The sequence below is a fragment of the Dermacentor variabilis genome, chromosome 2, assembly GCF_050947875.1.
Source record: "Dermacentor variabilis isolate Ectoservices chromosome 2, ASM5094787v1, whole genome shotgun sequence".
In the NCBI taxonomy this organism is placed as follows: Eukaryota; Metazoa; Arthropoda; class Arachnida; order Ixodida; family Ixodidae; genus Dermacentor; species Dermacentor variabilis.
Genome location: NC_134569.1, coordinates 109,370,768 through 109,442,496, shown reverse-complemented (window position 1 = coordinate 109,442,496; position 71,729 = coordinate 109,370,768). Strand labels below are relative to the sequence as shown.

The following is a 71,729-nucleotide window of genomic DNA, read 5'->3' as shown; positions in this document are numbered from 1 at the left end:
GAGCTTCTTGCCAATGTACGTACTTTCTGCATTTTTTTTCTTCAGACGGAGATAGGCATTTCATAATTTTCTGGCGCTGACGAGACGTCAGATCCTAGACTATCTTACGCTTATAGTACACGGATGGAAATGTGGGCGGAGCTACTTACGTGACCAGCCAGCCACATTCGAAGCGCGTGAGGGAAGAATGTTGTGCAGTTTAAGCACGCTGGAAATTTATGTTCTTCTCAATACAAATATGCTCGCTCACGTAAGGCAGTTAATTTATGCGTTTGTCAGAGAACTTGTCGTAAGGCATGCTTCGACGCTTAGTATTATACGAGCAGGTAAGCAGGCTAGTCTGCGCATAATTGCTAAAGAGGAAAGCATGCTCTCTACTGAAGATGCATCTGCTTATGTATGCCAGTAAATTTAACCACTGAGCCTTAGAATGTGTTCGTTGAGGACGCTCCATATCCACAAAATTTTACATAGATTATTTGTATTCAGTGCACAGTTCGCCTTTGATTAGAGACACTATTTTTCCACAGTGGTAGCAGATTTACTTTTGGTGTTTTTATATTTGCTTGCGCTCCTGCAGTATACCTTTCGTTGCTTCTCCGTTGCCGAAGGTCGCCGACTTGCACTCGCTCAAACGTATTCTTTTTTTTTTTTACTAAGCGACAGAAGAGTGAAGTATGGCAGTGACAACTATTTTACTCGTTTTAACGTCGTGTCGAAACCTATAAGACAGTTACAGCTTGTATCACAACGTATTTTCTGGCTTTACCCCCACGCTTGTGTGAAAAACACTGTGGCGAATCAAAACTACCCCAAGTAAGGCCTTCAAAGATGTCTAATAGTGCAACTAAGATAAAGACGACAGGAAACATGCCAGACAGAACCTTACTCGCAGATTGACTGCAGTTGAACGCTTCATTAAAACCGTGGCGGTTATCTCTCCCGCTATTTCTTTCGGCACCTTTCCACAGGCAGCATGAAGGTTCTCATAGTGTGCGCACTGTTCGTGGCTGCGGCGCGAGGTCGCCTGATGGCCCCGTCGTCTGTAAAGCCATTGTCCGAAGAAATGATAAACTTCATCAACAACATCAAGACGACGTGGAAGGTGAGCCTGCTGGTTTCCGCTCATCCCTTTGTACGGAGACAGCACATTTCTCTTCGAAATCAAACTGACGCTGCTTTCAATGTCGCGAAGAAATTTCTCTTTTGGTTTTTCCCGCTAATATTGCCCAAACAACCTACTCAGAGAATGTGCGTGGCACAAAATTAAGTGGAAATAACGTATTTACTGGTAAATATTTGGGAAGAATATCTCGATACTGACATCTGTGATGTGCATGCATGATTGGCGCACTGGCCGGCTTCGACTCCGCATAGGCAGCACGTGCTACGAACTAATTAATTAGTGGTTATTGAGCGAAACTTCGTATAATAAGTTACTCAACAATTATCGTGCATTTACTGACGTAAATAAGCCGCCACTAATTATGCGCTGCCAAAAAAAAAAACGTTATCATTCCCAATGGGGCGTATGTGCCCTTTTATTATTTAAGTAGAGGATGTCTCGGTTGTAACGTAAGGGAACGGTTATCGCACAGCAAAAAAAATACAGGTCGACGCTACACCAAAAATTTGTTGGCGCGGTATTTCCTGCGGGTCCCTGTGCTACAGGATCTCGACACCATACAGTTGCAAGCCGTGGAGATCTCCGATATCCCTGTGGCATCCGCAAACAGCTTCTATATGCACGAACCGACGTTGTCCTTGCTTTAGTTCTTGCTTTAGGTCACGCTTTGTCTAGTAGAGAAAATTTGGAGCGCCTGTTTTTGTATTGGTAGGAGTGTATAGTATATATATATACATATAGAGAGAGAAAACTTTGATTGTCAAGTTTGAGTGGAGCTTTTTTCTCAGCGGTGTGGGCTAGCGTGGCGTCTGCTTTGCCGCGACACTATCAGCCCATTCCGCCAACCGTATCTGGTCTTGCGGGTTGGAAGTTTTCGTCTTTTTCTTCCACTCGTCATGTGAGGGAGCTCGCCTAAAGAGTTCTCTCGGGGGACGGTTCTTTTGGCATCCCCACAAGATGTGATCTTGGTCCGCCAGGGGACAGCTACAATGTTTGCAGTTTGGTGGATATTCACCACCGGTCATTGCAGCTAGCCTTTTTGGACTAAGTACAGATCTAGTCTGTACTCTCCTGAGGTTAGTGGCCTGTATTCTTGTCAGTGTCTCGTGCAGGGATGGATATATTCGCCTGGATTCGCGGTAATAAACGGTCATTTCGTTATAGGTGTGGATACCTTCATGTCGGTCAACCCCGTCGGGCAAGCCCACCTCCCGATTACTAGCTGCTCGGGCGGCTACGTGGGCGGCCTCATTGCCAGGGTTGCCCGCATGAGCGGGTACCCACACCAACTTCAATTGATTGAGGTGTTTGTTGATTATTCTGAATGCTCGAGTGTATAGTATAGTCACATTTTATTCACTCAGCGTGCAGCAGCCGGTTGAAATCTCACTCTCAACCTTATTTCGCAGTCCTTCGCTCTGCCCTAGGGCAAAGCTTCTCAGGACCTTGTTATTAAAGTTCTTTGTCTGTCTGTCTGTCGCTTTCACCCTAAATAATGTCGTCCAAGCGACGTGTGCCCTTTCTTCCGCTATCAGAGAACCTGTTTTATAACTGCTTTTTAAAGATTATTGGTTTAACACCTTCGCCCAGGCTGGCCGGAACTTCGACGAGAGCGTTCCTCTCAGCTACATCAAGGGGCTGATGGGCGTCCATCCCGACAGCAAGAACTACAGGCTGCCGCTCCACTATCACGACGAGATCCCTGATGATCTGCCGGAATCATTCGACGCCCGTGAGAAATGGTCCCACTGCGACAGCATCCACCTTATCCGTGACCAATCCACATGCGGGTCTTGTTGGGTGAGTACAGGGAAGGGGCTCTCTCGATTCGTGCTCCTTCTTCGGTACCAACTAAACAAGGGGGAAAAAAAAAAGCTTAACAACGCAGCATGTTCTCACGACTTATCCGTTATGGGTGTTCGCAGCCGACGTATGCAGAGTGCGACGTAGCGTATTTCACATGAGCCAACGCAGAAACAACAACTTAACAACGCAATCGGTTACATAGCATAAAATTTCGATTCTTTTTCTCATCCCAATCAGTTCTTTGTCAGGACGAGCGTCCGTTCCCATAGACAACAAGTACGGGCACCCGCCGTGGTTGCTCAGTGGCTATAGTGTTGGGCTGCTGAGCACGAGGTCGCGGGATCGAATCCCGGCCACGGCGGCCGCATTTCGATGGGGCGAAATGCGAAACACCCGTGTGCTTAGATTTAGGTGCACGTTAAAGAACCCCAGGTGGTCAAAATTTCCGGAGTCCTCCACTACGGCGTGCCTCATAATCAGAAAGTGGTTTCGGCACGTAAAACCCCAAATATTATTATTAACAAGTACGGGCATTTTACGTTATACGTTAAGCGTAACTTTGTGCCGCGAAAGTTTCTCACGAGACAACTCCGTCGGTATGAACCTAATGCTGAACAGAGCATTTCCGCGGCTGTCAGTTTTTCTCGAGCTTAAGGCATCAAAGGCGTTCTATTGAACTACGCATCGCCGCATGACGTGAGTCACAACAGGGGAACGTAAACTTATCGGTTGCATCGCAGGCGTTCGGAGCCACGGAAGCCATGTCCGACCGAATCTGCATCCACACAAAAGGAAAGGTGCAAGTGAACATCTCGGCTGAGGACTTGCTCACGTGCTGCGACAGCTGCGGTAGCGGGTAAGTTGCACGATACATTAACACACATCTAGGGCACTTTTATATCCACACTGTAACCCCAATTACTGTTGCCATATATCACGTGAATAATTTTTTTTTATTTGCACCAACGAGGAAGCAAACATGAGTAATATAAAGACATCGTGCAAAGTCGGACATATTTCTTGCGTTGCTTGACACACCAAACGCACGTTCTCGAACAAAATCTTACACTTCGCCGTTTTCTTAATCGATATTGTTGCTTGCGCTACTTATCATTGTCTTGGCTTCATAACTCACTCTCGTTGTTTCAAAGATTATTTTCAACATAATCTTTTTATTTTTTTGCACGTTAGAAGTGCGGAACTTTCTCAAAGGCCTGAATTAGTTTGCACAACTCAGCTCTCTTCTCTTCAATGTGCATGCAGTTGCGCGCTGTGCTTATGAAGCGCTAATATTAATAATTCGATTGTTGTAGCTTCTACGTAGCCATCGTAGCGGTGACGAGTAAGTTGCACGCTACATCAACACACATCTAGGCCAGTTTGTAAGCCAAATTATGTATGCCTTTTTGGCTACATCAAAGGCGCTGACTGATCGCTTGTGCTCTAGAAATCCATTGGGGTTGTATATTTTAGGTACAAAGAAGTTATCACCTCGGCATGCGTAGGAATTTCAAAAGCAGCTCAAGTTATCTGCTCGGACCGGCTCTTGATACACCGCGACTGTTTTCACGAGTTAATAATTTGAAGGTGAAGTGTAAAGTACACACAGCGAGAATTATCATGTCCGCAATGACATCGCTAAATAAAGATAGGTCGTGCTCCTTTTCAATATGATACAGAACAATGCTTCCTTTTAAATAGTTTTGTTCTGACCTCGTCTACCAGGAAAGAATGCTCTTACTTACTTGTTGTTGTTGTTGTTGACTACGTAACGGCCATTAATGAAACGCAAGAGCACTCACTAAGCATAACAGCTATGCACCAAGGTACTGCGGTGGATGTATTCGCGGTCAATCAGTGTACCTTCGAATGCTGCGTTGTTTCATTTAACTTCTTGCTGTCACCGCATTCACTCATTGCATATTTGTTACTTACGTTTACTACAAGGTACCCCTACAACTCTTAAAGCTATGGGTATCTACTTGTGTATATATATATATATATATATATATATATATATATATATATATATATATATATATATATATATATATATATATATATATATATATATATACACTCGCATGTATTACTTTCTTGACGACCTTAACTATCTTTCTTCACTCTCTGACTTCTTTGTCATCTCTTGCTCTATCCCTTTGCGATAGATGCAACGGCGGGTACCCTTCTGCGGCGTGGCAGTTTTACAAGGACGAAGGCATCGTCACCGGCGGCCTGTACGGCACCGAGGATGGCTGCCAGCCTTACTACTTCCCGCCCTGCGAACACCACACGGTTGGACCGCTGCCCAACTGTACAGGAATCAAACCAACGCCAGAATGCGCCAAGACATGTCGCGAAGGCTACGAGAAGAGCTATACTCGGGACAAACACTTCGGTAAGTGGATTTCTCTCTCACAACACATTTGAAGATTGGATGAACTCTGACAGCTGTGTCCTCGAACTACAGGTCTCTTGGCCTTTTCGGATGAACCGTATTGTAGAACACCATGGATGGACCAGGTGTGGGTGTGCTCGCAATGGTTTTGTTCGTGCACGCATGTGTGTGCGTGCGTGTGTAGCATGTACGGGTGTGATCTACCCTTCCGCTGCAGGTCGAATTCGCAAATATTTTCGATCGTAAGTGTTCTCTGCCATTAGACCGTCGTCTTCGCTGAAAATAATTCTACCATCTGAATCGGCCCGAGTTTCTTTTGCGAGCGATAGTAGCGTAGAGGCCTTTGTAGATGTACGGGCCAGAGATTAGCGTTTTTAGAGAAATTTCAATGATTGTGAGCTTTAGGAATATAATAGACGGTTCGGAATTCAAGTGTACCATTGCTGCATGTTACTGGGCCAGATAAATTCAGTCGTGTATATTCAAAATTGGCCGTAGATCATACGCTTTAAACCACACTATGCTGATTGGTCAAAAGCAGGCAGTGCCTTTGCAGACTGTATCGAAAAATCGAAGGAACAAAAAATGGCAAAAGAAAGGATCCCACTTGTAAATGGCACAGATGCACTTTCCCATATACTTCGTTAGTGGGAACCAAACTGCTGAAACATGCTAAAGAAACAGCACATTATACCTAGTAAGGAAATATGAACACATTATGAACACATTAGAAAGTTTAAAACCACAAATGAACTTTCGATCAGAGCCTTTTTTTTATATAGGTGTCGCATTTTGGAGGTCTTTTAGGACGCGAAAAAGCAGATTCGCGATATTTCACTTAAATCAGGTAATCGCTTGTTCATACAATCACGTACCACTTATTCTACCCTCAGCTCGAGCTACTGCATGTGCAACGTAGCTTTCTAGCGCCAAACAGAATGATCTGGCGTCCGATTGGGAATGACTGCGCTGTTTTCTTATCCCTACCTCCATGCTGGAGGACTGTGCAAAAGCCAGCGACGACTCCCCTATTTAGATCAATTTCCCCTTAAGATACTGTCTTTGTGCGTCAGTAGCCAACTCTTAAATTTTCTGCAATGAATAGGGAAACGTCAAAAACAGACGGTCAGCAACAAAGGCTTAAACAGATGTTCTTTGAAGAAAGTATCCAATCCCAGGCTCTTAACATGTCTCGTCCATATGAGCACGCTCATATAACTTGCGCCGAATAGGTGCACCGCTCTGTAATGATGCTGGACCTGCGGGCGGTACACTTAGTGTACGACAGGGCTCAGTATGAGCTCTCAAACGCTGCAGCCTGTTGCCTAGAGCACCCAAAGACTGTACAGTGGCGTCCACACACGAAAAATTTGGGAGTTATGAGTAGTTACAGTTACTGGTATTTGTGTGACCAATGCGTCATACGTCGGTACGGCCGTGCAGTCTTGTGGTCCTTTGGGCCATAGGCTGCCGCGTTGTAGCTGATGTTGAGCGTAATACTAGGGACATTTACGTTTTCAAAGACAGAGACCGCGGATGTGCTTGGCACACTGCCGCACGTGTACGGCCGTGACGTGCCCCAGTGCTCATGCACTTGCGCGACAGTGCAGGTTTCTCTCTGCTTCCGGCTGGGACACGAGCACTTGGCGCTTTGAAACCAGCCGCGGTAGAAAACCGCAACAATTTATCAGCAATCACACATCTGCAGGAATAATACCTTCGAAATTTGGCCATGGCCCATATAGCCCATCATTTGACGCACTCCTCGACATCACCAGTCTATGCATTCGGAAAAGTGAATTGCCACCTGCATTACGTTGACATCTGTATGTACGCCTGGCATAATGAATGTTTCCACGTAGAAATCGTGATTCACTTGAGAAACCAGTACTCAAACATGCCTCCAACTCAGGGTTGTTTATGGTTCACTTGTTGAAAATGTCTTGCGCATAGAATTTCTGCACATGTACTTTTCCTGCCGCTTGGCCCATGCGTCGTTTGTGGCGCCGATAAATCCTTCGCACTAACGTGATGCAAAGCGCGAAGCAAATACTCACTACATTGGCACATATTGGCTTTCGTTAATATATCCCTGATTAAAAGCATTACTCTCGAGTAGTTAAATATAGTTTCCTTTGCATTCCAACGCACCTGCCTGGCGCCAAGAAACAAAGGACCGCGCTGCCCTGATGTATTACCTGGGGCTCTGCGTATTAGTGCAAGCGGAACAAAGCTTGTTGCTTCCTTGTGTGCAAGCGCCCGCATATGTGATATCAGACGGGGGACCCTCGCTTATTATTTGCTAATACGCTAGGAGAGGGACCAAACGCACAGAACGCGCATAGTGAAGCGTAAAGCATTGATGTAAAGAAAAGAAAATAATATATCGAAACAACATCTGCATGTCTTCAGTAATTTGTTCTCGGAGCTCCTGTATCTCCTGTCTTTTAGTGGCATTACTTAAACAATATTACTGTACATTCTGTTATAAGAAACCAAAATGTCTATCTTGTGGCGCTTTGCTGTACCTTAATAGGAAAATGTTCACTGTACTTTTTTTGTTTTTTCAGGTAAAAAAGTTTACTCAATCTCCAGTGACGAGACCCAGATCAAGACTGAAATATACAAGAACGGTCCTGTGGAAGCAGACTTCAATGTCTACGCCGACTTCCCATCGTACAAGAGCGGTAAGGACAACCTGATGGTACAGAGACATCCCTGCAGTTTGTCGAGTACTTTGATTTTTGCTTATTATCCCGTCACGAAATTGAGCAGAATGTTATTTCTTAACCCTCAAATCCAGTGGAATCTCCTTAACGAGTTTCAATTCTTGCTTTCCTTTTTTGGTATTCTCCCTTTTTTTGTTGAATATTTCTCTTAATGTTTATTTTTTTTAGCGATTGATAAGTGCTTTTGTGAATTTTGTGTAACTACATTGTCCGTTGTGTTCTACGCAGAAGCAGAGTAATTGAACACCGTGTTGACTTACCTAAGAGCACTCCAGCCTGGGCGAACAAGTATGACTAGTAGGACGAATAAAATTAAATGCAAAATTATCAAACTTTTAGAAGGTGCTTTTCTATGCACGACTCCGTCTTCACAAGGCCGTTATGTGAACGTGAGGTCATATCTTGCGCGACAAATTGTATGAATCAGTTAGCTAAAAACCGCTAATGAATTTTCATTTTGCCCGGGCTATAGAATGCAATTATCGGTAGTATTTCAGCGTTTCAGTGTACAGGAGAATAGGCCTTTTTTTTCACTTTCATGTCTGACGCACTAGTGAGCTGCATATACCGCCAAATTTCAACAGAGGCCGATGTCAATCCTTAAATTTAGCGTCGCAATCTGACCTTAGTAGAAGCGGACGCTGTTTTCAGATATCTTTCAATTACCCTTATCTCAAGTAATATCATAAATGCGTATTTCTTTAAAGGGTTTACATTGAAGCATGTTGCTGAACTTTGTCCTGGCGCAGGCGTTTACCAGAGGCACAGCGAGGAGATGCTGGGAGGTCACGCAATCCGAATCCTAGGCTGGGGCACTGAGGACGGCGTCCCATACTGGCTGGTAGCAAACTCCTGGAACGAGGACTGGGGAGACAAAGGTGAGCGTTCTAAATGAAAGTAACCAGAGAAGGCAGTTCCTTCTCCGTCAAAGAGCTGCGGGCCGACGAATGGTCTCATTTCGCTGTGATTACGAATTCTTCCTCTGACATCTCATTATTTCATGACCATATAATCTTCAGTGTTATCCGCTTCAACGCAATATACGCTTGTAGGTTTATTCGAACAGCGAGGTGGGCGGAGGACAGGCAAACGTCCACAGTAAGACTAGCGCCGTCTGCCAACGAAACCTGTCATGGTTGCTTACTTGTCCTCTTCCCATCGCGCAGCTCCAATATGTCTTCGAGATGAACCAACTCACCCGAATCAAGTTGTCCCCAATACAGGCTTTGCCCGTCGTGCCAGTGCGTCAATAATTGTTCGCCTATAAAAGCTGCGGGACGACTGCTCTAGAACGCGTGTTCCACATTGTGCCTTGATTAAAATTCCTCTACACAAACGCGCCGTTTCAAATTACAGGCTTAACTAAAACGTGAGCCCTGTGTGACGAATGGATATTTCGTTGCCACGCGCAGAAAGGCTAAGAAACTTAATACTCGCATTTATTCTTTCAGGTTACTTCAAGATCCGCCGGGGAAACGACGAATGCGGCATTGAGAATGACATCAACGCCGGCATTCCTAAAGAGCCCAAGGCATAGTCAACAGAATCAACGTGAATTGTAAATAATAATAAAACGTGAGGTTACGAATGGGTTTCTAATTTGTTTGCACTTCTTCGAGGAGAAAGTATTCGTGGAATGATGCGGAGTGAGACTCCTGGGGAAAAAAATACCTAACGCAGATGCGACACCCTGTTGGAATCGCGGTATTGCGAAGCATTTTGCAGGTAGCCAGCTCTCAAGCGTGGCTCGGCGTTCTGCGAAGCGCTACCAGGTCTACCATCGCGTTTGCATAAGTTGAGCAGTTGTGTGTGCGCGTGTGACGGGAGTGTGTACGTCTCCGACGACGGTGACGAGATGAAGACATGGTTTCTGACCCGGCCGTTGGACACGAGTTTACAACGTGCCGATTGTTAAGTTCCACATAGCCACTGGGCGGGCAAAGTCGACAGAAACATGGATAATTTAATCTGCAACTGAGGGTTATACGATCGTAAGTACCTATGTATAGGTGGCGTGGAGAACGCTAAAACGACAATGCCATCTGCAGTGCGGCGAAGAAACGTGAAAACTTGTTCGACCTCGGCGACAATGCGTGGTAGAAAGTCGCACACCTTCTAGGTAGCGTTAGCTGCAGCGATAAATTAATGGGGAACGTGAGCCAATCCCGAAAGCGGGTGCAGTCTAAGGCAGCGTTGTCTCTCCGCGATATCGTATTCCAGTTGATTCCGAGTCGCTGCGAAAACACAGGTTGCGTCACTACAGATGACATGGCGTGCTCAGCTTACCAAGATTGAAGACTATCGCTACTAAACCTCTAGCGGCTAATGACGCCCGTCGTCTTTTAGCAAGCTCTGTAGCCGAATGTCCAGAGAAGCATCCATTCACAAATGGTGCAGGGAGCTCCAGATTACATGCATAAGACCTTAACATGCAATTCACTATCCTTATAAACACCAGCTGGTCAATAGAAACAACAATTGACAGACCGGATTGGTAGAGAACACATAACTTGTGTCGCCGCCTGCCGGCAGTTGCAGAACGCAGTGTTTCAGGGAGGGCTGCCGCTTGTTGCGCGCTCCTGGAACCATGGTAGCGCTTCGCAGAACGCCGAGCCACGCTTGAGAGCTGGCTACCTGCAAAATGCTTCGCAATACCGCGATTCCAACAGGGTGTCGCATCTGCGTTAGGTATTTTTTTTCCCAGGAGTCTCACTCCGCATCATTCCACCTTCTTTTTACTTATACCACAGGTTTACAAAGTGGCGATGTTTGTTGCGGGGAGCATTCTCTTTTTTCTCTTCTTTTTCGACACTAAGCTTATGGGAGAAACCCCAATTCTCCCTTCCTTTATTTCAGTCTGGCGTCTAATGCATCGGGTTCGTAGAGTACTTGCAGAAAGAAAAGCGCTGGGCTCGTGTCCAACGACGAAACCAACCGACCGAGAAAATTCGCCTAAATGAACCCACAAATCTTGGCATTCTGTTGGAAGTCATTGCTGCGCTAATGCGCGCTAAATGAAAATGATTCGTCTTGTCGCATGCGAGAGGTGGCAGTGTGCGCTGTCACCGGTCAGAGAGCATTCATGCAAGCGCTGTGCATTTGGGCCGTCTGGCGAGCCTGATCTCGCTGGTAAACAGCAAGCAATTGTGCGCATGGAGTGGACGAGCGCTCACGCGCACAAACCAGTTCTCGTTCGCTTCGTCAAATGCAAGGCAGGAACAGTGCTGGGGAAAGCGAGTCGCCTTATTGCGGCATATTATTACCAGGACAAGGCAATGACCAGCACCAAGAAACATTACCCACTGTGCAAGCACTGCCTCACAGCAATTGGTTTCCATGTTACGTGATTGTCGGGCTACCGGGACGTCAAGGTGAAACCAAGTTAGATCACTTCAACCTGGCTGTTCATGTCAGTGGCCTACCAGAAGCCTATCTCGCTCGTGACAGCTACTGCGGTGGTTCTGTCGTGTCGATGCGCCTGTTTCTGCTCTTTTTACTTCTGCTTTTAGCTACGACAAGGGCTTGGCTTCTTTTTTTTTACTTCTTGCAATTGCACTGCGGCTCATAGGCATTACGCAGGTTAAGGCGTGCATCAGTTGGACAACTCACTTTACAACATAGCTAATACAATGCGATACATGCTCGGTACGACATACTTGACGGCTAAAGAATGCCCAGTACGGGATCAGAAAGGCGGTGCCAGTATTGCGCGATTCACGTGATAAAATGAAATCAAACAGCTTAAAAGATGCCGTGTGGACGACAGACGAATGAAACACAAATAATCAGCCTTTATTGAATATCAGTTGCGTAATGCAGGAAAGATCATCTGCGCAGAAAACACAAGCGCCACTTCATGACAGACAAGTGCTGTCGGCAGGCTGTCACACGTTGAATAAGTAGCGTATTTCGGTCAAATGTAGAGATGCAGAAGGCCCGATAACACAAGAATCACCATGTTCACATGCATGTAAAAAGCTTCGCTATCTCCCAGTCACACTGCTCTCTGTAGCAACCTAAGCACGCGCGGTGTTTAAATGCATTTGACAACGCCATTTCTTGTAATGTTCTGCCAAGAAAGTGGCAGTGAAGCCCTCACTTGAGTACCTTCCTACAATCGATCATTCCCACATTGCTCGGTTTGCATGTTGTAAGAGCACCCACATGAAAAGGGTAACCCTGCAACAACCACGCCCGTGCATTATAGAAACCATCGGGTAAGTTTGTTTTCCCATTAGTAAAGAGCTGAATGTTTACTGCGCGCACTGAAAAAACCTTTACTCCATATTCAAATGCTAAACATTTCTTGAGCATTTGCCACTTTGAAAGTAACTATCTAGAGGCCTACGTCTTGGTGCTCTGATGGTCGTTTCGTTGACTTGGTATTTTTACCGAAATTAGCATAGTATGACAGGAGTGTATGACAAACATAAATTATCGATCACGACACGAATAGCACGATATGTGTGTCATGTAGGTCATGAAATGGTCGCATATGTCTTGGTAATAATATAATTACATGAAAAGTGTAAATTAAAAAAATTGTGGAGCGACATGAAAAACTCCCGATAACGCTTTCTCTTGCTGAATACTTGCTACATAAAAGTGTTCATTTGAGCGTGAAAAAAGCACGCAAATGCACCCAAAATTCTTGCGCGACTGCCACTCGAGGCACTTTGCGTGTATTCGCGGGCTTCTTTCACGCTCAGACAAACACTTTTATGTAGCGCGTATTAAGCAACGGAAAGCTGCATCAGAAGAGAAACTTGGGCGAGTTGGTGGTCATTCATGTTTCGGAAATTAACAGCGCAAGACCGGCAAAGACGAAGGAAAAGAGCAACACGTCACTGGCGCTCGGATAGAAGACAGAGCCCGATGTACAAGAAATGAACTGTACTATAGTTGGATACAACTTTAGAAAAAAGGGGGCGTTTACTCCTCCGAGGCGGATGCACACATGCATCCACCAATGGGCGCGCACTCTGAATCGACGTCATGAGCCGGACAGCAGGTGACCCCGCCGTCGGAGAAGATAGCCGCCCGGGCTTCGAACTGGGCCGAGTAGCGTCAGCTGTGCGCGTCAACCCCTCGCGGCAGTGAATTCCCAAACTGTTTGTGATTGTCTATCATGCCGGAAATATTACTGCGAGCTTACGATGCCACATTTGTGCCGCGTGCGTTTATTCTGAGCCGTGATCCGGCGAAGGAACGTTGCAGCGAGCATCGTTGGCGCTGCGCTACGCTTTGCCTGAAAACGGGATCCCGCGGCGACCGCTACGAGCACACATCCCGCGTGTTTGTTCCATGTTTTATTGTGCTCCCGAGTGAAGTTACGACGAGAAGAGTTTTCCAAAGACTGGTGCCTACTGTTAGCGGCGGGTGTGTTCGTTTACTGTGTCGCAGTGTTTTTCGTCGGACGGGGTGAAGTGATGGAGCAAAACCATTATTCTCAGGAGAAATTACAAAAACCTGCACGCATGAAACAAACCTACGAGCGTCTCAACAGAAAATATTTGCAGAAGCAGCCTTCCACGGAAATATTTGTCGCCGTAGACTTAGCGTGAACGATCATTGTCAGCAGTGAGATAGCCGAGCGTCTAGCGACGTTGTCGAGCGTTGTGTAGCACCGTCGATTGATTGCTTTCCACCAGTGCTCACCGCGCGCGCAAGCTGTAGAATGCGTGCTGTGGCACAGTCGCGCATAATCTGTGTTGCCAGCGCTCGATATTGTTTCCCACATCACAGCTATGCGCTGCTTTTCGATCCTCGTGATATGTTGCAATTAAAAATTCCCAAGACAGTATTAAGAGAACGGTAAAAAAAAATGCATACGAGAAGGTAGGCACAGCAGCTTGTGAACCCGCTCCTATAATACCTCTACCCGCGTCTGTCTGTGTTCCACGCTGTGTTCAGGCTCCCTGTTACGCCAATGCGTGTAGCTGTGGAGGATTCTGTTGCGTGAATCGCTGTTCTGGATGTGACCACTCTTGTTCTTGTCGAGGTTCCTTGGTGGTGTGGACATTGAGGCGACACAAGGCTCGTTCGGCAACAAAGGATCGCATTACGATGTCATCTCGCTGGGCTCCATGTAGGAAAACTCGCATGGAATGCCTTGCGTGAACTGGCAAGATTGCAGGCTCGCAAAAAAAAAAGTGCGAAGGAAAAAATTTGTGAATACACAAAACCAAAAAAATATAAATGTTATGCTTTTTAACACCAAGAGTATTTATTTAAAACTGTGAATGAACCTTGTGAATGAACCTTGTACCTTTCCTGCCTTGAGTATTCACGCCCCAGGTTCGTAATGTTTGCGATAAATACATTGTTTTCTATAAGTACTTGTTCAATAGCAACCGATTCATTTTAAGCTCGGAAAAGTAGTAGTAAATGTGCCGTGTACATATAAACAGGCACAAAAGCCAAGCAGAGCTGCTCTTTCTATTTTTATCTGTTGCGCAATGACGCTAAGGAGCAGACGACGGGCAGCGTTGTGGAAGGCACGGGGTTATATTTCTGTCGCTGGCATGTGCTGTGGCACATGAGAGCTCTACTAAACCAGTCATCAAAATACAAATGTCTTTATGCCCACAAGTGCGCGTTTCAGGAGCACGATTTTTTCAGTGGGATTATTTTAGTCGCGGAGGCAATCGGCTGTCGCGCTTCGGTCATCTGGGCGGGGCCTCCCCTTTTTTCTAAAGTTGTATCCGACTATAGAAGAGAAACTTGGGTGATTTGGTGGCGATTCACGTTTCGGAAATTAACACCGCAAACCAGACAAGGACGAAGGAAAAGAACACGACACTGGCGCGGAGATGGAAGATGCGCCCGTGTTGTGTTTTTTTCCTTCGTCCTTCTCTGCTTTGCGCTGTTAATTTCCGAAACATGAAAGCTGCATGGAGAGTTTTTCATGTCGCTCTACAATTTTGTCATTGACACGTTTCACTTAACTATAACATGTGAGAAGTTGATTAATTAATAATTATCGAATTAGGCGGAATGAAAAAATTTTGTATCTGCCAAGCGACGGCAAACGACATTACGTTGGTTCTGTACAGCTGCGTGGAATTCGCGTATTTTGAAACTTTGGCTAAAGTTAGCTGGAACACCTTGTATATGCCTTAACCGTGCACCTATGCATATGTTCATATATGTTCGCATATGTTCACCTTAACCGCGCACCTATGCACGGTTAAAAGCAAGCAAGCAGCCGAAACGTCCTCGTCGAAGTACGGATGGCACGCACGAAGTGAAGGAGCGCGCGCAGCAGCCGAGCGAGCCGTAGCGATTCGCGTCCTCGCGGCGACGTCGCTCGTGAGGGGGTGCCACTACAATTTTTCGCCGCTATTGGCCGTTACGTGTTCACTCCAATGATCGTTTTGATGTCATCCGGTGTCCGCCGGTGCCCATCACTGGAGTACCCTAATGATTTACGAAAAAAATTGCAAAGAAGGGAATATTCTCATTGTGCCACAAAGATCCGAAGACCTAATGACTGGCAGCCTGTTACGATCGGCCTGCAGGGGTACTGCTATGCAAACCTATCTCAGCCCGCTGCAGTTGTTTCGATCGACCCGCGGGGGTAGCGTCCTTCAGACAACCGGTGACCCTGGCAACACTAACCGACCATGCACTTTCTTTCGAGAACTGAAGACCACGGCAAAGTTAACCATGCGCCTCCTCGTACAGCCCAGCGGCGTCGGCCAGGGTAGCTGTTCGGCGAGCCGAGTATTGTTGGTTGATTCGCCGTCGCCATCATGGTCTATTTGCAGCAAGAGAGCTCCTCGGAAAAGGTTGTTTTGCCGTGCGTTTTTCCTCGGGCCCCAGGATTCGTCACAATCTGCTGACACTCGTGGCGGCTACCGAAGAAGTCAGCTCTACAATTAAGAGGCGCCGGCTGGGGTCAAGCGTGACAACCTAGCTACGAGGACCCGCTCAACTCGGTGGGTGAGTGTGTGAGCCCTCTCCCTCAAAGGCGGATCGACTACCCCTCCAATGACTGTGGATGGTCCGATTGGACGAAGGTTGGACAGCAGTTTTCCCTCATTTAAGGTTCTAGGGAGGACAGAGTGTTTTTAATCAGCTATGTGCTCGACAAGCGGTGTGCTTGGAGCTTTGTGCTCGTTGTGCTGTGTGCTTCGTGGTGGGAGCTTCATACTCCTTTTTGCAGTCATCCTAGGCTGTTGAAATGTATCTCCTGTTTTAATGTAAATATTGTAATTAAATCCTGTACTCCCAACAACTCCCAAGCGTGGGTTAGTTGGACGATGGCATGGGCCAGCTACCATATACTAGTTCATGCCCGACTACAATCCTTACAACTAGATGCCAGCGGTGAGATCGTCCTCCAAACCTAATAAGCCCAAGATTCTGCCTCTCAGCCACTCTGTCGATGTTAAAGCCGCAGAAAATAGCGTGATTGTGCCGGCCGCCGCTGTGATTGGCTAACGCGCGCTGTACATGCGTGTTCTTGGTAGAGCTGCCGGCCGAGCCTGTTCTAGCACGTCGCCTTTCCAGTTGCCGTGGCGACCCTATTGTTTATTTAATGGCAATGATTTAACGAGTCCGCGACGCCTTATTAGTCTGCATCTAACGCTCGACTTCTCTTGTTTACAGGATGGCACCGACGCCGTTTCGTGTCCTTTCAAGACATGCCCTGAAGACTAACAATGGGGTAGCCCAAATTTGAGAAAAATTGAACGAAGTTAGCAGTATAACACTCTAAAGAGTCAGTTCAATGAAGACCAGTGGCGAAGTCCGACAGGTAATGGGTGCAAGAAAAGTTTGTCCTTTTTCTACTTCAGCACCGGAATGCGCAACTTCCACCAACAAATACGGCTCGTTTCCTTTTACTTCTCGAAATGCGATCGAGCGATCGCGCCCCACAAATGTTCCCTAAGAAGGGTTTCGTTCACGAAACAGTGCGGGGCTCATTGCGCATTATATTTCAACTATCGCGTCATAGCTTTGCGTTACAGGTGGGACAATTTTTTTAGAGCATCATGTAATAATCAGCTTTAATAAGATCACTCGTGTGATCACCTAATTGTATCTTATATGGTTTGTACATATGCGACCAGGAAAATTTGACCGTAGGATCGAGGATGGGGCGGGGACAGACACGGGTTCGCAAGTGTTGGAAATCTGGCGGGGTTCGCGCATAGCTGAGCCAGAAGAACGCCACATTGCAATTAATGAAATGGGGTGAGAGACGGTAAAGAAAAGAATACGTTCTTACATCGAGGCATACCTGCTAGCAAAGCTTCTAGCGCACACAACGCCTTCCGCACGTTTTCTTGAGCTCGTGGCAAATGCGCGGCGCGATGTAAGTAGCGGCCGAGTATTTATAGCAGCCCGCATTTTATTCTGCATCGAAGGCTGCTTCTGCGCGCCACGTCAAAGAAAACATTGCACAAGGCAGAGCAGATCGCGTACGTGATCGGTAATGAGCCGCTTTCTTGTTCAAATAAACAAAGAAAGCGCGTTACAGATGCGCTCGTGGGCAGGGCTGCGACTGCCCGGCGGTCAGCACAGCGGAGCCGTCACGACGGCACGACGGGTCCCTTGAGCGGCACCACCTGGTACTTGGCGACCTTCAGTATGACATGCTCGAGCGTCACCTCGCTCAAGAGTATGTCGTACGTGTACTGGGCCAGGTGGTGCTTCAAGTTGGCCAGCGTCTGCGCTAGGTCCTTCCACGGCGGCATCCTCTCCACCTCGTACTCGACGAAGGCCGTCATCTGGCCGGAGAAGAGGACCGCCGGGAACGCCGCCCTCACCATGCTGTCGATGGCTTTCCAGGCCTCCGGGTTCCCGTACGCCTCGGGCTTCAGCTGGGAGAGCGGTGCGCAAACGCTCTTTTCGTGCAGCCTTTGGGGGGTTTATCACGCGATATTCTCGATAGACAGCTTTTGAGGGTGTCGTTACGAGTGTTCATTGACTGGCTGAGCTAAATTTTCTTGGAGGCATCGTTTTTTTACTAAGTAGCGGCAGTGACAAGAGCAGCTTGTGCAGCTCGTTCGTTCCTAGTGGACGCACAGCACCTCACTTCAGCTACGAAATCGCTTATCATGTCAGAAACCGCAAAAGAAAGCAAAGAAATGAGGAGGTCAAGGTATGAGTGGCGCTGTCTTATATTCCTCCATACCTATCGCAAAAAAAAAAAGCTGGTTGGCAGTTAAGAGGGGTGGCTTAATACAGCAGTGCACGTAGGGCTCTTAACGTTCTTACATGTGGTTCTTAGCACAGGTTCCTACTAATGTTCTTGCAAAATGGTTATCTATAGGAACCTTAAGCTAAACCAGTTGTAGTGGACGTAGCAAGAACAAGTCACACTATTAGTCCTATTTTTGAGCATGCGAACCCAGGCTCCTGTACCTTACGGTACCAGGGCACCACGCCTTCAATTGATCACTTTTCGGGAATCGCGTCTAGTGTGCGTTCCTTAAGTTGTCTTTCTTATTTGGTGGGGGTGGGGCAGTGTCATCACGCCTCGTAGTACCAAGAGTACACAGACAGAACACCCAAGGCTCTAGTGAAGAGTCCCGTAGGTTATTTCATCGCACCCAAGCAAAAGTGTCCCCAAAGTAATCGTCCTAGAAGAATGCGGCTCCCTCACTAACCTTGACCCGGAGCACGAATCCGCGGCACAGCCTGGAGCGCAGCTGACTTAGGCTTCCGATGCAGCGGAACAAGCCGTCCACCATAATGGCCATGCGGTCGCACATGATGACGGCGTCGCACAGGCTGGTGGTCACCACGAGCACGGCCGACTTGCTCAGCTGGCGCAGCATCTGCACCGACTTGTAGATGGTGCGCTTCGCGAAGGGGTCCAGGCCCGTCGCCGGGTCGTCCATCAGCAGCACGGGAGGCAAGCCGACGATGGCCACGGCCACGGCCAGCTTCCGCCTGTTGCTCGCGCTGCGCATTCGATGCGAGACGCTTCAGTAAGTACGAGTGTTGAGCGCGTATAACACTTGTGCTCTTTTTTTAACACAAGACAGGCATACTCCGCCAAGCAAACTTGTACACACTGTGCCCACGCGCTCCTATATAGGGAGGTCGACCCTTGGATACTTTCTACCGAGAAATTCATTGCTCAGGCCACACCAATGATTGAGGTATCGGGTTTATTTGGTCTGTTTCGTTACCACGCATCAGTCCAATATGCATCCTTGGCTTTAATTAATAGGTGTCGCATATCTTCAACGCCTCCTGCATCAAGATTGTTTTCACTTCACAATTTCCTTCAAAACTAATTTGACCTCGGTAGTCCGCGGCTAGCTCCCGTGAAACCTACTGCACTGCTGAAGTGATTTGCACTTCCTGTGGCGAGCTTTGACATTGTTCGCAGTTTCATGTAATTTTATATGCGTAAGCTTTTCTACGCCTACCCACCGAGGAAACCCGTCCGTCCGTCGCTTAAGACGATCGTTTTTGAGATAGGGCCCGCAGAAGCCAGCGAATTACCTTCCTGCTGGCTGTCGCTTCAACGCGAACTAAGCTACAAGAACACACCGCGCACGAAGCTGTGTGTTCGTGCGCGGTGTGTCCCCTTCGCCGATCGCTTTCAAGATAGGGCCCGCGTGTCTGGCTGCAACGCCAACTAAGCGGCCGGAACACAGCGCACGTGAAGCTATCAGCACTCAGCGCGCTCTGTGCCCATCTCAGAGCGCTTTCAAGATAGGGCCCGCGGGGCTGCGCCATATGCAGCCGCCGCCGGAGTACGGTTCATCACGGCTGATAATGGTTTGACGCGGATTGTTAAGACGCTATAGAGAGCGATAACGGCTTATAATGATCGAAACGTCATTGGCGCACCTGGCGCCACCACCTGCAGTAGTTTGCTTGTGGCATGAATTCACCTTACGCTGCCGTGCGCAGCAGTTCGTGTCGCCGCAGCGCTGTCGTTTATACTGGCCGCATCAAGTTTCATGACATTGATAGTGACACCGGTCTGCGTGGAGATGAGCGAGTGACACAATGCTTACGCATACTTAGGCAACTCGCAGAGGATATTCTGCATTAATTTTTTTTATTTAGCTTCAAAATTCACCTATAATTACTTTTAATTAGAGACGACACCATTATTCTCGTGTAAAAAACGATTTAATGGAAAAAATAGCAGTTGTTTGCCAAGGTATGATACGCAACTTGAAACCGCGAAAGGGTCAATCACTAATCTATTTGATGAGCCTGACGCCACGTGTCCTGCCATCACTGGACCCAGATAGAACTATGCCCGCATGCTGAAGCGATCCCCTCCTAATTAGTGTTAAGTAATTATTTAAGTAATCGAGGTGCCATCGACCGTCCTAAGCAATCGTCATTTATTTGTGAGCGTCCGTACAGAAAATAGCTATTCATGAAAAGAAATTGCGCCAGTGAATTAATTTCAGCGAAGGTATTTTCAGTGGGCGTTCGATAGTCTAAATGCCAATACTTTGACGTAATTCTATTCACCGCCCCTGTCAGCTTATAGCCGTCATTTCAAGTGCAGCTTTACCAAAAATGTCGCAGTCTATCCTGGCACAAAAGTCGGAAGTACCTTTCCTGTGCAGAAGGTAGCGTTTTTTTATTTCCGCGGTGTCCCTTTCAAGGAATGGAAACTGCAAGAGTTAATGCAGAGCAAAGTGCGCTCTAGGGATACTGAACCACAACAACTTATTGCTTAGACGCTTGGTAATAAATGCTTTGTGCACAGTGTCTCAAGGCTAAACAATATATAAGCCTAAAAAGACATGGGGGAGATAGCTACGGAGTTGTTGGGCGCACACTCAACCTCCTGCTCGAATCTCGCTGCGCCAAGCTTACGACAAAATTCTGCCGACGCAAATTTCTTTCAATGGTGCAATGAATCATGACTGAATAGTTGCGCCGCCAGATACTTCCGAAAGCGCTTGTAACTGCGACAACACGCTGTATAGTGCCCCTTCTTTCTTATCTTCGATAAAATGGCGAACTGAGCCTGGTGGTGCGGATTCCTCGCGAGGAAAGCGCGAAGGGACAAATACGACCGTTTGGCCACGCTCGTGTTGTAGTCTTTAGCTGAGTTTGTCCCTTCACACTTTCTTAGATAGGAATTCGCTTACACGTGATCTACATCAATGACTCGTTTTAAACCCCGGAACTGCCGTCTCTTTGCTTTCAGAAACGCCCCATGCGGACACGTCTACCTGCAGTTGTCGATGGTATCGTCCGCAACGGCCTGCAGATTGAGCAGTGCGAAGAGGTGATCGATAAGCGTGGCCCGGTTCTTGTACTGGACTCCGCGGATGGTGGCATGAAGCACCATCGTTTGGCGCACCGTGAGCCGACCCAAGAACGCGTCGTAATCAGGACACAGCCCGATTAACTTCTCCCAGCGGGCCACTTCCTTCAGCGACACGGTGCCGATGTAGGCGGTGCCTCCGCTCGGAGGCTTGAAGCCCGACAGCACGTCCAGGAGGGTGGACTTGCCGCAGCCCAGCATACCCATCACGGCAAACGTCTCGCCGGGGTCCACGTGGAAGGTCACTCCACGGAGGGCGGTTGCCCGGCCGTACATCTTCTTCAGGTCCAGCGCGACAAGCGAAGGCTTGTGAAGGTCCTGCCGCGCAAGCAGCTTGTTGACGTAGTTGAATTCCGCTAGGACGTCCGGTGGCGTCTTCGCCGGTGGTGGCGCCTCAGCCATGTCCGCCGGTGCAAACCAGTGACGCATTATGGCTTGCTCGGCGAGCACGAGCAGCAAGAAACACACCAAGCCTTCGACCAGCATCACCGTCATCTCGGTCATGGCGCCGTCCCTGTGATGGGCGCAGAGAAAGGTTAACGAAAATGCCAGTAGGAGTGACGAGATATGTTGGGGCTAACAAGCCAAGTGCCCTCGCAAAAAGAGCCGACATAAGCAACACGGTTCTTCCAAGAAGAGCCATCGGCCGTAGGAATACTAACATGAACCATTGTTTACCTATTTCGAACCCTTTTGTGGTGAATAGCTACGTATGTATAGGTTATTGCCCCGCCTTGCTTCGGACCTCTTTAAATAACAAGTTATGCAGATTCCGCGCAAAGTGGGAATCGATGTTATGCGAAGCATCTTTCAGGTGACACTTTGCTATCTAGCATAGTTTGGGGTTCAGCGAAGAGTTACTACGTGGATAAAAGTCTGTAAAGTGAACATGTTCGGTCCACCATTGACCACACACCTGCTGGTTACTGAAGGCACCTCAAAAATAGGCGAGACAGCGACCTGCCTACCATTATCAGGTGCCTAGAATGAGGCAAATAATGCTTGGCATCGCAAAGAAATGCCCGGCCGACACGTTGGTAGAGCCTGGTGCACGAACCATTGAACCACGATAGCGTGCCACATTTCTCTCGTTCCCGCTGCTTCATTTACCCGTTTGTCACGTGCGTTGCAAGCCAGTTTCTCGCATTTGTCTCTTGCGTCAGCTAGCGCTGTGTTAGATTTCACCACCTTCCGGATCGGTCCACGTTCACCAGACCTTTCCTGGTAGGAGCTAACGCTACATGTAAGGTGCGCGCCATTGGACCGCCTGCATTGCCAGCCTTGGTTGAGCAGGTTTACTTTGCCGTAGTATCAATTCCATCGTTGTTTCAGCTTAGACCACATGAAACGGACATATGCCCATACAATAGTGGGCACGATATGATGGCACAATCAGTTTCTTTCTCTCGCCTGTCCAGTACCTACAACTATGTACAATTTCACAATCAGCAGGTCATAAATTCTCGTCGAATGGCCGGAGTAGAAATCGTACAATCAACGTGACAATCAGAGAGTTCAAGCTGCACGAATTAGCTTCGAACCAAGCGCTAGTATTACCGACTGCTTCCGCGTCGAATTATTCTTAACTTTCTTTTTTCTATGACACCGCTGAATCTGTAGAGTTCACCTTGATCAATTGACCACCTGAAATGCATGGTAATTAACTCTCAACCACCAAACTTTACATCTACGGGAGCAGAGCGCAAAGATGCGTGTTCACCTAAACTTAAGAGCACGTTAAAGAACCCCAGGTGATCAAAATTAATCAGGAGCACCAACTACGGCGTCTCTCGCAGCTCGCGTGTTGTTTCAAGCCGTTACACCGCACAATTTGATCAATCATGAACGTAATGATGGATGGAGCGAAATGTATATAGACAGGGGGCACCTGTCGGTCACACAGCCCCTACCATGTCCATGTGGGTCAATCAGCGGCGGCTCACATGGACGGTTCACTAGGTTCAATCTCACAAAATACTGCCTCCTCCTCCGTACGGTCAGGTAGACCACTTCCGACCGATATCACGTCAGTTTGTACGTTGCTCTTTAAGCGAAAGCTTTACAAACCACGCCGAGACGAGTTTGGCCGTCGCCAGCAATTTGACCTTCATTAGACCGTAGCTGTGCCGTAGCCTTGGCTTGGAGGAAGGAAGACTGAGGAGAGGCCCTACGCCCTCCGTGCGCTAGGAGAAAAATGCGGAGAAAATGACGTAGCAGGTTCTCTTTCTTGCTGTTTTTTTTATTTAGTTTGCTGTAGCAGTCATGCTTCCGGGTCACAATTGCGGCTTTGTTATGGTTCTGGGCGCTCGCACGTGTTGCTCCATAGGTTTCGTACGGTGGCAAAGGGGCCATGTGGGCAGGTTAGTCTCCGTGTTTTGTTGCGCTGTATTATCTGGACCGTGCTCTTCCGGATGTTGCTGTGGCCAGGTGGGACAGAAGGAACTAAAGCTCGTGAAATGAACGTGCATGCGCAGCTGTACGCGATGTACCGCGCCAAGGCAATGACAACGGTAGAAGGAATGTCCGCGGGAAATTATGCCCTCTCCGGCGGAATCATGACAGCGATGACAGCGATGCCGGGCCGTCTTCTCTGAGCGTTGCGCGGGAGCGGGAGGCTATGAGCCATCGTCGCCAAGCGGCGTCTCAGCGCGAATATCGCCCGTGCAGCTGCTTCACGGCAGAGGCTCCGGAAAGCAGCAGTCGTCGCACCGTCGATATCAATGTAGCAACCGCGTTTGCGGGCTGTCCGTTTGTGCTTCGGCGCTGCGCATGTTCGCGGCGTCTCTTTGCATGTCTAGCACTTGCGCTTTGCCTGTGGCACGACAGGCGCCGCACTGTCTAACGATGCGTGTCTACCCAAGCCTAATCCCAGTCATGTCTAGCCCCCAACCTAGGCACAGCCGTCATGCCTGGTTTAACGATTATTGAACACCTAAGTATGATAATTACAGCTAAATTAAAGGTTAAGCAAGTGAAACCAAAGACTTAAAGCCTAAACCAAGCTTTCGCTTTGCCTATCCAAGGTTAGCTGAGTCGCAGCCAATTTTTGTATAGGAACTGTGCAGTTCTAAAACTAAAGCTAAATAAGCGAACGCTAGCCTAATGCTACACTTCATCGTCGTGCCTGCCATCTGTGCTTGCCCCGGATGAAGCTGCTTTCCCTTTGCCATCGTCTCCCTGGTGAGCCAATGCGACTATACCTACAGGCAAACGCCTACGTCGCATCGCTACAACATAATCCGCTTCCGAAGCTGTTGGCAGCAACGCGAGTGCTAATGGTTACGTAGGAAACATTAAATTATCGGCGCAACGGAATATTCCGGTGGCCATGGCTTTGTTAGGTCACGGAAGATTGTGACCTGCCGTTTACTCGGATACGTGACACAGCAATCTTGTGTATTCAAGTTAGCATGTCGAGCGCTTTTCGACAAAATGCAACGGAACATAAAATGAAGAGTTGACCGTGGTCGTATTGTTCCACATGGAAGCCCAAATGGAAGAATTTTAATTTGGCAGTTACATGAGCGCAGCAATTGAGTAAATGGGGCCATCATGGCAGGCATTTGGCACCTACAGAAAAATTTTCCACAGTCTCTGGTAATAGCTTTAATAAAGGCTCTACTGAAGGCGACTGAATACACGTTGCCGCTCGTAAAGCTTGCATATTGCACGCCAGCACAGATGCAATGGTTTTCGGGAACCATGTCCCACGCGTCTAGATATCACTGAGCCACGAATAAGCGAAAGAAACGCAGAGGATCACGAAGGGGTACGCGGGAATCCCTGCAACGCCCTTTACAGCGCTGCTTAAGCGCTGCCAGCCGCGTCAGAATGCATACGTGCCTGTGGTACGACGTCCATGACAGCGGATTCACCGACGTCCCGTTGCTTTTGAAGAAGGTGGCGCAGCAGTAGCGAAGGCCGGTCATCATGATGGCGGCATCCTCGGCGCTGTTTCTCACGAACGCGCACACGTCGTGGATGATCGACAGGTCCGACGTGTACGTGCAGTAAGTGTTTTCAATGCCCAGCTGCACCACCTTCACGAGCGCCCACGAGGCACTGAACGGAGGGCACAGGTAGAGCAGCCACAGTATCAACTCTCGCGAGTGCTCTTCGCTGATCAGCTCCTGCCCACGCTCATGTGCGATCATGTACAATTGGTATCCCATGGTGGTTGCGACGCCTGCAAATCCGAGAAACAATGTCTCTTGGAAGGAAGTCGTGAGTGTCACAGGGTGACAGAGTCGAGACAGGTTGTGCAGGTGTTCGTGGCTATAGAACACTCGTAAAACGTTGAGACGTTCACGAGAAAAAGCAGATAAACTGGCGAGCAATGTCAAGTGTTGGTCGCCGAGAAGGATTGACTTGCTGGTGCAACACGTCGGAACGCCGTATCTATCAGTCACTTTCGAGCACGGTAGTTTTAAGAGTGCGTTAGAGTGGCTACGCGAGCAGAAGTAAAGGTAATGCAAGGAGAACGTTTCCATTCTCGAGATTACCGGCAAGGTGTTCATCTCTCCAGACAGACGTCGTGTTCGAAGCTCCATCACATGGTTCTCGAGTTTCGAGTCCTGTTTACGTCAGCATCAAGATGGCCGTCCAATATTTTATATGTACCTCGTGGGGAAGGCACCTCCCAGTGACATTAAATCACCCGGCCGTGTCTTACGTCAGCTGACTTTAACTTCAAACATCGTAAAATCAGCCCACCTAATAATTGGCCTTGCCTCGAAAACATGTCCCTTCAACTAGACCCATTTATGTTTAACGACGGCATGGAACCGTTACCGCGGTTTAACTTCTCTGCTCATTACGTGGCCTCCCCAAATCCGTTCCGTCGTAATATTAACTCGTATATGAGAAACTCGCGTAGGTTGTAATCCATAGTGCCACACTCCGGTCTCTTAACATTATTTATTTATTTATTTATATATTTATTCCATGCTGCAGGTCGTGAAGCCCAAGCAGGAATGGAATGCAAAACTATAACAATGTTAAAGTGCAACATCGAAATTCAAGCCCAACATTTCTCGTACTATCATTTATTTCGCGGCCCTTGGCTTGTCAAGTTGTCCTCCCCACATTTTCTGCCGCATACGTTATTAACGGTAGAATGCGCTAATACTGTACTTTCCTTCAAAGGTATCGATTATAGCAACTTCAAAATGCCTGTCATATGCGCTCCGAATAACTTATTTCTGCATATTTCCTTCCGAGCATCCCGGAACCTACTCTGCCTCGATATACATGGTGCTGCGCAGTTTTATTAACCTGAAGATCACTCCCAATATTGTTTTTTTTTGCCAGACCAGTTAACATTACTGTGGTCCTTTGCATACGAATCGCTGAACCTACCCTTAGGTTTTACCATTTTCAGCTCCAAATCATATGTAGCAAGTCATTTGGACCACACATTCCCAAGAGATTCCCTCCTTAACCTATAATCATTCGCACTTTAGCATTCTAGTTCTTGTGAACATGCACTGAATAACAAAAGCAAGCTTATACCTCAGTGCATGACAGACCTTTTCCGACCTGTATGTTTTCCACTCTTCTACAGAAGGATAATGGCAGTTTCGTAATCAATGCAGATATTTTCACGCTGGTCACGTATCGTTTCTCTGATGATTGACTAATCGATGCCTCCGACTACGATAACTGAACAGAATTGAACGCATTTCCGGAATCTACGAAGCTCGCTTGGAACCAATTACAATCCGCAGATTTCCCAATTATTACTTCCTAATTATTTCATTATATGCGTGAATCTCGTCCATTCCACCACCAATTAATGAAGTTCTTCCTCTTTGATTCACGACGTTACCGCTTTATGATATCGAGTACTAAAATTTGTTTTAGTTAAAATAATATCCCCCTTTACTTTCACCTCCCTCAATCCCCCCGCAGCTGCCTGCAACCCTCACTCAACCGATGTGGTGTACAGGACCAGCTACGTGTGGCTCACTGATGTCTTGCTTCCGGTAGCTTAGATAAAAAAAATAATGACATTCAAGGCGAACGCAACCTTCAACTCGATGAGATTGACGCGCGAATCGAATACAGTATAGAGCGCCGGGTGGCTCGCTTTATACCCTCACAAAGGTGATAGCCGCTGCGAACTTACCAGAAAAGAATGTCAATGCGTGAACCACCATGAATCCGGAGACCATGGAGTCAGTAGCAAAAGAGTAGAAATAAACAAATGGCAACATGCTGTGCATGTACAGAGCGTAGGTCACGAGGGCAATGACGACTGTAAGAAGGAAAAGAAAGGCAATCGGCGAAATTGGGTCGCGACCACACAAGAATAGATTATTTCCGCTCGCTACAAGGAATTTAAAAAAAATGTCACCGTGCCAGAAGTGTGCATGCTGAGAACATTCGGCGTCACTGCTCTACTTATAGCTTAGCTTTGGTGTGGCCGTGCACAACGTTGCACACATCTCTCGGCGCGCTCTGAACCCCAAATGTTCTCTTCGAAATGTGCGTTACAGAAACGCTGTGCATTCGCGTGGTATATTTTGCGGGAGACAAAAGTCCTACTTAGCAGTGCATTCTTCTTGGTTTATTATTTTTAGAACGAAGCTGTTCAGGGCTACTTTCCCCACTATCGTGTCCGCGTGCAAAAAAAAAATCCCGGAGATTGTGCAATGCCGGGCCGAGCGGCAGCGGAAGTGAGGCAGGCGTTAAGCACTCCCCGTACGTGTACCGATCCCGAAGGTTGTGAAATGCCCAGCCGACCCGCGGCGGAGGTGCAGTTCGCCATTAAGGGGCACACATACACAGCTTCGCGACTGGTCATCCTTCAGAGTGGAAGAGCACTGATTTTTCTTCTTTTGCGACATATACTATATATATATATATGACCACAGTCAAGTGCGACGCAACCGTTGCTTAGCGCTATTTATGTCGGCAAGGTGTGAATGACTTAGAATGGCTTGCTACTTGTCTAGACTCGTCACGTATGTAACGAGCCTACAAAAACGGAATTGAAAAGAAAAGCTTATTGCGCAGGGACTGAAATATCAAAGATGTCCATGGACACATAGGCTAAATACGCGGTCGTAACTATCAACATTAACATCACGGGATCAAATTGATACGTTCTTCTTAGGGTGCGATTTAACACATTTGAGTCGCGGGAACAAGAGGGGGTTCGATCTGCTTCCGTATGAGAACATTATGTTCCGCACATAATTTCTACAAGTGCTCAAAGGATGCAGCCTCAGATTTTTCCTCCAGGCTTAATTTAGCGCTTTTAATGGATCTACATTTGCATGCATGCGCATTGATGCGTTTATAGCTTCGGCCAATGCCTTTCACGTCCTGCTGTAATTTGTCAATTCGCTCCGCTATCATAAGCCGCTTGCCCAGCATTGAGCCGCCTGCTCTTTTGTTTGGCTATCTGCACATACAGCATCGTAAGCAGCCTTTCCGCGCATAAATGGATTCCAGAGCGTCCAGGAACATTCGCCAAGCTAGTTCCATCCGGGGCTTGTTCATTAAATCATGCTATGTCAGGATAGTTTTTTTAACGCAGGGGCACTATATAACGTAAATCTATTCCATTTCCTTCGTTATTCCTCCGAGATTTGATGGTCACAAAAACCGCGAGAACGCAACATCCTAATATGATATGTACATGCTGATTATGCATGATTATTCCGAACAAAGGAAAAAAAACATTTCTATTCTACGAGTTTGTCACTATTAGCATTCCGCGATTGGATCGGGCCATGCCTATAGTTCCCTTGTCTGTCACGCGACGTCATTGAACCGGAAACTCGCCACGTCAAAGGGATGACGTGTACGCACTAAGATTGCATTATTAGTCGAACGTAAGTCAACCTTTTTTCTTTAATTGTCAGATACCTTTCCGTTCCGGAAGGAATAGAAGATGACTGCTGCTGCGTCTCGAAACAACAATGGTCATTCTTTGCGTGCTTCCCACTAAGTGGCACTTAACCAGCGCCCGCCTAGACAACGACGTGTCCCGGCGCTGGCTATTGGCGAGCAAACAAAGAACCTCCCTTCGAGGTGCCAGCTACCGGCCGGATTCTGTGGAAAGTGTAACGACCGTCAAAGGCCAGACTCCTCAAATTGCTACAAGCCGATCATCGCGAACAGCGCACTAATTGCGGCAAGGAGCCAATGTCGACGACTTCAGCGAGAACAGCGTGGACTCTTGTCGCCCGATTATCTCGTCATTGCATCGTAGGCTGGTTCGAAGGTCGCACGTCAGAGGCGGAGTCCGGCGGAATGGTGCGACGTCATGGGTGGGATATTGCGACAGTTCGATCATTACGATTGGCCGAGAGTTCATCAATTTCCCTCCTTTAGTTACCTAGGGAAAACGACTGTTTAAACGCCGACACCTCAGGAGCAGTGTATTGTGTCCTCAGACGTGTAGTGCCTATCAGACATGTAAAGTGCTCCGGAGTGTGCTCTTATTTCCATGGGGCCAGTTGCGAGTAGTAAATATGGAAAAGACCAATGCGTTTCCTTTAACTTCCCGACATCATCTCAGCAACAACCCTCTCTCGGCGATATAGATACCGATTGCGTTGTGGGGTCCGCTTACTTGGGTTTGTGCGACGCCCCGCTATAGCGCAGGCCAGCTATACACGGTTTAGGCGCTCCGGAGGCGTAGGCAAGCAACCCCCTTTGTCCGAACCACAAAGCCGAGAACGTGGTCCTAACACCGTTCACTGATCGCTCCGACTCTGGCTACTCGTAGATGTCGGCGAGAATTGATCTCTTTGCCTACAATAAAATTTTAGCGGATAATGAATTTTTGTCCAATCGGAGACACCGATACCACTCTCCTCATCCGGTTATCTACTTTCACTGCGCGAGCTCGGCCACACCAAAGCCATCTTCTCTGCGCTCCTTGTCTCTCCGCAGCCAATTATATGAAAGAAACATCGCTGTAGGCATTCACGCTGAAACCAAACAAACGTCACCGCCTACATAAACGAGCATAGCGTGTCAGTGCTGTATCGAAACAGCCTTACGGATCACCGCCCGTGCTTGCGCCGGCGGTAAAGTAATTTTGACGTCAGAAAACTGGAATGAAGTCAAAATGGAAGAACTATATGTTATAGCGCCTCCGGTGTTCATACGCAATTTGGGCTGCAGAAAGAAGTTTACGAAATTGAAAATGTTTGTTATAACCATGTTTGATTAACTTAATTAAACATGGCACGGTTGCTTGCGTTCCCTTCCAGAACAGCGAATTTAGCCGACATACAAATTTTGCTTTTTGTGCTCCAATTTGAATAATCTTACTACGTTCGATTTCTTACTTTAATTTCTTTGTATGATATTCTAATAACTGGCTTCGTTAACTGTCTTATAACTCGTCGTTAAACATTTTATTCCGATCGGGTGCGATTGCGATCGAAAGTGCCCTGTGTGACACCGGTACCGCAAGATATAATATTGATGCGGCATTTGAGCAAGAACAAAGCAATGGTAAGCGCTAGAAAAAGTGTCTAAGGGATAAACACAGGTCTCTACATATCGCTACGTATCGACACACACTGAAATTACGGGATGAAGTGAATTAGTTGCCCCTCCCCCCTCACACACACACAGAACAGTGAACCAGTTTGAATGAATGGTTAAAATGTACCACTCGACAGGGGGGGCGGTAGCATTAAGGCACGCAGAATAAGAAATTCCAATCTGCATTTTTAATGACAGCCTGCGAAACAATTGGAAGATATTATGTCCTATGTCCATGAATCGCATGGTTGCTGAAATACTACAGGGGCAACTTTGCCTGTAATAATATTTGCGTGGCAGTCTCTGCCCTTCCGAAACCATGGCGCGGAATCGTCATCTCTACATCATCCATCAACATCATCATCATGTAGACATGATTCCGCATTCATTGCCAATTCGTATTCGAATGCGCAATCGACACGTTAACTTCATAAGAACAATATCGCAGCACTGAAAGTATAAATAAAACATCAGGTATACTGCTAGGTTCTCAGTAATTTGTTGCTAACGTCTCGCTGCCGTGTGAACACCAGACGTAAAAAAAAGGCCTCTGTGCCAAAGGAAACTACTGTGCAAATGCCAGCATACGGTGCTAAGAAAATGTCACGTTTCAGAGCTGATATAGTCGAAGGCGCCTGCAGCTCGGCCCCCATTGCTAGCAAACCAATCAATGAATTGCTGTCGTTCAAAACAACAAAGTAACCTTTGACGAGATAATCTTCAGCAGCACACTGAAGCGGGCAAGTTGAAAGTGACACATCGTAAGCCGCGCGCAAATGGAAGACGACGGCTAAGAAAGAACACGGCGGATGAGCCTTGTCCCGCTCGTTCTTCCTTGGTCGTCCGCTTGCGCGCTGCTTACAACGAACGCAGTCTTAATTCTATGCGCGGTACCTTTCCAGGAGCCGCAAAACAGAAGCAATGCCACCCGGATGACTTACCGTAATTCCCGAAGTGCTGGTAGAAGAGGAAGCCAGGGAACAGCATACACATCAGCCCCACCATTGCCATGAACATGTCCCAAACATAGTTAGCCAGCCAGTAGACCACTGGCGACACACCGGACACAAACTGCATGCGCTTAGAGTTGCTCACGCGGTCGTCCATTGGGAAGAAAATGAAGCTGGCCGTGGCCACTGAAATGCCAGCCGGAAGCAAAAGAAAATTGGTCAGCCTCGAAGATATGATGTCCCCGAGGGTCGCCGCATGCTTTGCGTTTTTCAGGCGCCTAGATGCGATTAATTTCTTGCCCTTTTTCACCGGTCGCAGCACGGCAAGTACTTCGCTTTTGCTGTCGTTGGTCACTGTGCGCAGCAGCACTGTGGAAATGACGTTGAGTGACAGCGACTGTGAGTGGTACGCGTCGCCACTAAACCAGGCAACGGCCTTGCGCGTAGTCGGCTCGGTCTTGTGGGAGGCGAATTCGGCTCCAAAGACGTACTTTACTTTGTCGGTGCGGCCTCTCTTCTCGCCCTCCAAGAACTTTTCCATGTTCGGCACCTTCTTTACGGGAAACTTGTGAGACCGGACGTACTTTTCGAAGCCGCTTTCTGCCACTGCCTCAGAGGCATTGTCGTAGGCGACAAAAACTTGGTCAGATTTTTCGAAGCTGCGGAGGTCGTAGATGAAGTTGTCGGCAGAGAACTCGACCGACACACGCGGACCGGCGATGGTCTCGAGCTCACCGCGCAGCACGAGAATAACCGTGGGCACAATGAAGCAAAACATGGGCAGCGCCAGTGTTTGCCAGGTGTATTGACGACGCTTGATTATCATGGCCATAAACACCTGAACCCAAGTGGGCTTTGAAGGCTTAAGGTCATAAACTGCCTTGACATGCTGCTGAATTTCGATGGACGACTCATACTTCTCGCCACCTTCGACAATGCCGCCCAGGTCTTCCGTATCAACGGTAAGATTGGCCATGGTATAGTCCACGTGTTCATCGACGGCAGCAGTCTTCTTCACGTCTATGCCCATCGCCTTTTCCATGTTCGCCTTGTACTGATAGTCACCAGAGTCCATTTCGAGCACGATGCGGAAAAAGATGTCTTCCATCGTGACGACGCTGATTGTGAAAGAGGTTATGCCGAATGACCTCTGTTCAGCCTCGATTCTATTGAGCACTGATGCCACAGGCGTGTAGTCCGTGTGTTGTCCCAGGCCAATTGCGGCAAAGGCTTTTTGGTCTTGGAGCACGTGAGCATCCGGTATTATCTGACGAACGGCAGCCAGGACGTTACTTCCGCGGAAATGTGGGCTTTTGACTATTTTTACGGTGTATCCCCAGCCGTAACGCCTCTGTATAAAGGATGTGGTGCCGTAGCACTTGTGGGCTGCGTAGCCAAACACAGTGAGCCTGTCGGCTCGCGTGTCGACTTCGTACACGTTTGCCGTGGCAGCAATGATGCACATGGTGCTCTTAAGGGCAATCAGTGCGTTCCAGGCTACCTTTCTTGTCGCGGGGTACATTTTGACCATGACTTCGTCCATAATCAAAACCTTTGGACAGGTGACAAGTGCAACGGCAAGACTCAGGATTTTCTTTTGAGACCTGTCCAGCTTATTGCACTGGACGTTCATGATTGGTTCTAGCTGGAGCATTTCTTGCACTTGAGCGACCTGCTTGTCTAGCACGGCCCATGCCTCGTCTTTCATGGAGCCGAAAAACAGAAGGTGCTCGAAAACAGTCAGATCCGCAAAGAGCACGTCGCGCTGCTGGACGTAAGCAATGTGCCGCCTTGCTAGGTCCGTCTGCAGCATCATGTCGTAACCGAGGACCATCACTTGGCCCGCACTCGGAAGCGAGTAGCCGGTCAGCAGATTGCAGAGACTCGTTTTACCTGCTCCATTTGGGGCAACGATGCCCAAGATCTCACCGTGGTAAGCTTTGAAATTTGTGTCGCGCAGAATATGCTTCTCCTTGCGCTCGTACTCAAGCTGGCTCACTGTCACAGATGCATCATTCGGCGGGTACTTCTGGAAGCGGAAACCATCCGGTTCTTTTGGTTCGAACACCTCCACGCTCCCCTGGGCGCCCGGTAGCCAATACTTGATTGTGAAGGGAAACCATGGCTCCAGCGGTACGCCGAGAGCCCATGTAAGCACGTTTCCGAAGTACCAAATCATGATGGCTACTGAAACAGTGAGCGCCAACATCACGATCCATATTTCGATCATCTTGACGTTGTCGAGGCCGAGAACCTCTTTGTTCACCATTTGAAAGGTGTAATCTTCGCCTGAAAACAGACGAAAAACATTTTGTACCACCCTGCATTTGCCAGTTTCAGGCAGCACAAAACTGAGCCACCGGCTCTTTAATAAGGAATTCTTAAAGCCGGGATACATTACTCTACGAGTGCATCGACTGCTGTGACCTAGAAACGTGCTAGCACGGAGAGTGTAATCTGTTTTCCCTTGCCCTTTACTTCTCGATAGCCGTGGTATTACATGAAGAGCCTAAACCTATAGGAAGTAGAAATTTCGGGATCTAGAGTGTGCTTATAAACCGCACGCGTGAACCGATAGTCATGCGTGGTACGGCGCGGGCCACCGCTACGCCTTGGCGTGGTCTCCGAGCAACTTTAACGCCAAATAATTTGTCCCGTGCATGGCTATGTCATTCCGTTCCTGTTCATGTGATCAGATGGTTCAATGCCAGAAACACCGCGAGCCGCATTCTATAGGAGGCGAACTCCAACATTGCCCGTGCGCTGAACATTCGGTGCGCGTCAAGCAACGAAACTAGTTAATTAATGCGATCCGTGCACCAAGACATGCCATATCCATGATTAAACAAAGTAAATGAATGAATGAATTGGTCAGGGGATCAAATGCAGGGGGCATTAAGAACCTTATCAAGATCGCCAACGCTCAACCACTTTCAATATTTGAGACTATTTGGCTATTGACACGAATATCAAAATGCACGGAGTTCAACAATTGAAAAAACTTTGACTACATCATAAAAATAAAGTCGCTGCTATTACTTAAAGCGTGGTAGCTGCCTTTCGCCTTCCTTATGTGTAGTGGATACAAGGAAAAATTCCAAACATGAAGATGTCAAACGAAAACAAGGTTGATAACGACCTCTGCAGCGAGCAAATATCTTAAAAAGAAACCTGAAATTTACGAGTGGAGATCGGGGCTGATGACACGTCTCCAGCACGGGCGGCTACCATGTGATAATAAAGCAAGTTGTCCGAGGCGGCGAACTTACATTTTGTTACGCTTGTACAGAAGTCACTCACCGGTAATCACGGCGCATCCGAGAATTCTGAAGCACCAGTGAAGACCCATACAGGGCGACACCGACGTCAGCAGCTTTGACATGCGTCCCAGGCTAATGTAGTCGGCGGCATAGCCCTCCAGCTTCTCCAACGCGAACCAGGGCACGAGATATATTCCTAGCCAGTAAGCCATCGCGAACACCACAGCCGCCGTTGCATTGGTGAAGAATAGCGATATAAACATCGCCTTCAGCATGTACAGCAGCGTGAATATGAAGAAGGAGATGAAGACCACCAGCTTGTCGATTCCCATGAGGTACGTGATGTGAAAGTCGCTGTGCCAGTTCGGAGCAAACAGCATGTGGGTCATGTTACAAAGGACAGCGACCATGCCTATGAACAACGAGGCCAGGAAATGTCCGAGCCAATAGACTGCGTTGTTCAGTCCAACGAGGCGCAGTTTCTCGCGCATACCGCTCTGGTTCTCCTCGACGAGCCGGGCCACTAGCGTGCAGAAGGGGACCATGTAGCCGAGACCGGCGCGGAGTGCGGTTAAGCTGTAGCCACTCCTGCGATGCGGAGTGAAACGGCATATGACACGATTGAGTTCCGTAGGAATCCTTTAAACGTTACGGGAGCGCACGGCACCCTGGTTGGTGTCCGGCGTCATGCAACGGTTGGAATTTCTTATATTGTGTATTTTAAGTTTTATCAATGAAGAAGAGTCGCCCAGTCGTGTAAGACAGGTGCACTGACTCTCCAACAAAACATGAAAGTCTGACAGAAGTATGTTTACCAGATATTAAGCATCCTAAGCAATTGCCCCCACGATAGAATAAAATATAAATAAAACACTTCAGTGAAAAACTATAATGTTCAATCGCCGAACCAAATGTACGTGATCAAAGCGTCGTTCTTTTGGACTAATTCTGAGCCATGTGATAGCGGCCCTGAAGCGTTTTACTTTTAAATAGCTGTATACGTGGAACGCAAAGATGCGTGTACGTACTACAGTGCTCTACTGGTATTGACCCGCTACGAGCGCATTCAAGTGGGGTGTACATCTTGTTAAAGGGAAGCTGAACAGTCTGTCAAAATCAATAAGATGCTCATCTACGGATGCGGGAACCTTATAAACCATGCACGTAAAATTTTGGGCGGGATTTTTTTACTTAGGAACGACGTAATCGCAGGTTAAAATTGCGCTGTCGCTCCGCCCCCCGTCCAGCGCCGCGCGCTGCTGCTGACGCTGACGATGCGAGCGGAGACCGGAAACCGCGCCGTAGTGACGTCAGCACTGGTGTTCCGCTCCTTCGCAGTCTCCGCGACCGTGCCTGACCGCGCTTGTTTCAACGTGCATGCCGTCATAATCTGCCTCGCTCGAGCCTGCATTCCTTTGTTTGTGTGTATGTAGAGTGGTAGTTGACGTGCGCAGCATCAATTGAAGTGATGGGCCGATCATGCCGGCATTCTGTGCAGTTTACGGTTGCACAAACACCAGCGGCCGCGACGATGTTCCATTACTCCCCGCAAGACAAGCAGCTTCAAGCTAAGTGGGAGGCTGCTGGGAATCGAAAGAAATTCAAGCGCTCAAGAACAACAGTGCTGTGCTCTAACCACTTCCGTGACGACTGTTACTACCAGAGCTTATCAATAAGGCGTGAATGAGTGAGAGTACGACTTTCTGCTAGCAGGCTTTCTAAACGCAGCGCGAAAAGGTCGGGGCAACGAACGCACAAAGGCGGTACGGGTGCGGGCGGACGGATGGTAACTGGTCTTGGAAGACCTTATGAAAACACGAACCCGTCCAAACCTGGATTTTGATTTATTGCTAGCACCTTCGTGTTAGCACGCTGAACGGAAGGTACATGTTCATTTCCCACCCTTGACGCAGGTTTGGTCGCAAAGCGCCGTTAATTTTCTATTCGCACGCGTGTTGTGAAACAGCCAACATGCAGCTACCATAATGCAGTGCAAGTGTAAAGGTTTCATGTGTTTGAAAGCCGGCACACGCCAGGACGCTGCGCTCCCTCTCGCGCACAGAGAAAGCGGGTGTCTCACGTAGCCGACGGAATTCGCCGCCTTTACGGCTCCGGTTACGATTAGCGTGCGGATGGCGCGCTGACGAAGGCCACTACACGTGCTACAAGAGCCGGAAAACTTTTCCCGCATGCAAACCGTCTGTGTAGATTGCCGACAGCTTTGGGGCAGGGCACAAATGCCGACGATCGCATCCCCCCTTACTTTCCACGAGGAGGCATGCAGGAACATAACACTACAGTTGTTTGCCCGGAAACGAACTCACTGGATCGCTGAACACAGCTTTGCAAAAGACATACCAAAGAATATTTCTAACAAGAGGAGGTGCTAACACTTCGCTTTCGTTCGCGTCGAAAGTACTGCTCGCTACCCGCATCTTTTGCTTCTTGGAAAGGCCGCCTACGTATACACGTAGGGAGTAACGCCGAACTCCTTAGAGAAACGCAAGCTCTCGAAATTGACCATTACCGTCTCATCAAACCACAGCGTCAAACCACCTTGCACCAGCTACATGTGTGGTGGCAGCGGCCGGTGCGGACGAACACCAATGTTGACGTCACGAGGCGCCCGACCAATCACAGGCGGAAACGAGGCGCGCGAGCTGCCCGAGTCTGCTGCTGCACTTTTCGTCGAAATAAAACCTGTTTGCGCCTTCTTTCGCTCAATTTCGATGCGATATTCGGATTCGGAGGGTTGAAAACCGTTACGTACAGCTCTTCACTCATTTCTTCTGGAAAACTCTTCAGCTTCCCTTTAAACATTTTTGCTAAAACAAAAAATAATCTTATTCTAGCGGCAATGGAGTAGCGTAAAGACAGTATTCTGCTATCAGCACTATACTCTTTCGCCTACACACCAACAACGCGTTTAGATCTTGCTAGTGCAACTTGAATTTTTTCCATTCACCTTATAGACTATAGCTTGCAGTGCTTGCAAGTGGCAGCCACACTTTGCTGAGCACTGCGGAAGCTAATGGAAAGAACGACCGCGATAACGCCCAGGCTCTTGTTGTTCCGCGCTTGTCGATAGCGTTAGCTCACCTTGGCTTTGTCGTCACCTGCAGGACGTCCTCCGGTCTATTTAGCGAACGATTTCGTCGCCACAAACAACCTCCGCGACATGGCGTGCACGCAAAGTCACGCACTCTCATTATATGCATAGTCATTCATGACAATACCAATAGACGGCATATAAGCAAAGCCAAGTCTTTCAGTGCTGAGAAATGGCACAATTTTACACTAACATCTACCTGGGATTTCTTTGTCACCACTGACAACCTCTGCCAGAAGCCGTTATCTGTGGTTACTACTCAGAAAGCTTTCCAAGGACCTGCTTTAAAAACAACCGTTTTTCTGCGCGTATTCCTCTACGTTCACGTCAGTAGGTAGAAACTGATGAACTGCTACTACCCGTCGCCGTAGCTCAATGACTGCGGGGTTGCGCTGCTGAGCCCGATACCGCAGGTTCGTTCGTGACCACGGTGGCTGCGTTTTGGTGGGGGCGAAATGCAAAAACGCTCGCGTAGTTAGATTTATAGTTGCCCGGTAAGTAACCGCACGCGGTCAAAATTAATCCCGAGCCTCCGACCGCAGTGTACTTTATAATCGGATCGTGGTTGTTTGCACCCAAAGCCCCGAAATTCATCTTAATTCGTTTCTCCCCCCTCGAGCAGTGCACTGTGCAGGGCAAACAAAAGCGAATGGTCACACAGGCTAACGTCAGCTGAAACGTGCCCCTCGATAGTCGCGCGTTTTATTGTTTTATTTTTATTTTATTACTTTGTGTCGAATGGGTACGTCGTGGTGCATGTCATCGATATGAAATACCAAATTGCATTTATTCCACGTGGTCTTATTTTACTGACAAAATAATGGATCCGTCTGTAGCACGCCCCCACGGAACTCAAGAAAAGCAGCCGATACATTCAAAAGGGAGACGGTAAGTGCGAGCACCGACCAATATCAAGCTTTTGGCGTCTAATGGTGGATGATGGGAATGTTGGTCTCTCCATATCACGTTGCAGCTGCAATAAGCAGGTCTTGTTTTCAGCTACCCTCTTGTACACGTAGGTGTGAGTGTACGTTAACCTTTTCACTGCGACTCTCTAAAAATCACTCGTACAAAAAAAAGAACTGTGCACCTGTTGTGCCATCTAACCACGTAAACACACAACAAAACATGAAAGGCAATTTTCTGGCTACAGGTAAAGCAAGCGTTGCAAGCGTCTGAGCTTCTGTTAGAGCGACCTGCTTTCTTGGAAGGGCTGTCATGGCAAACCAGTGTGGCAGGTCCCTCTGCGTTTTGGCAGACGAAGGTAGTTATGAAGGGCTTCTAAATTCTGAATCAGAAGAAGGCGAAGAAGAAGATCCAGTCTCTACATTAAGTTTCCGTTGAACCCACACGCGAAAAATAACATACTACCGGGAAGAAGTATATACTTAAGGCCAGCCATGGCCATTGCAGGTGTGGCAGGTCCGCCCGCCCGTGCGAATTGTTACCAAGTGCCGAAATACGGGTAAGGGACAACAAAACAACAGACATGTGGCATGAAACCTCACTGAACGTATACGCGAAAAAAAAAAGCTCGGCAGAGACTGAGGAGCATTGGAAAAAAACAAAGTCTGACTGGCAGAACCTTATGTATTCAAAATTAGGGATGGCCTCCCCACTGCCTCCTCTATCGCAAACACGCTACTGCTATGGGTCAGCGCCACGTACTGTTTTTTTTTTTTGTGCAGCACCTGCGACCGCGCACCATGCCTGAAACTTTCAAACATGAAGTACTGCTCTTAGTACCCTGGCATTTGTACACCTTTCTCCAGAATGTGCCATGATCGCGACTTAATATCCATCTTGTGTTCCACGTAGCACCGTGCAAAATATAGCAAAATCGCACTTGTGAGAGCAGATGGAAAGCGCCGGAAAGGAAACGGAAACAAAAGTGTCAGCTTCTTTTGTTGGTGCTTTTTTTTTTGCGAACAGCTTGCACATGCGCAAGGCGAAATTGTGACTTCGTCACACGGGTTCCGAAAAAAAAAGGAACGTTAGATATTGCGCAGTTTTTTTCAATGCTGGTCCCAATTTAGCGGCCCCGAGTTCAATGGAGTGCAGACTGCGCACGACCAGCGAGGACAATGCTTGAGTGCTCTATAGTCGTTGCCTACAAAATAAGGTACTGTGTGGCAGTGTATCATATCCCAAAGCAAGCAACGTCTGTCAGAGGCGCCAAAGCGGGCCGCCTAGCCAAATTTCGACCACCTGGGGCTCCTTAACTTGTCGTCCAATGTACCCCCCCCCTCCCATCACGAGGGTGTACCGCAACCCCCATCGGAAGCTTCGTTTACATGATTAACGCAAGTTGGTCGAGTCTAACGTCGACACTACTCATGCCAATCCAGCCACGTTTACATGCGTCTTGCTAAGCAGGTTCGGCGAGTCAAGCTACCCTTTGTAGACAGGTCGACAGAACTTGCCTCGTTGGTCGCTTAGCTCCACCCACTAACGTTTACATGAACCCGAACATGAACCCGTTTACATGAACGTTTACATGAACGTTTACATGAACAGTTTTCGCTCCGACATGCCGACTCGACCGCACTGGAGCGGACTCGTGTAAACCTATAGCCAGAATGCGCCACCGTGATGGGTAGCGAGCTCTTATGCGCACACACGCTCAAGTTTGACCGTGGGTCGAGTTTCTAGGCGGTACTGGGCGAGTGGACAAAACGGCGCACGGATACGTGAGGCAGCCTCTGGCTTTTTTCGGTGAGCGGCCACCAGACGCATTGCTGTGCGAGACCCCGAAGACTGTCTCCGCTCTGGAAGCGGCGGGCGTTTGGTAAGAGCTTGGTTATTATTTTCTTTTGTCGCTATTAACCCTTCACGCGACAATGCGGCTCCTCTTAACTTTCACGTCACGGCAAATAAAACTTCGGTGACTCGCCGCAAAAAGTACGCCTTTGTGTGTTGTCAACGCCAGGAATATTAGTCGTTCTTTCCACGACTGAATATTTGCCCTTGAAGTAGTCCGCACTCATGCGTCTATTGCAGTCATTCATTGCGCGCGTATTCTTTGCGACTGAAGCACTATAGTGAGTAAGCTGTGGCATGACAAATGTAAAACATGACATACCGTATATGATAGAAAACAGCGAGACGACGCGGACGACCAGCGAAACGTAGCAGATATGCGTAAAGCAATCGTCTAGATCATGCTGAAGACTATTTTTTTTTTCTATTTAGACGTTTGTTCATCTTTACAAGATCGTCTTCTGCGCTTTCCCATTTCCTTCCTAAAGCCTGTTTCACGCGCAAGCGACTGCACGGTTCAATGATTGATGTTTCAGCGCGTGCGAGATGCAGATTTAGTTGTTCTCCAAGAGCCGCTTCAGTTCTTCACTTGTTTCTGTAAAAATACTGTCATTATTACCCATGGTAACTTCTGTTCCAGTTCCTGTTCTAAAAGCCTCGATCAATTACAGGCCTTTAGAACTGTGCGGCCGAATAGGATAGCATCAAAACTTGAAATGAAACGAGTACAAAATGGGTCTGTCTGCCGCTCTCGTTCCTGAAGGCCGCCAGGCATTCCGGGTGCCACCCGTGCCACATACATGCGAACTAGGCTTTGTTGGCTTTTATCGAAACACTCGTCCTCTTTTCTCCTCAAGACGTTCGAGCAGAAAGGCAGGAGCCTCTCGGTTCTTCTAGTACATCTGGGCTAGGTTTTAGTCGCAGTAGCGCAAAGCCAAAGTTTGAGCACTCACCCCTACACATGCAATGAAACAGAAGAAAAACAGCTCAGTGCACCGCGCACGACAAACATGGACTGCCGTTTCGTCCTCTGTATCCCTGCCCACTTGGGGCGACACGCACACACAAAAAAAAAGAAATAAGGTAAAGATAACGCGCACAGCTTATTTAGCGCGCTGCTAAATCAATAGCGTCGCGCTGCTACGCACGAGGTCGCGGGTTGAAATCCCGGCCGCGGCGGCTTCATTTCGATGGCGGCGAAATGCAAAAACGCCGCGGTTCCGCGCATTGGGGGCACGTAAGAGATCCCCTAGATGGTCAAAATTAATCTCGAGTCCCCCGCTACAGCGCGCCTCAGTCAAATCGTGGTTCTGGCACGTCAAAAAAAAAAAAAACCCAGAATTCAATTCACTGGTTGTCGTAACCTACACAAGTGTCACCAGTTCGAGCGCGCGAGATCCCCCGCGCGACGACACCACATCTGTCACGTGCTCCTTGCGTTACCGCGCGCGGACGCTCCACTACTGCTCGCCGCTGTCGCTGCTCGCGAAGTTTTCCAAACATTTCTATCACCTCAGCGCACCACTCGAAAAACGGGTTATGGGAGAGGGGATTGGCTCCCGCGATGGTTGCCGCTTGCATGTTAAACAGGCTTAACATGGAAGTAAATAATGTTCAATTTATTTACGTATGCTCGCTGGATCGTATGAAGTAAAATAGACCAGTTGGTAAATTATAGTGAATACAGACGACTTGGTGAAAGGACATTAAATCCTCATGTTTTTTCGCCCATGATGAAAGTAGCGGTGCTGATATTGTTCGAGCAATCTGTACCGGATTCTGCTTTTTTGCCTACGCTAGCAAAAGTAGACCTCAGGCGGATAATTTAATTTTTTCACTTACCAAGCCGTCGACAAGAGACGGATCATCCGTCTGTACGCTGGGAATACATTTTGATGCACTAGCCGACATTCTCTTTTTTTTTTTTGTTATGTGGTTTTCTAACTACCGCATTCATTCCGGGAACATTAAAGACTGCAAATGTTAAGCCGCTGCATAGAGGAGGTCAAAGACATAATGCTGAAAATTACAAGTCCATTTCTATTGTGCCCATACTGTCCCAAATTTGAGAAAGGTTCCTACTTTAATGTATGACATCCTCTTTCCGTAATCTTTTCTGTTCTTAGTAATTTGGATCTGTTGCTAATAGAAGCGTCGTTTCATTCTTAGGAGAGTATGCCGTTGAAATGTACTCATCGTTTGAAAAGAAGCTGTTGTGTTTTGTTTTTCCATATCACAAAAGCTTTTGGAACTGTAAAACACGAAATTTTGATGGAAAATGTTATTTTGTTTTGGGCTTCAGAGGGCCTTTCTATGATGGTCCGCTTGATTATTTGTATGGCAGGTCGCAGGCGGTTATGGGCAGTAAGAAAGGTATTAGTAGTAGGCAACCAGTCACAGCAGGTGCCCTACAAGGTTCAGTCTTGTCACATTTGTTATTTATTTGTTTATGAATGACCTTACTTCGGTAATTAGCAAAGTTATTGTCTTTATATATGCGTCATATAAGTTGCGGGTACGCCATAAGTGCACTGCAAATTGCGGTTCATAAATCCATGCAATGATTTTATGAACATCCTATTCAATGTTGGATGTTTTTGCGAGGGACGAATGAGGAGGTGTACGGGCAGAAAGGTGTACGGGCAGAATGAAAGGTGTACGGGCAGAAAGAGGTAAGGTTCAGTTTATTAGTCTCCCGTTCATTTCGTTTCCTGTCTTCGGCCTCATGGAAACTAGGGGAGGTGGGGGGGGGGGGGGGGGGGGGGAGACGGTGCGCATATGCTAGGTACGTGACGTGATGCACCGTTCAATCGGACGGGCCAACTTTTTTCACAAGCTATTCAGTCTTGAGCTGAAAGCGTGATCTACTGCGCTCGTCAGAAAAAGCGTGAAGAAAAAGCGGGTCGTCCTCTCCATTGGCGCTCACTCGCTAACTGCTGCGAAAATGATTCGATTTTCGCGCGACTACACGTATCCAATTATTTGCGAAGTCCCTGAACCGGCTCACGCTGAAGCACCGCGAATCTGCGAAATACCCGAAGTTGAGCCGCTGCACGTGCGACTCGGATATTTTTATTGCAGTTAAACCTTGCTCAATCTATTACAATCATTATAGTTAAGCGGTCCCATGCACGTTTTATTAACATGTCTCTTTGACGTACAGCCTTTGTATATGCGTAAACGAGGATGACGTTGCGCGATTAGCCCCAGCTGACTTCGGGATGACCAGTCGGCCTCCTGCAGTATCCGCAGAGCTCGAACCCTTTCATAACCACATATTCACACTCTGCCGCGGTAAATATTCCAGAGCCAGAAGATCTGCGGTAGCGACATGCCGCTGTCAGAATTTGGGACCAACACGCTTGTTTTTGCAAAGGCTGTACATGTTCGTTGTGTTCATGCGTTTTCTCGTTTTATACGTTAATCGGACCCGGTGCTGCGAAGAGCTTTCTATATATAGAATATATATTGTTGATAGTCTGGGCTTTATCCTTGACTAGTTTACTTCCGAGTGCTTGAAATCTCATGTTCGGCGCTGGCGCTTATCCTACCGTATTTTCACTTGGCACTCTAGCATGTGCCACAAGAATGCCGCCATTTATATTTCCATATATATGTTTATTTCAGTATCACCAATTAAGGTTCTTGTTATAGGATACCTGTAGTGTTAGTAAGTGCGTTTGTCTGCCATTTAAGTTTCTACATTTTGTTCGCATTTATTCCGAGCTCCGTGTGGGCACGACGAAGCTTTTTTCTGCACGCAATCTCCAACCCAAAATCAAATGACATTAATTGCTCACCGCGCCACGGTATCTCTTTCTCTCGTTTCCCTTAATTAGGCGGGCGCTTTCTGTCTTCTTTGCTTGAAACGCTGCTGGCCATGAGCTAACAGGTTTCGTATAAAATCGTACTGCGCTTCTATATAGCAACAAAGCAAAGACGACCGTGACGTAAAACGTAACGGAGGTGAGTAGAGCCATCCCTGCGCATAAGCATATTTGTCCGAAAGACTGCGCGAATAGCTTTTTTGTTTTCGTTGCTCTTCTTGCGCGCTTTTTTTTTAAGGGGCCCTGAACCACCCCTCGGGCTTAGTGAAATAACATAGTCTGCAGGTAGCATACGCTCTTATGAACATCTCGGCCAAGTTCTGCTGTCGCAAGCGGTCCGTGGAGCTCGCAAGCGGAGCGTGAAGTCACCTTTCTCTCAAACGCTCTCGTTTCGAAAACCTCATGATCCTCGCTCTTTTCTGTCTGCTTTATTTCGTCATAAAGCACACTACAATACGCGGCTGCTATTGGTCGCGGTGCTCGGCGACACCGCGGCCGCCACCAGGTGCCGCGCAGAGTCCAGCGGCTAAGCGCCCTGCGGCTCTCTGAAGACAGCCGCGTTTGGCTTACGTTTAGCGCGGCATAGGCACCAAATCGGAAATTTGAACTGCGCGCCACGGTGACGTCTTCGGCGTAGCCTTCGCAGTGCACGGCATTGGAGGAGGAAGAGTAGCACAGCTGAGGCCGTGTTTGACTGCCGATAACTCCACTTCTGCTGAACGTATTGAAGTACTTCTTGCGGCAAGGTGGTTCTGAAATAGCCTATTTTCACTTCAAACGTATTTTTCCACTTCGATAAAAAGTGGTCCAGGGCCTCTTTAAGTTCCTCTGCGTGGTCAGGTCGTACGTAACCGGTCCCTCGCACGCTTCCGTCTGGCAAATCGTTCTTGCACAATCTCGATGTCAGAGCACTAATACAACGTGTAACGAATGTTTAAGCACCCCCATGTGTCGCCGCACCACCAAAAATAAATAGCCTGCAAGTGGCTCGCGTACCAACTGAAAGCGAAAAAGATTACAGCGCGTAGCCGACGGCCGCTGCTTCCCGCGCCATAACCCGAGCGCAGGCAGCACCTCGGTTACGCCACCGCAGCGCCGCGGTTCGGCTGCTCGCCGCAAAGGCCGCACGCGGACCTGCCGCTTTGGCCACACTCTATTTCTAGCACACTCTAAGCGTGGGGCGAGAACTTAAGGAGTCGCCATCTGTCGGAAGCGCCTCCCTTGCGTAGTATGAGGGATCATGCGGCGCGCTCCTCATAGGTTTGGCTTACGAGGCTCAATAAAAACACCGCGCGGCAGCCCTCCTGGACATTTCTGTACGTACTTTCAAAACGAGGAAAGTTTTTTTTACTGTCGAAATAATGTTGGGCAAACTAAAAGCACAGAATCGTTTACAGACGCTCTATCTTTACCGAATACGTACAGTGAACGCCAATGCGTGTGGTCGCGGCGATGTCTCCCGAACCGGCTTCTTGCATGAAAGGTGTAGGCAAACGCTGAGAGAAAACTATGTGAAATATGTCCTTAGAGTGGGCTGCCTGTATAACCAAATGGAGCATAACAGAATGAAGCCTCAATGCAGCGATCGCACGGTTTCGCAGCGACCGAATGCGCGTCTGCATGCATGTCCGCGCACAATGTTTCGCTTTCGCTGGGAGTGAGTTTTCGCACCGTGCCGTGAGCTTTAGGCCGCAAAATATGCGCATTTTACAGTACACAATCAACCCTTGTGGCGTGGACGCTGTCAGAGCTGTTCAAAAATAATTTCGTTATAGATTTCGACTCCTACGGCGACTGTGATGTGCCGTCACGACGATTCAATTTTCTTTTCTAAATTCTTCGGCGTTTCAATATTATTTCTCAAGATGCTTCGCACTGTATGTCTATCGGTATTCTCAGTGGGCTATTTCCCGCTGCTTCTTTTTCGTAATTCAATGCGTTAATTCATAACACAAACATGACCATGTGCCGTACCTCTTTTTGATGTGCTTCTTACCGCTCCATTTTCATTCCTGTGAACTTGCCAGTACCTAGCATCAACAAATTCGTAGACCAAACCATGGTGACTTTAGCCGGGCAGCGGGCGCGGGCGAGCGTCTCAGGGCACGTTTTCTGCTAATCACCGAACATCGCAGCCCCAGCGCCGTAGAAGAAATCTTCCTCGCGTCTGTGCCTGCTGCATACCCGAGTTGTAGCCGATGGCTGCTTGCCGGTTCTAAGCTTCGCGAGCCAAGCTTCACGCAGCTTCTTGTCCTGCGGCTACATGCGAATATATGGCTTACACTGGGCTCCGTGGCGTACGTCCGGGCCTGCGGCACCGAGCATTAGCCTACTATGCTGCACGCCTCCAAAGGCAGCCGCTACCTATTACAGTGCTTTCAAATATTGTCAAGCAGACACCAAAGGGGGGGGGGGGGGGGGAAGCCTAACCACTTAATCAGAACCGCAGCGCAGGTGGGACTTAAAAGAACTTTCGCTCTCAGCTCGCTTCGGCGCTTCCGAAGCAGCCGACGTGACCGCTGTGTCCACGTGATCCTCATGCCACGTCACGCCGACGGTGGCGCCAGCTTTTCCAGTGGTGAAGCTCGCCCCCAGTAGCCGTCGAAAATAAAGCCCGCCACCTCATGCTCAGCCGCTGGAAGTCATTGGCAATAAGCGTAGCCTCCGAGATAGCAACGAAGGACGACCTCAGAGGCCACATCACTGAGCTCCCACGACAGTCGCCGGCTAGCATACGCTGAACGCTTATAGACGATATTTCAAAAAAAAATATTTTCTTCAAAGCGCAGCGGCCATGCATAGCAGCGTATCGGGACACTCACTTTGCGTCCATGGGGAGAGGACCGTCGGGGAGTCTGCTTGTCGAGAAGGTGTACTCCGGATGAGGCGAATTGAGCTGCTTCCGTAGCACAGAAAGGTGTCCCTTTGCCAGGGACATTTGGCAGAAGGCCAGAGACTCTCGCTGCGTGACTGGTGTCGGCAGCGGCTCGAACGAAGAGATTCCCTTGAAGCGTTGCGACAGGTACTTCTGGTTGTCGTACATGCTCTGGATGAACCTCAAGTCCCGAGGGTAGCCGCTGGGTAGCAAGTGTTCCTTCTCGTCGAACGACAGCAGCTGGATAGCCACGACGCGCTGCTCGGGGCCCCGCCTGGGCACGGGCGTGACGCGCTTGAAGACGTGTAACAAGGACTCATCGTCTGGATAGCCGACGATCTGTGGAGGCTCGGATGGAAACGCCGCCGCCATAAGCTCTCGCGCGTGAGATGTGTTGGGCTGGTAGATAATCTGCGAAGACGCAAGCGCGCCAGTTCGGCAAAATGAAATGATGCGAGCACCCCAGGGCTTGGCAGTGTATCTGGCCGTTTTATTGGCAACTTTGTTTCGCCCGTATACCAACCTACACTGGGGCCAAAAGAACAACAAAAAGCCCTTAAATAAAACTAAGCTCCGCGCACCGATTGAAGGGTTGAAAAGCTGCACGCGTGATGTGAATGCATTGTCGCGACGTCGAAAGCTCGGGGATCGAAAACACTGCTAAACAAGAATAACCAGGACGGTCTTTTAATACCGCGCGCTATTGACTTCCTCTTCTTCATTATGTTTTTTTTTTTATGTACAAACATGTTCCTTTTGTCGTCGTCCTTACCACACAACAGAAACCGCATTTGCCTCCCTTCCAACGGAAGCATCGTCCCGATGCGCAACTTCAGCGTGTTATGCAGAAGACCATAGGGGTCGAGAGAAAACGCAGGGAAATGCCATTCCAACCGAAATCAACATGTTTAAGTTGTACGGCTATGTAATGCGTCGCAGACATACAAGGTGGGGTATCACGGTAACGGAGAAGAAAAATACTTCACAGATGTATGCGAATCTGACAACTTATACATCTAAGATACCGAAGTTACAAGTTCCGACACCCTTAGAAGTCTTGTCTGTTGGCTCACGACACCGCTCGAAAGCAGCAGCGCTTGGTGCTCTTTACATACTAGCGTGGTCATGGCTGTCTGGTTTTAGTGACGGCTCTCAACCCAGGCTGCGTTCAACCAGACTGCGTTCAATTGGGAAGTTTAATGAACGTTGTATGATGTCGTCAACCTAAATATTTCTTAAGTTCTTTCCGACCATTACACATAATAACGCAATCTGCTAGATAGTAACTATGTTGCCGACACATTACAAATTGGTTATTTTTGCCAATATATTTTAACCACATGCATTCATCTACAACATTATACAACTATATTCAAGATCTGTATCGCACTCTTTGAATATCACGTTTATCTATTATTTTTCTTATTTATTCTGTGTCATTTCTATTTTGCTCAGTATGGTGTCACCGGCATTTCTAGTTTACCTTCCATTATTTTGAAAAAATCCTGTGTACCAGCGCTTTAAAAAGGACCACTTCGCCGTCTTTCTCTAGTATTCTCTTTCCCAATATTTTTTTTTTCGTGGCGGAGAGCGTTGCTTCTTTGGGATTAAGTAAGCGAAGCTTACTTTAGTATTTAACATTCGAGTTTAAATGTTCATTGCGTCATCTTCCATACTGGACGGGCTGAACAGCTCTTTAACAGTGCATGACTAGTTTCTTTTGGGGGGCAGTTCGGGCATTTTTTGTTTGGTGAAATACGGAACTTATAGAGCTTCTCTTTCGTAGAGAGTACTGTCCATTGTCGTTTCCATTCAAAGTATGGCTTCTTCAGGGATCGGTGTCCTAACCAAACTGAAAATTTTTTATCAGTTATTTCTTTCTCCTGGGTTAACCTTTCGCATGAGAAAACCTGCGTCCTTGGTATATCATGTATTCTTCATGTGTTATGTTCTTCGTGTTTGTCATAATTTTGCAGAATGTCAACGATTGTTCTGCCTGAGTACCCTGTGTGCTGTTTGATACCTGAATACTTCCTGAGCGTGCTTAGCTACTGTACTATACGACATCACGTCCTTGAATATCGCCATCTTGAACCATGTATTATGTTGTTTTAATGGCTGGTATACGCGAGATTGTTCCGTGGTTTAGGAAGCTTAGCAGTTCTCTCTAGGTATCTAAGTAACTTTTCTTCATACAGGCTGCGGTTCTTTTTTCCCATAAATGTGCGTTTACTAACGCTGCGATTCAATTTACCGCTTTACGGGGAGAAAGCTAGTCGTGCTACAAAGAAAGCGTATGTATATGTTCTTGTTTTGATTCTGTCTTTTTTTCTTTCTTTTAATGATTGACAAGGTAGTGCTACGTTTCTGAGCATTTCCTCTTGTCTTTTTTTTTTTTTCACTGTTTCCGAGATCTGCGGCAACACTTTTCCTGGCTCGACACGAACGCCTAGTAATGTTGAAACGTCGTCCCAATTGCTTGTGCACGCGTGGCGCCGTGCTGGTTTGTTTAGTTAGTAAGCGAATGTTTACTAGTTTATAGGGCCAATAAACCTACTATCTTTACTTCTTATAGCTGTCTACTAATTTTCTATCGATATGGATGATCCGGCTTTCGGGCGAAACTGCGACATTTTTTTTTTTTTTTCAGTGGGTCTGCAACTGTGGCGATATTCAGTAGTGGCCAAACTATATACAGTGGGCAGTCCTCTAAATGTCAGTGATTAATATTTTAATAATAATAATAATATTTTGGGGTTTTACGTGCCAAAACCACTTTCTGATTATGAGGCACGCCGTAGTGGAGGACTCCGGAAATTTTGACCACCTGGGGTTCTTTAACGTGCACCTAAATCTAAGCACACGGGTGTTTTCGCATTTCGCCCCCATCGAAATGCGGCCGCCGTGGCCGGGATTCGATCCCGCGACCTCGTGCTCAGCAGCCCAACACCATAGCCACTGAGCAACCACGGCGGGTATTAATATTTTCGCTGTGTGACACGGCTTGATTTGACGTGTTCGTACGTTCAGCTTGTTAATTATGTTGTGTGTTAATAGGTTTTAATAGTGTTAATGGTGTTGGAGGCTGCTAAGTCACTAGTTTCGTGACGGTATCGGCGGCATGGTGGGAAGAGTGTATGGCTACTTCGTTGGAGAAGATTGCTGAATTTTTGCACCAAAGCCATTTTTTTTTCTTTAAAAAGGGCAAATTGCGGCCCTGCATGGTAAAGCGGAACTGATTTTCGAATTTTTCGTTCCTATTTCTGTTCCTTTAATTCATCACCATCATCGTCATCATCATCATCAGCCTAGCTACGCCCACTGCAGGGGAAAGGCCTCTCCCGTACTCCTCTAACTACCCCGGTCCTGAGCTAATTGTGGCCATGTTGTCCCTGCAAACTTCTTAATCTCCTCCGCCCTCCTAACATTCTGCCGCCCCTTGCTACGCTTCCCTTCTTTCGGAATCCAGTCCGTAACCTCTTAATGACCATCGGTTGTCTTTCCTCCTCATTACATGCTCTGCCCATGCCCGTTTCTTTTTCTTGATTTCAACTAAGATGTCACTAACTCGCGTTTGTTCCCTCACCCAATCTGCTCTCTTCTTATCCCCCCTTAACGTTACACCCATCATTCTTCTTTCCATAGCTCGTTGAAGAGACCCAAACCGCGGCACGCCTTCTGACGTCCCTTATCCCTCCTCCCGCGCAACTGGCATGTAGATTCTACGCGCTCTCAACCACCTCCTCGACGCGGCGTGCAGGACAGCGTCAGTGTATGTCGGGAAAGTCGAAGCCACATTCAAAGGAAGCTTTGCATTTAAAAGAAGCACACCGACAGTTTTACACTCCTGCTCAAGCTCTTTCAGTTAGCCGTAAGACCTGCTTCACAGCAAACTTTCCACGCCTTGCTTAGCTATCACCCCGCTCACGTTCCCGTGGCGCGCTCACCAGCTGCGGCGCGCGGAATCCACTCAGGTTGCGTTCCTCGTACACGGTGGGCTCGGTCAGGCGCAAGCAGGGTAGCTTGGGGCACTTCGCCGGCGGCACGATGGGCCGGTCGTTCTCGATGCTCGTGAACGAGAGAACCACGAGGAAGATCTCGGCCAGCGCGATGAAGTAGTGCCGCTTGATGAGCTGCACGTACACGTCCTTCCAGATGATGGCGGAGATCTGCGCTAGCACGCCCATGGTGCCTGCGAGAGATACACGAACGCGATTATGACACTCTCTCGCTCGCTCCTTATTTGCCTTCCGTGCCGGCAGCGTCTGCTATCCTGGGCATTCACCGCATACGAATAGGTGTCAAGGTCTCTTGCTCACTTGTGTTTATTCTGGTTTCTTCTCTCGCAATGGCTTATTGCACTGGGCATTCGTCGGGTACTGCCGGTCACCTACTTCGGTGGGAATAACTGTATGCTTGCCCCTTCTTTAACTTGATAGTGCTAGTATTGGATAGTTCTGGTACTCCGCGTTGGAGTGTGTTTAGTCCGCTTATGCTCAATGTGATTGAACTTTCGCCCCTTCGTGCACCAGTCTGATCTTTCACGAAATTGAAATTTTCAGCTGTGTAAAAGCACTTGCTCCTCTAAAAGGAGCTGGTAGCACTACCTGTGATCACAGAAAAAGATTGAGCTGCTCCAAAAGAAATGAAAGAGAACAGTTCCGAATATTGACGATAGACACGCTTGTAAGCTCAATCTCGCAGTCCCTGCGTATCGCCGTTCACTGCCGTCAGGGGCGAGATCGACAGATTGTCACCAACGGTAGAGTACAGAGCACGAGCGCTAAACAGTGGGAAGGAGTGATTATAAATTAAAGGATAACTTTTCATCATGAAGCGCTGCTCACGAGAACGTTCTCCGCGAAAGAAATGCAGTCAAATGTTACTTGGGAATTTCCAGTTATTCTGCCAGCCACACTTACTATAGGTAATGAAAATGAAAGAAACGCACGTTGCCATTGTGTGCGTTGTTATAATCACAAACAATACCACTTGCACGATGCAAATTTCGCCGTCCTTCAACCCCTCGATGTCTAAGTGCACTGAATAAACGAGCTAGTTTAAAGGGACACTAAAGGCTACCAGAAAGTCAAGTTAAAGTGGTAGAGCAATGTTCTAGAACGTCTAAGGCGTCAATCTAATCGCAAACAGAGCTTTAGTAACCGAGAAATTGAGGTAAATGCATGAAACGATTTGAGACCCCCCAGCGACATTCCGGTACTAGCCCGATGACGAAAGCACTCCTCATAATTTGTGTTACTAATACACAACTGCTCGTATTAAAAATATCATTTCATTCGATTATAAGACGGAAGAAAATGCTCCTTGTCTACGTCTATTCGATTCTAAGAAAAATAAACATTTTGACGTTACCCTTCAGTAGTATGGGTGGTCGAAAGGTTTCGTTTTCGCTCGACTCTGCGCGCTCGACTCTGCGCCGCGCACGCTTTGGAGTTTCAGTAGTTTGGTTATCGCGTCGTGCTGTGCGGGTTCTGCTGGCTCGCGAAACTTTCATTTCGAACAAGCAGTGAGAATGCCACGTCCTTGTGATGTCATGGGAAGCCCTCGTTGCTTTCCCGCTCCGGAGAGCCGGTGTCGAGGCCGCCGTCGTAGTACACAACGACGCCGGCAGCGCGGGCCCTCAGCAGCAGGTCGCGCTCGTCAGTGCTCAAATCGCTGAAGTTGAGCCCAGCATCGCGAGCAATTCTGTCGTTGTCAGGGTCCATTGTGACGAGCGTCGAAGTTTGCATCATAGAATAAAGTACCAGCGTATGGTCGCGCATTTCTCCTTCCGCTAGCCACCATACTCCCGCTTTTGCTCTGCTGTCGGCTCTGTCTTGGCTCTGTTTCTGGCTGCGCGTTTGCGTTTTGCGCAGAAAAGCCGTAGCGCCGTCTGCGGACGCCGTTCTACTCACCGATGGCGCAACGTCACTATGAGACCATGATGTCAGTACTCCTCGATCAGAGGGCGGGCGATTTGAACTGCGCTAGAGGTACGCGGACGCTTCAGAACGCATTTTCTCTTAAAATAAGTCTCTCCTTGGCACGAAACAAGCGTTTCGAGGTTTCTGGGATGGTATTTCAACAGTCCACGTTCACTTAATAGTAACCTTCAGTGTCCCTTTAAGTTAAGGCTACGCTGGAATGAAGCACCAATATGTCCGACCTTCTTGGTACTAACACAAATCCGAAGATTACTGATGTCCCCCCCCCCCCACTTTGGCGGAGAAATAAAGATGGTCCTGTCATTGAACGCACGTCTTACGTGGAAATCAACTGTCGCGAAAACCGAACAAGTGTGTGTGAGAGGGGGGGGGGGTCGTCAATGAACGTTAAAGGGACACTAAAGGTTACCAGAAACTCAAGTTAAAGTGGTAGAGCAATGTTCTAGAACGTCTAAGGCGTCAATATAATCGCGAACAGAGCTTTAGTAACCGAGAAATTGAGGTAAATGCATGACACGATTTGAGACCCCCCAGCGACATTCCGGTACTAGCCCGATGACGAAAGGTCTCCTCATAATTTGTGTTACTAATACTCAACTACTCGTATTAAAAATATCATTTCATTCAATTATAAGCCGGAAAAAATGCAACTTGTCTACGTCTATTCGATTCTAGGAAAAAATAACATTTTGACGTTACCCTTCAGTAATATGGGTGTTCGAAAGGTTTCGTTTTCGCTCGACTCTGCGCCGCGCACGCTTTGGAGTTTCAGTAGTTTCGTTATCGCGTCGTGCTGTGAGGGTTCTGCTCGCGAAACTTTCATTTGGAACAAGCAGCGAGAATGCCACGTCCATGTGATGTCGTGGGAAGCCCTCGTTGCTTTCCCGCTCCGGAGAGCCGGTGTCGAGGCCGCCGTCGTAGTACGCAACGACGCCGGCAGTGCGAGCCCTCAGAAGCAGGTCGCGCTCGTCGGTGCTCAAATCGCTGAAGTTGAGCCCACCATCGCGAGCCAATCTGTCGGTGTCAGGGTCCATTGCGACGAGCGTCGAAGTTAGCGTCATAGAATGAAGTACCAGCTTATGGGCGTCTTGCGCTGGAGTGTGAGGTATAGTAGCGGCGCCTGGTGGCGGTGCGGGAAACGACATCTGGGTCGTGCCAGCTTGGCTCGTATTGAGCCCTGGCTGTGGCGAAGCACGTTTCTAGGCCGAGTTTTGCGTCGATTCGCACATTTTTATGCCCTGTTGCGAGTGCGAAAAGGCTCGTCGCTTCTCATAGACCACGCCGACCACGCTGCGAGCTCGCTGCAGCCTATAGTTTAACGAAAACGGACTCTCCGTGTGCTGTGGGACGTAACGTGGGACGTAATTCGTTTCTCCTTCCGCTAGCCACCATACTCCCGCTTTCGCTCTGCTGTCGGCTCTGTCTTGGCTCTGTTTCTGGCCGCGCGTTCGCGTTTTGCGCAGAAAAGCCGTAGCGCCGTCTGCGGACGCCGTTCTACTCACCGATGGCGCAACGTCACTATGAGACCATGATGTCAGTTCTCCTCGATCGGAGGGCGGGTGATTTGAACTACGCTAGAGGTACGCGGACGCTTCAGAACGCATTTTCTCTTAAAATAAGTCTCTCCTTGGCACGAAACAAGCGTTTCGAGGTTTCTGGGATGGTATTTCAACAGTCCACGTTGACTTAATAGTAACCTTTAGTGTCCCTTTAACCTGTAATACTGAACATGCATTAAATAGCTAATGTGGGAACGCCAGTGAGGATGTGCTTTGTCGCTCCATGCATTAGCGTTACGGGTGTAAGCATTACCAGCAGAGTACCAAATTTCGCATTCCCTATATAGCCCATACGATGTTGCAAATGTATCAAATAAGCAAACTCGCATTCATTTATGCTACCTAAAACTGAAAACTGAATTGAAATATCGGTAAGCCTGGGTAATAAAGTTCACCATGACAGACTATAAAGCACACTGAGAAAATCGGAGAGACTCGAAACAGTCGTGTCAGTGACCGTATTACGCTTGTGTAGAAATGATAAGGCGCGGAAGCCAAACATGCATCAAGGAATGGCCGGCAAGTATGCTGTAGGACTAACCCCGCTTCATATCTACAACATAAATAAATAGGCGACCTCGATATCATTTACGCTGTGCCCAGACCAAGCGCAAGTTCCCACACGCCCTCGCTTGGATAAGTACAATGGCGGAGACCGATAAGGGCCACTCGCATACCCGTAAAGGCGAACAAAGCAGCACGTAGCTTGAAGCCTAACATCAACCATGGCGGCTTCAGTAACGCACTGAAGAAGAGAAATCACGTAACCTCGCTTCACTCACGAAGAAGGAAAATTTAGAAACAGAGCTACAGGGTGGCAAACTTCAACTCAACCACAAAGAAACGGCAAGAGTACCTTCTAGGTTTGGGGGCCGGACGTCAGAACGCAGCGGTGGTGGAGCCGGCACTGCCCGGTGTCGTCCAGCGCGAGCCGAGGCCCGTCCGTGGATCCTGACCACGTTCGCACGGGCAACGTGCTTCCCCGGGCAGCGCGAGAACCACACAGCATGCAGCTATTGTTACCGCACCACCATTTTGGCTGCTGATTATGACGATTCCAATCACAGGCACATGCCCACAGCGGAAAATTGCGCGAGAATTTGGCTGTAGAGATACACAAGAGCGGGAGAGCAGTAGTAGTGCAATACAGAAAAATGCTAGACCAAGAAAAATATTTTTTTTTTACTTTGTAATGCATTTAGAAGTTAGGAATGCACGAGCAAGAGGCTCGTCTTCGTTAGCAGTAAGTGCGGTATATTTTTGCTTGCAGCACATTAATCTAATGATGGTGGGGAAGCTCGAATAATCTAAACAAATCCACTTGCTATAACCTTACCGACTTCATTGTGAATCTGATTGGTAATTGTTTATTAGTTTCTTTTCTTTCTTTAGACAATATTTATTATTTTTGGTTATTCAAGCTGACTGGTAATGCGAAGAACATCTCTACTCTGGTAGGTTTAGTTTGTTTACGTTACTAATATTGAATCATTCCCTCTTGAGATGAAAGCACCCCACTTTGGGCTAATCTCTTAACGTCGCTAGGTGCCACCGTATTTAGGGGCGTCATGCTCAACATCATAATTACTCCAAAGGCATTGCTTTGAAGAAGAGGCAGCAGAAGTTATTTTGACAGTTTCTTAGATAAAAATAAATACATCACATTCAATGCCCTGTACGAAAATCTGGAACTATAAGCACAATAAATAGTCGAAAACAGACGCTCAGAACTTTGCGCATGACTATGCAGTAAGGATACGACGGGAAACCCTGCTGACTTGACCTGTAAGCGCCAGATATGTCATGCCTGATACGTCATAAAACACATTTTTTTCCGACAAATTTGTTGAGCTGCTCATTTACATGATCTTTACAAGCATGAATTTAAGTGTTCCCTCTAAACATTTGTCTTGCGGCACCTCACGAAAACGATTCATCGAACGTAAGAAACTAGGCCCACGTTCGTAAAGCTTTTCGTTCGTAAGCCTTCTTTTCTGTTTACCGGTCGCCTTCGCTAATTATATGTGTCCAGCCCAGGGACTGACCGCTGTTGTTTATGAGTTCGGGGCCCTGATTTTGTTGAGAGCAAAGTTAAAAGTAGTGTCAGGGACGTTGGCAGTGGGAACCCGCAGACCGCTGTAGCACGTTATGGCGCGTCACCTTTGCCGAGCATGATCGACAGTTCTGCCGCTACTTCTCCTGGAATACCTTATCTTTTTCTGTTTGCCCTCCGATTCCATGAGCGTTGTGTGAGCGCTTCAAGAAGGTCGGCGGACGTGCTATAGCTCCTGTCCCACGTAGTATTCTACGTCTCACGTATGAAACTAATTAAACCCGTAACAGGCGTTTTTCAAAGCCACCGGGCGCTGTTGACGACTCACAGAGGTCTCGTGTAGGTGTTCGTGACAAATCGACATGCTGCGCGAGAAGAAATGCAGCAGTGATACTATAACTTCTATTCCTAAAACAGCTCTGTGGCATCTTTTAATTAGCGTCTGATAGCCCCTGGCAGCGAACGCAGTCTTATTTAATAGCACTGCTACTAAACATATAGCTACATGATGAGGTGATTCTTTTCGGTGACACTGCAAAGAATGATTTTTCTTTTTGTCCTCCTGCCGCTGATCAAACGTTTTCCTTTGCCGTTTCGCCTCTAACGCGAGACTGAAAAAAGTCACGAGGAAATGTGTTCTTCGGCAACTACGCATTTCATTAGACTTCGTGCTAATCAGCTTTCCGAAACTGCGCCGGTGGCGTTGAAAACCGCAGAAAGTATATCGAGTGCGAATTTTATCTGCCATCTAATGAACGTGGCGCCCCCTCACGACTTTACGGAGAAGCACGGCAACGTTCTCCAGCTGTGAGTCGCGAGGTAGCGCCACTAGAGCCCGCCACCAAACAGCAGTGAAATTCTCATGGAAATTGTGCTGCAGCTCCATCGCACTTTTGGCTGTTATTGATAGCGGGCTTGTTTTATGCTCAAGCGGCGCTGTCCAATAAACAAACTGAGCAAAGAAAGTGGAAACGCCGAATGGTGTGTAACATATATAAAGGCGAAAAAAAAAACGGTGCTTTATATCCTACGTTTCAGCCAGGGTCACGTCGTCAATATATATATATATATACATATAATGACGAAGGCCGGCACCCGACTGAAACGTGGGATATAAGGCATCGTTTTTGCAACACGTGCGTGCTCAACCTGCAAGTGCCTGTTCAGCTACCGGATCCCGGCAGACTTCCACTTTATACGAAATTATATATATATATATATATATATATATATATACGAGAAGAAAGAAAACTCCGGGGGCCCAATTTTTATTAGTGAAAACATGAGAAGCTAACAAACAATGAAACGAACGACAGCATAGGAGAAATTATTTGTAGTTCTTAATCGAATTAACGAAATGATTAATAAATGCAAAAGTAAGTGCAATGAAGCAACAAGTGGCCGCAGGTGGGATGCAAACCCACGTCTTCGATTACGCGTGCGATGGCCTCGAGTAGTTCCACCAGTTTTGATACCCTCAAGTATTGGCGGCGAGGAGTTACGGAGTCGCCCTCTATCGGAAGCGCCTCGCTGGCGTAGTATGAGGGATCACGTGGCGCGCTCCTCATAGGTTTTGCTGTCAGCGCTCCCTGAAGACGCCGCGCGCGAGCTCTCCCGGACATTTCTGTAAGTACTTTCGAAACGAGAGAAGTTTCTTACTGTCTAAATAATAATCTTGGGCGAACTGAAAGCACAGAATCGTTTACAGACGCTATCTCTTTACCGAATACGTACAGTGAACGCCACTGCGCACAGTCGCCGCGGTGGAGTCTCCCGAACCGGCTTCTTGCGTGAAAGGTAGGTAAACGCTGAGATCAAACTATGTGAAATGTGTTCTTATAGTGTTTGTATAACTAAATGGAGCGTAATAGAATGAAGCCTCAATGCAGCGATCGCGCAGATTCGCAGCGACCGACTGCGCGTCTGCATGCTTGTCCGCGCACTGTTTCGCTTTCTCCGCGCGCGCGTTTTCGCACCGTGCCATGAGCTTTAGGCCGCAGAATATGAGCATTTGACAGTATACAAGCAACCATTGTTGCGTTGGCGCTATCAGAGCTGTTCAAAAATAATTTCTTTGTAGAGACTTCGACGCCTTCGATGTGCCGTCGCGACGATTCAATCTTTTTTTTTCTTCTAAATTCTTTGACCGTTCAATACTATTTCTCGAGTTGCGTCGCACTGTATGTTTATCGGTGTTCTCAGCGTGCAATTTCCCGCTGCTCCTTTTTTTGTAATCCAGTGCATTAATTCACAACACAAACATGACCATATGCCACGCTTCTTTTTTTTGATGGGTTTCTTACCGCTCCCTTTCCACTCCAGTGAACTTGCCAGTATCTATAGCATCGACAAGTTCATAGACCAAACCATCATGACATTAGTCGGGCAGCGGACTCGGGCGTGCGTCTCAGTGCGCGTTTTCAGAACATCGGAGACCAGGTGCCGTAGCAGAAATCTTCCTCGCGTCTGTGCTTGCTGCATACCCGAGTTGTAGCCGATGACTGTTTGCCGGTTTTATGTTCCGCGAGCCAAGCTTCACACAGCTTCTTGTCCTGCGGCTACGTGTGAATAAGGCTGACACCGGCCTCCGTTACGTGCGTCCGGCCCTGCGGCACCGAGCAGTAGCCTACCATGTCGCGCGCCTTCAAAGGCAGCCACTACCTATTGTAGTGCTTTCAAGCGTTGTAAAGGAGACACTCGAAGGGGGAAAATTTCGCCACTAAATGAAAACCGCAGCGTACGAGGGATTTTAAACTCGTTTTCAGCTCGCTTCGGCCTCCGTGGCTTCGGCGCGCCCGAAGCAGCCGACGCGGCCGCTATGTCCACGTGATCCCTCCTAGCACGTCACGCCGACGGTGGCGCCAGCTTTTCCAGTGGTGGAGCTCGAGGCCAATAGCATGTGGGGGCTTATTGACCATTTGCTTTCACCCAAGAAGTTCCCGTATTATACATGGCATTTCAGATAGATGCAGACTTGAGTTAATCCTGAAACGTCAAGCAGGCGGAAATATCTAGAAATACACCGTGTGCTGAAAACGCAACACGAGAACCATCTGCAAAAAAAAAAAAATAACAAAGTGTCCAAGCAAGTCAAGGTTGAAGAGATCGATGACACTTGCGTTGAGGTGCATCATAAACAAGGTGCGAGTGATCACTGAACGATATGAACGAAAGAAGCAGAGATCAGTGGCTTCAAAACAGAAAACTTACAGATAATGACCAGGCTCTGTCCACCTCCGTGAAAATTTAACCCGAAAAAGACGTCGCCTTTTTGGGGTCAGTAAAGAAAGGGCCTGCAAACGCAACTGTCATTGTGTTTGGCACGCAAGTGGTAGTAAAGTTCTTGTTCGCATGATGGAAGATGATCAGACTCGAGTTGTTAAAGATAGGAGCGACCTCGCGCGTATGGGGATCGGCGCCTTTACCGGTGTTCACAGCTACATAGACGCACATTTTTGAACATGACACCTGAGCCATACACACTCCCTGATGAGATCCCTAATAGGGGTTCTTTGAAACAACACAACCTATAGTGATTGAATCATGTTTACATAAGTGCGCTATCAATTAAGAACAAGCAAGATGAGTTCACAACTCTTCCTGACACCTATGGCTTTTCTTTTGATCTGATTATGGTATGAGAAACTTGGCTTCCGATAGCGACATATTTGTTCTACCTTGTTTTTCCCCATTCGCTTCAAATTCCAACAAATGTCGCGGTGGTGGCGTATATATGCTTATATACCAAAGCCTTAAGTGAAGGATGTATTTTATGTCAAATGAGGTCGAAATATTGTTCTGAATAATGAACAACGTTGTTATATATGTTGTATAGGCCGCCGCTGGCTGATATAGCTTCATTCCTTGATGCAATAGAATGTTACCTTGTTTTGTAACAATAAGTGCGGCATCTGCGTAGGTGGCGACTTCAACATAGATATGTCACGTAAAACATAAACTAGCGTCCACGTTTTAATCAGTTGCTTTAGAATTAACATCATGAGCACTATACCCTCACGTATTACACCTGCATCCTGCACACGCATAGATTTATTCTTGACAAATATTGACCTTGATGTTATTCACCGAAGAGCAGCTTCCTTGGATAGAAGTGACCAGACATATGGGGATTAATCTGTTTGTGCAAAAATGCTCTCAAAACGTCAGAGTCGTGACACACATCAAGTGCAGTGTGTAACCGAAAGATCCCTAGGGATATTTTATGCCAATATCCTTAGTGTTAACTGGGACGTCGAATTTGTTGGAAAACATGTTATGAGAGTACATGACGCATTTCTCCAAAAATTCGGCCTCTGCTACAGGAAATACTTCTTTCCTAAATTAAAGCTCCAATCGAAAAAAAAAAAAACAAGGAAACCATGGGTGTCATGTGAACTTCACCGTTTTTTCCCGCCTTCCTTCCTCTTTCTGTATGATGGCAATAAATTGTATTGTATTGTATTGTATTGTATTGTATTCTCCTGCGACATGGCATATGTAAGATATGGCTTCGTGATATACTTTTGCTGTGAACCTGATGCAGCCTTGCGCTGCTGTATAGCTACCGTTATCGACGAGTTTGTAACTTCAATTATGAGCAATGGAAGCCCAGCTGCACAACAACTGGTTGGCGTTTGTTCCTCCCAAATTGCAGTAAAACAACTCAAATTCAGAAATTTTACCTGCAAAAACCACGATCGCATTAAGAGGTACGTTGTAGCGGAGGGCATCGGATTACTTTTGACCGCCTAGAGTTCGTTAACCTAAACTTAAGTACACGAGCATCCTTGCGTTTCGCCTCCGATGAAATATGGCTTCCGCTGCCGCGATCGAACTCGCGACCTAGAGCTGTCATATGTGGACCGTCATAGGCACGACGCTACCGCGGCGAGTGGTTTTCTTCCTAACACGGCATACGTATAAGCACCACCGCTATCGCTACATAATATGTTTTTTTTTTGGACTCACTACTCACCGAGAATATACCAGTTACAATACAACCACGCACAGATGCGTTTGTCTACGCCAACCACATCTATCACTTTATAACAACCAGCTCCATGCTGTGCCCAGCCCAGCTTCGCGCAACCATCGTCACGACGCCGTCATATTCTTTCTACGTCACATCGCTACGTTGTGGTCCTCCTCCTCCACGGCTCCGTCGCTCCCACCCCGACAGTTGTTCCACGAGGATATACCTCTCTCCATCGCCAAATCTCAAGTTTTAACTTCAAATGCAATGCACACCCATGCGATGATGGGTGTCCAGCACTGACACCGGGATCGGCCTGCCCACGTGAAAGCTCTTTCGTGAAACATATCACGCACGTGGTAACAGGACTGGCTCATCTACGGTTTTTACTCCGCTTTCACGATCGGCCCGAATAACTCCGTTTCACTCTTGTATACAGCGCCGACCTTGGTCCAAATGAGGTGTGTAGATGCTGAAGCGTGTGTAGCTGGCAGCAATATTCCTCCGCCGAACTATTATTACCTTAATGATACTCCCCTGGAGGTCGTGACCTCCTACAAATACCTAGGCGTCCACGTAACCTGGTCACTTTCCTGGTCGTTGCACATCGACAACGTAATTAACAATACTAATCGCATGCTAGGTTATCTTCACCCAAATTTGTCTTCCGCTCCTACATCCTTAAAATTAATACTATATACAAAACGCTCATTAGGAGTAAAATGGAGTACGCCTTATCCATCTGGGACCCGCACCTGGAAACCCTTATTCAATCACTTGAACTAATCCAAAATAATGCTGCACGTTTCATTCATAGCAATTACAGCTGCATATCAAGCGCAACTGCCATGAAAAACTCTTTGCTGCTTGCTCCTCTCTGAGCCCGACGTAAGTGATTTCGCCCTTCTTTATTTCATAAACTATATTTCCCCAATTTCTACCTGCGCGATAATCTTATATAATCTCCTACCTACACTTCCTCTCGCATTAATCATAGCCATAAGGTTGGAATCATTCAATGCCGCACCAGAACCTGTAACGAATCATTTGGACCTCTCAGGAATGGAACCAGCTTCTCGGCGCAGTTGTCGCTATCAAGGACAACTCAAACTTTCGTTCGGCCTTATCAGACATCATCACTCCCGGATACAATTAACTAATCAATTGCTGTAATAACTAACCATTTCTTGGTGCTTTGTTATTTAGTTGTGTATGTTTTTTGCCCGCTGCCCTCAGTAATACGTCGGTCTTGAGGGTACAATAAGATTTAAAAGATATTGCTATCACACTAAAAAGAAAATCTTAGCGATTTCCCCGGCTATGAAAACAAAAGTGCGCACGCATAGAACGCGACCGCTATACATTTGGCCTTGCCTGCTCATGCATCCATCTCTTGCTTGCGTGCAGGCTTTGTGGGCTATTGCGGTGCGCTCTCGCGAGATTCCATTGCTGACGAGAGCGTCGGATGTTTTGCAAGACGGCCTGCGATAAGTTGAGTGATGCCAGCAGTTGCTGTGCGAGCTGCATTCCTCGTACGCGATAGGCGTGGCTTGACAGACAGACATACGAAATGTGTTGCCGCTCGGTTCCACGATGTTCTGGCTGCAAATGCCTTCTAAGATTTCTGTCAGTGGTGTGTGCTATTACATCGCCGTCAACTTGCCAGCGGCGACCGGAGTAAGCAGTGCTGGCCCCGACAGCAGGTAAGTTCTGCATGTTGTTGTTTCATATATGTTTCATAGATGACACGGATGGGCGCACCAGTCTGAAAAATTTTTACTTATGCTTCGCAGTGTGTTCCGAAACGCTGTTCGGAATTACCAGAATTATTAAGAGATATTCCGCAGGCGTAGACTGGCGTCGTCCCTCGCTGTCGCCGGGGAGAGAGACAAAATGCCGGAATGCCGAGGACCGCACAGGATAATGGCACCGGCGCTCTTTTGGCGTCAGCGCGTTGCGAGGCGACGCTGGTAGAAACGCCTAATGTGGTTCGGTGTTTATGGGGTGGACCCACGTGCTTCCCCAGGAAGTCCGGAACGCATCCAGATTACGAAGAGCGGAATCAGCCGTTACAAGATATGCTGGACTTCGAACGCGAATTCCACTATAGGGCTCCCCGCTGCTCATTAACAGCTCATTAAGAGCTCATTAACAGATCATTAACAGGTGATCAGTCCCCTTCAAGCACCGCACCCACATGTCACGATCATCCCCTCTTCCATTAATGTAGATATTTAAGAAAAGCCATGGGATTGAGCATGCTGATATTTCTTTGTCACCAAGGTCGCACACAATTACAGCGCAATAGGCCAATCACGGCAAATAAAACAAGTGAAACATACATATGTTCATTATGATTTCGACTGGGTGAACTAGGCTGCACAAATGAGCAACGACTTGGCTTGAACCAAAATGACTCCGTATGTTGAGAAGGGTCTACAACGCTGCTCGAGATGGTGCTGAGGAACACTCCGAATCAAGACAAGTATTTCGTTCGCTTGTAGATATCGCAATGCATACGGAACGCGACATTAAAAGCAGTCTGAAAAAGAATTTACTGGGAGCCGCAGCGCCCTTGTGTATTGCGTGCGCCCACCTAGAGAGGCGCCTTTCCGTCACCGGGGGAATGCACGAGGCATTATGAAGAATAATAACTCAACAGAACCAGAGAATGCACAAGGCTGACGCTTTGTAGACGACAATGAGTTCCCCGCTTAGGAAATTGGGCACTTTTTGGATCCTCGATGCTATATAAGTGGCCCCACGTTGTAAATTTCCTCTTTTCTCTTAATACTTTCTTCGTTCAACACATAAATAAAGTGTCATATTAAAAAGAAAAAGCTGCTTTTTAGTCCTGTGCACAGCTTCGTGGTCTCCAACGCCCATGGCCAATTATACGCCTCGATCACCTGTCATATCACAACGTCGGACACCAAGCGCAATACTCCAAGAACCGACGTTGCAACCAGCGCTACATCTGGTGCGTTGCATAGAGAACCTCTCAGCTCAGTTATATGGTGCCATTTTATTTAAGGCAGCATGTAGGAGCCATTTATCGTATTGTTTAATCCACTGAGAGACTGGGTGAAGCAAGGGGACGATCACTTGCCCCTGTCTGTCAATGCTCTTGTGCGTCTCACCGACGAGGCCCAGGCTCTACGCTCGACATTCATCGTGGTTTTCCTTTCTTGATAGGATAGACGCTGAATGAGTGAGCTCTCGTCGCTCGTCTTCCTCCTCGGCAGATTGTGCTGCACGTTTATTAAAATGAACCCATGACAATGAACCCGTTTTGCTGTGCCACTCTCGCTTAATCGAACTGAAAATGTTGCGCCTGCAACCTTCATAAAAAGTGATGCTTAGTGGCAGCACCCTTTGTTTTATTGGTGAACGCATAAGTTCGGTGGAAGGGGTGGACACAGAGACATTAGAATTACGTTGTTTGCAAGGAGTGTCTACATATGCATGCGCAAGCTCAGTAGAAGGGGTCAGATTCTTGACACGTTTTGATCAAGACTTAAATAGGCCGCGATGCCTATTTCTTTACGGAAATTTAACTTCACCCTATATCTTTCATACCTCCACCACAAACGCTGTTTTGTCTGACAATGACTTCTGCAGGTAAATATTAATCAAATGAATTTTTATTTAATTTTGTGTCTGAAGCTGTTGTCGCGCATTCAGAACCTCCGATGATACCAGCTCATGCTATAGTATAGTTGTGGTGAGGTTTCCTTGGTGCGTTGAAGGGACCGTCGTTTCGCTTGACAAAAAACGCATACAAAATCTCGAAAAAAAACCCTAAATTTTGTGTGCAGCTAGGAATTTCTACAAATACGCATTTTATCTAGCTTCCCTTCACTAAGGTGAGGTACGCACCGATGAATGCTACGCAGAACCAAGGAGCGGCATCTCAAAGTTCGTATGGCGTCAGCGTAGCCACCCTTTCCGCATGCAGAATGATGTACGGTGTAAATAACAATTCTCTAATATATTTTCGCACCCAGAAAATAAACCTAGGATGCACTGCTAAAGTTTAGTAGATGCTACTAAGGTATATTGTTCTCAGAACAGAATCAGTAGACATAGCGCCTCCTCCCCCCCCCCCCCCCCCCAGTTCCTGCATAACGTAAACATAACATGTAGTATGTAGTCTTATCATGAGAAGCCAGCAACAACACCAAGGACTGCATAGGGGAAATTATCTGCAGTTCTTAATTGCACTAATATTGTCGGTACAGAAGATGAGTACCAAAATATGCGCAGGGTTGTTTATGTGACGTTTGTTTGCGCTAGTGAGGCGGATGTTCTTCGGGAGAGGTTGCATCGGATAAGCAGATTGTTTGGTCGACGTTGTAGGCACGAAAGCCGATCGAACCGAACGCAATCGTGCTTCTACGTCATGTCGGCAACTTGCTTCTTTGACCTACTGGAATATGGCTGTGTGGAAATTGTCATATTTCAATGATCGGCGCGCGTTTGAGGAGCCGACCTTCGCAAGAAATGTCGTTACAGACTTACGAGTAAACATTCACAATTTTGAGAATCATCAAAACGAACTAGTTTTATTCGCGTGTTTTCTTTATTAAACAATAATTCTGCTCACTATTCAATGGTGAGATGGCATGCAATATCGATGCTCAATAATGGAAAAATGAGACATCCGCCCTATTTTAGCAATTGCTACAAAGGGAACCAGTGCGGATTCCTCGAAAAAAAGAAAGCCTCGCAGTCGAAAACACGTTCTGATTACAACTATACGAGGCCTTTCTTTTGGGGAATCCGTACGGGTTTCCTTTGTACCAATTGCTGCGATTGGGTGGATGTCTCATTTTTCCTTTGTTAATTGTTTCTCTCCACCTTGCGGGATTCCGCAGAACTATTACGTCAATATCGATGCTCACACTTATCTTGAGTTCGCGACATTTCAACGCAGCTACCTGCACATGCTGCAGAAAAATAGCACGCTAGAAGGGCAGTCTTTGACACCGCGATCTTTTATAAAATCCACGCCATTGGCACCTGCTCAGAGAGAACCGAGACGATTTCACTTAACAGACTGCCACTCCAGCCCAGAAAAGCAGAGCTTACCTGCGCGTTACGAAGATTTCAGGAATAAGAACAATGCCATCGCTAGCATACCTTGTTACTTGTTTGGTAATTCCTGCAGTGTCATCCATGCGTGGAGAATATGAAGTGGAGCTTATATCAGCTGAATTTGATCATAACCCGGATGCTTGGAAGGTACGTAATTATCCCGTTGCAACTGCGTACACCAATATTTTTTGTCAAGTTATTATAGAAGTATTTAGAGCGTCGTCTTCACGCTTTTTTGTTGTTGTTTGCTTTATTCCTATTCTTAAAAGCCTGAAATAAGTATTTTAAATAAAAGACTTATTTTAAAAAAAGCTTGATTTCTGTGTTTGTTATTTATATACAAGTGCCAGAGAAGTTTTAGGGTGATTTTTTTTTAACATCTTAACGCAATCATTTTAAAACATCAAACATTTTAACGCAATCATCAGTTTCAAGCGCGCTCTGTGTTCTTTATTTTAACATACGGCTTCTTAGAGTGGAAATCGTGTTTTATTTATACTTAAATATAATCGTATTTAAATAACCTGTGCCGTGTCCTTTCTATGCCACTTGTATACCATAACTAGGAGATCTCTTAACATTTATGCTAATCAACTTTTTCGCATACTCTGGTGTCGCTTTTTCTTTGTTACTTGCTTAATTTTTTGCATTCGGTTATGTCATGCAAAATGTTACGTATTTCGTTTCACATCGTTATCGTTTGAAGTCTATATACAGGATGTTCTCTTTTTTAGACAACACATATATTTAATTACAAGACTTAATGAGCGCAGCCAACATGGCGTTCTTGAACGCGAGTTCCTATTCAAGACGGGCATACCTTGCCGCCAATAACGTGAACTTCAGAATACTAAATAATAAAAATTAATTATTTAACTCTTCTATTAGTGCTTCGGGGGCAGCTGTATAATTGGCTGATTTGGAGGCAGTGACATTTTCATGCCCACATTTTATTTTAAAAATCTCGAAAGTCGCACCTAATTGAAGATTATTATCATCAAATTTCGAAGTTCAATCTCGGAAATATCGAGGCTCGGTGCGATCCAATGCGTGCAAATCGGTGAAGCCCTCTCACCCGCCGCGGTTGCTTAGTTGCCATGGTGTTGGGCTGCTAAGCACGAGGTCGCGGGATTCAATCCCGGCCACGGCGGCCCCATTTCGATGGGGGCGAAATGCGAAAACACCCGTGTACTTAGATTTAGGTGCACGTTACAGAACCCCAGGTGGTCGAAATTTCCGGAGTCCTCCACTACGGCGTGCCTCATAATCAGAAAGTGGTTTTGGCACGTAAAACCCCATAATTTAATTTAATTAATTTTGGAAAAGCGGGTCGCATCAGCTTAGCGGCCGCGACTGGCCGAGGCGTTCGGTTTCGAATCACATCCCGCTAGTCGTCACGGGGCCATTCGATCTGACATAATAGCGGGGCCGCATTTTCTGCGCTCCCGCGGCGCTTGGCGTAGCTATTGTCGGGATTTAGGTTGAAATCGGATTACAAGTTTCCTGAATGAGGTGTAATTTTCAAGGTTTAAAAGGAAATATTGTTGCATTTCGCCATGTAAACAACTGGCGCTAAGGCGCTAATAAAACAGTTACTTAATGAATTATTGTTAATCGGCCTTCTAAAGCCCACGTTATTAGGACAAAGTATGCCCATGTAGCCTAGGAACTCGTTTGCAAAAATGCCATGTTTGCTGCACTTAAAGAGTTTTCATAAACAATCTGAATTGTCTAAAAAAATACAGAAGACACCATGTATACGATGCAGTTGCCGCCAATTGTCCGCGTGAGCGAGATGTATATAGGTAATGTGCATTCGGCATTGTGGTTACATCTGCGCCCTCTCAGAGTCACTGTTGCTTCTTCGCTCTGCGAGACCGAGGCCCAGTCCGGAGACTACCTTCTCCTTTAGCCTTGGCTCGTATACAATGCGATGAATTGCCCGAAAAAAAAATTCAAGAAAAAGAACTGACAGGCTGACCGTATTTAATTTCCAGCTTATTGACAACTCGAATGAAGAATATTACCTGATGTTTGGGTCTCAAAAGACGGTCGACCCGAAAAAGTGCGTGCGCACAATTGTAACAAGAAATGTTCCCGCAAGAACGTTTGAGCGCCAGCTGACGTACAGTTATTTGGTTGACGCTGATGTGTGAGTATAAATTTGGAAAACTGTATGTATTAGCGGATTACACGCGTTGCTCGCTTCCTTTCACGCGCGTACTTTCATAGAAGAAGCGAGCAGCGGATGGATGCAACTTTCTCGTACGTCCGGCAAGGTTTAACGGGTCGCGTTAAACCTTGCCGGACGTACAAGGAAGTTGTATCCATCCATTGCTCGCTTCTTCTCTGAAAGGACGCGTCAGCGCGTTATTGAATTCGTGTACGTAACACTCGGCGGAGCCCTTCCGGAACGTGGAGAACGCGCGATGTCCCCGTTTCCCGTCGCTACCGATCGTCACGTTGGCGCACCGCAGTGATTCCTCGTGGCAACCAAGCGGGAAAAAGAACAGGGCTCGTTCCCACAATGTGAAAGGCACATTTATATTGCTGAAGAGATAGCAAACAGCACCAAAGTGATCTCTCGGAGTCGTACGGGCTCTACCCCACGGGCCTCGGTTCGCTCGAACGGAATGTCGGCCCTCATGGCCTCTTCACTGAGCGCGTGTGACGACAGGTGAGCTGACCCCCCCGTTTTCTATATATTGTAAATTACCACTTAGCGTTAGTTTGCTTGTTTCCTCGAGGCGATAAGCATTGTGAAGCAGCGGGGGCAGTGAAGAGCACGCCTTGAAACGTCTTTCTTGTAACCGCAGATAAGCCCATCAAACAAGTCACAGCTGCTGTTTGCCGCGGATCCACGTGCCTACGTTGGGGGTGTGGCAACAGTATTTCCTGGAATCTGCATCACTGTACCGCCACCAGGGGCCATCGAAACCTACATAAAGTGGACATCATCGTGCGCCGCACCACTTCGCAGCAGCGGGGGCAGTGAAGAGCACGCCTTGAAACGTCTTTCTTGTAACCGCAGGTTGGTGTTTCCTCTCGCGCTGGTTTTAAACATGTGTTTGCTGCCGCTGCTGCCACCCTGATATTCCTGCTGTGTGTGCTCTTTTTAAGTACTTTGTTCCTTTAGCCATAGTATATTCCTGCTGTGTGTGTGCTTTTAAGTAATTTATTCGAGCAATCAAAGTGTGCGATGACCACAGATGTCTGCTTTTCCTGTAAGGATACGTTCGCGTCGGGTGAAAGTTTTGTATTATGTGATGACTGTGACCACCCATACCATTTTGGAACGTGTGCTGCGCTCACAGAGAATACAAAAAGTCAGCGAAACAGAAATGGGTTTGCGCAACGTGCAAAACTATGAAGCGCAAAGGAGAGAACCTGCATGAAAAGATGGCTAATGAGGAGGCAGCCGACATAAGGTCAATCCTAGTTAGCATAAACGAAAAACTTGATGAGTTGATGCCACTAAAAGAGACTGTGCCAAACATAGAAAGATCAGTTCAGCTGATGTCAGAAAAATATGACGAAGTTCTACAGCGACTCGTCACTCAAGAAAAGGACGCGAAAGAAATGCGAAAGAGACTGGAAGCCCTTCAACTAAAAGCACAGAAAACAGAAGCCGAAAATGAAAAACTACGAAGTGAAATTAACGACCTTGAGTGGCGAGGCAGAAGGCTAAACCTTGAATTTCACGGAATTCAGGTATCCACTGATGAAAATCTGTTAAGCAAAGTGAACTCTGTGGCCGACGTGATCGGTGTGTCCAGGCTTGACGATACAGACATTGATGCTATTCACAGATTGCCGTCCAAACTTGATAAAATTCCCGGAATTATCGTCAGATACGCAAGGCAAGCAGTGAGGGATCTGTGGTTTGAAAGAAGGCATAAACTGAAGGAGAGCAAATGTAGCGCTTCCATTCTAGAAAACTTGACAAACCATAACCGTCAATTGCTACAGCAAGCAAAACACTGGGCGAAGCAAAATGCGCACCAGTACGTCTGGCACAGAAATGGTAAAATTTTGGTGCGGAAAGCCAATGGTGATTCAGTGATTGTAGTGCGCAGTGCACGTGATCTTCCTACATAATTCTTCTTATTACGTTATAGCCATGTGTATGAAAGTTTGCCATGGCTAATCGCACTTACTTTCTTCCTGATGAGGTAAGCACAGTTGTAGCAAGTTATAACAAAACTTCCCTCAAGTGTCTTCACTTAAACACCCGTTCACTGTGTAACAAGGAAACCGAAGTTGATGCTTTTATTGCTAGCTTTTCTTTTTTGTTTGATGTCGTCATGTTGACGGAAACTTGGTGTAAAGACGGCCAAAATAACTACACATTCTCCTCTTATCAGTCATTTTCGTTAAATCGAGCCACGCGCCGTGGTGGTGGTGTTATGTTGCTGATAAAACCGGGTGTCAATTGTGAACTGCTTGATTCGTTTTGCGTTGTTTGCAATGACTTTGAAATACTCTC

At 47.4% G+C, this 71,729-nt stretch overlaps 3 protein-coding genes across 3 annotated transcripts in view; 2 read left to right on the top strand and 1 right to left on the bottom strand.

Annotated features, from left to right (window-relative positions):
- The window catches only part of LOC142572506 (cathepsin B-like), a 10,647-nt gene extending 1,000 nt beyond the window's left edge, over positions 1 to 9,647 (top strand). Inside the window, exons 2-8 of the mRNA XM_075681674.1 lie at positions 972 to 1,105; positions 2,717 to 2,926; positions 3,673 to 3,788; positions 5,101 to 5,330; positions 7,901 to 8,017; positions 8,809 to 8,937; positions 9,511 to 9,647. Coding sequence (XP_075537789.1) covers positions 977 to 1,105; positions 2,717 to 2,926; positions 3,673 to 3,788; positions 5,101 to 5,330; positions 7,901 to 8,017; positions 8,809 to 8,937; positions 9,511 to 9,596 — 1,017 coding nt within the window. The 5' untranslated portion in view covers positions 972 to 976 and the 3' untranslated portion in view covers positions 9,597 to 9,647. The remainder of the gene's footprint in view (positions 1 to 971; positions 1,106 to 2,716; positions 2,927 to 3,672; positions 3,789 to 5,100; positions 5,331 to 7,900; positions 8,018 to 8,808; positions 8,938 to 9,510) is intronic.
- Positions 9,648 to 17,598: 7,951 nt separating this feature from the next.
- On the bottom strand, positions 17,599 to 51,804 carry LOC142570397 (phospholipid-transporting ATPase ABCA3-like). The gene is made up of 8 exons (XM_075678785.1): positions 51,565 to 51,804; positions 47,565 to 48,028; positions 35,087 to 35,634; positions 31,778 to 34,075; positions 25,170 to 25,512; positions 21,232 to 21,840; positions 18,679 to 18,976; positions 17,599 to 17,889 (listed from the first exon to the last, which is right to left on the bottom strand). Exons 1-8 carry the CDS (start codon positions 51,802 to 51,804, stop codon positions 17,599 to 17,601), a joined length of 5,091 nt encoding a protein of 1,696 aa, XP_075534900.1.
- Positions 51,805 to 67,192: 15,388 nt separating this feature from the next.
- Positions 67,193 to 71,729, top strand: part of LOC142572505 (uncharacterized) — a 20,442-nt gene continuing 15,905 nt past the window's right edge. The window contains exons 1-2 of the mRNA XM_075681672.1: positions 67,193 to 67,390; positions 69,241 to 69,395. Coding sequence (XP_075537787.1) covers positions 67,271 to 67,390; positions 69,241 to 69,395 — 275 coding nt within the window. The 5' untranslated portion in view covers positions 67,193 to 67,270. The remainder of the gene's footprint in view (positions 67,391 to 69,240; positions 69,396 to 71,729) is intronic.

What these genes read in the sequence shown, in the direction of transcription:
- LOC142570397 (XM_075678785.1), bottom strand. Translation starts at nt 51,804, where the DNA reads ATGGGCGTGCTAGCGCAGATCTCCGCCATCATCTGGAAGGACGTGTAC. An exon ending in GATTCCGCGCGCCGCAGCTG is followed by an intron (nt 48,029 to 51,564) that starts GTGAGCGCGCCA and finishes GCGTCTTCGCAG; the next exon opens with ATTATCTACCAGCCCAACAC. An exon ending in CCTCTCCCCATGGACGCAAA is followed by an intron (nt 35,635 to 47,564) that starts GTGAGTGTCCCG and finishes TCCGCATCGCAG; the next exon opens with GAGTGGCTACAGCTTAACCG.